The 72,089-nt window shown below is 29.8% G+C and overlaps 7 protein-coding genes and 1 long non-coding RNA gene across 8 annotated transcripts; 4 read left to right on the top strand and 4 right to left on the bottom strand.

Annotated features, from left to right (window-relative positions):
* The first annotated feature begins 7,310 nt into the window (after window positions 1-7,310).
* LOC141902098 (uncharacterized) lies at window positions 7,311-11,278 on the top strand. The gene is made up of 10 exons (XM_074789739.1): window positions 7,311-7,822; window positions 8,155-8,447; window positions 8,610-8,871; window positions 8,947-9,231; window positions 9,326-9,569; window positions 9,653-9,830; window positions 9,968-10,195; window positions 10,295-10,466; window positions 10,777-10,926; window positions 10,990-11,278. The coding sequence occupies exons 1-10, from the start codon at window positions 7,608-7,610 to the stop codon at window positions 11,276-11,278; spliced, it is 2,316 nt and encodes a 771-aa protein (XP_074645840.1). The 5' UTR covers window positions 7,311-7,607.
* A 48-nt stretch (window positions 11,279-11,326) lies between these two features.
* On the bottom strand, window positions 11,327-12,555 carry LOC141902555 (uncharacterized). Its single transcript, XM_074790337.1, has 2 exons — window positions 12,201-12,555; window positions 11,327-11,797 (listed from the first exon to the last, which is right to left on the bottom strand). Exons 1-2 carry the CDS (start codon window positions 12,476-12,478, stop codon window positions 11,374-11,376), a joined length of 702 nt encoding a protein of 233 aa, XP_074646438.1. The 5' UTR covers window positions 12,479-12,555; the 3' UTR covers window positions 11,327-11,373.
* A 471-nt stretch (window positions 12,556-13,026) lies between these two features.
* On the bottom strand, window positions 13,027-14,295 carry LOC141902099 (uncharacterized). Its single transcript, XM_074789740.1, has one exon. It carries the CDS (start codon window positions 14,293-14,295, stop codon window positions 13,027-13,029), a length of 1,269 nt encoding a protein of 422 aa, XP_074645841.1.
* Window positions 14,296-14,307: 12 nt separating this feature from the next.
* On the top strand, window positions 14,308-16,921 carry LOC141902100 (uncharacterized). Its single transcript, XM_074789741.1, has 6 exons — window positions 14,308-14,364; window positions 15,429-15,515; window positions 15,664-15,762; window positions 15,966-16,271; window positions 16,346-16,431; window positions 16,756-16,921. Exons 1-6 carry the CDS (start codon window positions 14,308-14,310, stop codon window positions 16,919-16,921), a joined length of 801 nt encoding a protein of 266 aa, XP_074645842.1.
* A 91-nt stretch (window positions 16,922-17,012) lies between these two features.
* Window positions 17,013-18,542, top strand: LOC141902583 (uncharacterized). Its single transcript, XR_012618902.1, has 4 exons — window positions 17,013-17,074; window positions 17,326-17,457; window positions 17,621-17,649; window positions 18,259-18,542. It is a non-coding gene; the product is annotated as an uncharacterized LOC141902583 (long non-coding RNA).
* Window positions 18,543-18,681: 139 nt separating this feature from the next.
* Window positions 18,682-20,070, top strand: LOC141902101 (G2/M phase-specific E3 ubiquitin-protein ligase-like). The gene is made up of 4 exons (XM_074789742.1): window positions 18,682-18,748; window positions 19,044-19,233; window positions 19,397-19,600; window positions 19,793-20,070. Exons 2-4 carry the CDS (start codon window positions 19,113-19,115, stop codon window positions 20,068-20,070), a joined length of 603 nt encoding a protein of 200 aa, XP_074645843.1. The 5' UTR covers window positions 18,682-18,748; window positions 19,044-19,112.
* An 18,994-nt stretch (window positions 20,071-39,064) lies between these two features.
* Window positions 39,065-41,244, bottom strand: LOC141902527 (uncharacterized). The gene is made up of 4 exons (XM_074790300.1): window positions 41,084-41,244; window positions 40,658-40,904; window positions 39,920-40,439; window positions 39,065-39,776 (listed from the first exon to the last, which is right to left on the bottom strand). The coding sequence occupies exons 1-4, from the start codon at window positions 41,166-41,168 to the stop codon at window positions 39,591-39,593; spliced, it is 1,038 nt and encodes a 345-aa protein (XP_074646401.1). The 5' UTR covers window positions 41,169-41,244; the 3' UTR covers window positions 39,065-39,590.
* Window positions 41,245-42,578: 1,334 nt separating this feature from the next.
* On the bottom strand, window positions 42,579-43,598 carry LOC141902102 (uncharacterized). Its single transcript, XM_074789743.1, has one exon. It carries the CDS (start codon window positions 43,596-43,598, stop codon window positions 42,579-42,581), a length of 1,020 nt encoding a protein of 339 aa, XP_074645844.1.
* Between the last annotated feature and the right edge of the window lie 28,491 nt (window positions 43,599-72,089).

The following is a 72,089-nucleotide window of genomic DNA, read 5'->3' on the forward strand; positions in this document are numbered from 1 at the left end:
AGATTAGTAATCTTTTCTACATTTAAAGTTTCTTTATCTATTGTTTTTTCATACTCAAATGTTGTTTCATTAGAAAATGCAATATTTTTGATATGTGTAATTACATCATTAATGTTAAATTTCATTTCTTTCTCACGTTTAAAATCAAATCCAAAACATATACTCGGTCCAACAGTTATATTCATTTATATAATGAAAAAATTACTCTTTACATCTTATAACTAATTCATAAATTACAGGAAAGTTATTCAAATCAATTAAATAACCATTATGATTTCTTATTTCTAATTTAAAATTATTGAAATGTGGAATACAAGGTTTAAAATCACATTCAGCTAATTTATAATTTATTTGCGTTCCAAATTCTTTAACATTCTTCAATGGTAAAATGTTTAGTAAACCAGAATTACAAATTGTATCTTTAGTTGCTTCAAAAGTTTTTGTTGGGTCAATTAAATTGCAATAAATATAAAAATGTGTAAAAGGTATTAAGTTTGATTTACCTTCTGCGTATGCTGTAACAATATCTGGGTTAATTCCTAACAGTTTACCTAAAGGTTTTCTCACTGTAAATTTAAATTGTCGTTATTAGCTAACCTAATCTTTATTTTATTAGAACTAGCACTTTTTAAAATTCTAATACTAAATCCGGAATCACTTCCTAATTTAGCTCGAGCTTTTCTATTAATTTCTTGTGCTAATGTATCTAAATTATATAATCCTGGTTTTAAATATATAAAAAACCATTTATTCCTTTTTTTGTAAAAGATTGGAAAAATTAAATGTTCTAGACTTTTATCCGATATATTGTAAAATGAGTTACATAAACTTATATTTACTAATTTCAAATCTACACAATTCTTAAATTCTCTATCTAATTGTATTAATAAATTATGAGATTTATAATTTGTAAGTCTTCTAGAATCAACAAATATTCTGTATTCTTTTAATTCTGCCATTATTTATAACATAAAAAAATTACACTCATCACCACAAGTAATTTTTTTCCCTAATAAATGGATGAGAAGATACCATGTGAAATTTGTGGTGAACTTCTAGGAAAAAGTAATATGGCTCGACATATGAAAAAACATGATGAAAATTATAAACCCCCTAAACTAAACTGCCCAAAATGTAATAAATCATTCTCAAGAAATTATGTTAAAAAACATTCAGAGAAGTGTAAAATTAATGGCGCAACGGCTAATGTTGATTGTAACGAAAGTAATAGTAATTCTGTTGAAGTTGAACCTGAAGTTATTTGGAAAAGACCTTTCTTATTCTATGATAAGGATAATATAAAAGATCATTTCTGTGAGCCTTGTCAAATGAAATATAACCCAGAAGATTGGGAGAATCATCAATTTCGTAAAGCACATATAGATAAAATTTCTAATAAATTTGAAACTGAATTCAATGAAAGAAAAAATAATTTATTAGAAAAAATAAAATATGAGAAAACGTTACCAGATAATAAAGAAACAGTTGAAAAGTTAGAAAAACAATATAATGAATTAACAAGAAAAACATATTATTGTAAATATTGTAAATTGATTATTACAACAAGTAATTCAAATCTACATAATAGAACAATAAAACATAAAGAAAACGTAAGAAAATACCAGGAGCTTAATGAAGATCTATTACCAATAAATTATAAACAAAAATGCCCACAATGTAATTACGCGACCTTAAGACAAGAAGGTACTGTGTTATTTTGTAATGAATGTGGATGGCAAAAGAATTTATGGAGTGAAGAAAAAACTAGAAATTTTCTCATAAATTAAATTATCTAGATGAAATTTTTAAAATATTTTCTATAGAAGATCATACACCAGAATATATGCAATGGCTTGAAAAAATGAAAATAATAGAAAATAAAAATGGTGAAATAACTAAAAAATATATTATGAAAACAATTATTCCGTCAACATTTAACACAAAACAAAAGAAAATGTATTTATATTTATTATTTAACGATTATTATGAAAAACCTAAATTAACAGAAGAAGATATGGAAAATATAAAAAAATATTCAAACAAATATTAATGTATCATTTGGAAAATAGAATAACAGATTCAATTAATTATGAATTCTTTTTAAATAAGATTGTAAATTATTTAAACATAGATATTATAATTCCATTTGATGAATTCACAAACAAAAAGAAACAAAGAGAGCGAGATGAAATGTGGAACAAGATAGAACTTTATTTAAATAAGAAAAATGAAATGGAAGAAGAAGCTAAACAAATTATACAAGAACAATTAAATGAAAATGAAGAAGCCAATAGTGATTTCGATTATGATGATATTGATTTTATGTTTTAATGTCCATAAGGTAATGTTTTTATACCATCATCTAAAATATGCCTTTTATCGTCAAATGGATTTAAACTAGTTTTTTCAACTTCATTAATGTACATCTCATGATCTTCTGATCTTAAACAATTCATTTTGTGTTTCATTACAATTGATTTATATAAACACTTTATATAATCTTGAAATTCTATATGTTTATCAACCACGTGTTTTGTTATTCCTTTTGACTTTTTAGCTTCATGATCTTTTGTTCTATAGCTATACATTTTACTTCTTATCCCAACAAATTCAATCATTTCATCACCCCCTAGTTCATCTTTAAATTTACCAGGAATCTTTTTATTATCATTGCTAAATAGTTCATGATCTTTGGGATAATTGCTAAAATCGAAATGATGTTTTAATGTTTTTAAGTCTTTTGTTATGTCATTTGTCTTGATTTTTAGTATGTAACTGTCAGTATTGACTGCTATTAATGGAAATCCATAGTTAAATGTACCATCTTCAGTTGATAAATCATAAACATAATCTGATGGGTTATATATTTCAAATAAATCCTTAACTTCTTCTGTTAACTCATTTTCTACATGGCTTAAATTAAAGCAATTTGGTTTAGATTTAATCAATCCAATATTCATATTAAAACCCAATGAATTGCATAATATATTCAATCCTGATATAGCAACTTTTCCTTTTTGAGCTAAAGATATCGTTTTGCGGTTTTTGAAACTTTTTGAACCATCTGCTGCGTAGAATCCAATGAAGAACCATTTTCTTAAATTATTTTTTTTGCATTTAATACATAATCTGGTACTATCTTTTCTTTTGTTGAAGTATTACTTTTCACTATTGCATGAATATAGAATTCATCATTATATTTTATAGCAAAATCTTTAGGATTATTTACAAGTATTCTATAAACTGCTGATGATTTCATATGATCCATGATTCTAAATGTTTTATGTGAATAAACTTCTTCACAGAATTTCTTAATTCTTTCTAATAATTTTAAGTCTTGATTGCATAAATACCAACAATATTTATTACCCCAAACATAATTATACACACCTGCTGAACCATCTCCCATGAAAAATCCTTTGATAAAATATTCTTTTTCTTCTAATGTTTCGGGTTCTATGTTATAAATATTATCAATTATTTCATCAAATGACATATGATTCATTCTTTGGAAAAATCTTTTATGTAACAATTCATCTCCAATTTTTATATCAGTTGGTTTTATTTCATCGCCATTTCGTTTAATAAAACTATGATCTTCTGTAACATCTACAAACCCTAATTTAGTTCTAACTCTATAGATTTTCTTATTTGTTTTATGCCTAATAATATTCTTTAATTTTTTCCATCCATTTCTTGTCCAAACATCCATTAATCCATTTATTTGTATTAATTCTTTTTCACCATATGAAATATAACATTCATTTTGTTTTGGAATTATTTCTGAAATTCTTCTTATCAATATTTTATCATTACATTTTAATAATATTGGGGTGTCAGCTGTTACAGAATCAAAATATAATATTTCAATATGCTTTTCTCCAAAAAGTGGTTGTAAAACATTATAATAAAAATCATACATTAATAATTTTGATACTTCTAAAACAGTTGAACCAATGAATATAGGATTATTAAATTTCATTGACGTTCTTTTTAATTTAACTGCTGTTAAATAATCTTCAAATCTTTTATTTCCTAAATGTCTAGGACTTGATTGTAAATGTCTTAATCTTTCAGAATTATTTACTAATTCAATATCATTTCTATTTCTAATATTTTCGCATGTTTTTCCATAAAAACTATTGTTCATTAATTTGAAGAAATCTTTTTCAAAATCTGTTTTTGATATGGTTCTCTGTTGAGTATTAAAATCTATATATTTTTCTAACCACTTCGATTGATTAAATTCAATATATCTATGTACTTTCTTTAATTTCATTCCTTGTTTTAGATAAAATTTTAACATTCTATAATGAACGATATAATTGTATTTATTATTTTGAGTAAGTATTAATTTTTCTGTAAAAAACATGATCTTTCGGTTTTATTTTCTTCTGGTATTCACTTAAATAACTATCATCTACAGTTAAATGTTCTGGGCAATAAGGTAAGTTTCTTGTTTTAAACTTTATATTTTCAGGATATTCTAAATCAACTACAAAGAAATAACCAATTGGTGCTTCATCTTTTAAACTCGCAATTGCGCTTTTTCATCATTTTCAACTTCTGTTAATATAAAATTTTTATATGGTTGAGGTTGCATCATTGCCCAACCATATAAATTATTGGCGTCAATATATAATAATTTATATTCATCATTTGCTTTAAAATACCTATCTCCCATTACACCACTAATTCCACCTCTAATTGATTTTTCAAATAATAAAACCATATCTGGTTCTTTTAATAAATCTAATTCTACATTTGTATATTTTAAACCACATTGCCAGGTTAAACCAGGACTAGAGTAGCAATAACAAGGATCAACATTAAAATGATTCAAATTAACTTCTCTAAATTTTCAACTAATCACCTAATCAACTAATTCACCATGATTTTTCATCTTAAAATGGTTCCAAATATTTAATGTTCTATTGAACACTTCGTCTTTCACATACTCCTCTTTTAATTGATCATAAAATTGATCTTTTAGTAATTCTGTTACATTAAAATCATTGTGTGTTTTATAAAATGAATAAGGAATTGCGCCTTTATATCTCAATAATTTAAAATCTTGGTCATTTGGATAATAATATCGAGTTATTATAAAATCATTATCAACTAAACTTTTTGATAAATTATCTAATGAACTTGCTAGAAATCTATAAGAATCTAAAAATCTAATGCAACCAAATTGAAATGAAATATAATTTTCAGATGTTTTAGCTAATAGTTTAAAATCATATTTTCTTACATTTACACCATTCATAGCATTATATTCTTCTATTTCTTGATTAATTGTGCCCAATTTCTTTGATAATTGTTTTATAAATAGATGGGTATCATAGCCTGATAAATTATGAAATAATATTGGTACGAAATTAACTTTCTTTGCTTGTAAATTGCAATCTTCATGAGCAGCTCCACGATATTTTGAATTTAAATGATCATGATCTCTTAACTTTTTTATCAAATGAATAAAAACGTTGAATAACAACAATGAGTTGCATAATTAAAATCAATTTCATCTTCTATTGTCATAACTATTCTTTTATTTTTGTTTAATAATTTTGCAAAATCACTTTCTAATTCAATCATTTTATCACAAAAATCATTAAATACATCTTCACCTCTAAGAGAAATATATTGACTTTCATATAATTTGGGATAATTTGATTTGACGTAAATTCCATAAGCAGCAGCTCTTTGATGAACTTTTTTAATTGTATTTATAATTGGTGGGTCTTGTATTGTGTCTTCATTAAATCCATTTCCTTTATCCATTGATTTTAATAATTGCTTTTTGTTATATATTTCTTTTCTATCTTGATCAGTTAATTCTTTATTCAACGATTCAAAATCCCCATAAATTACAAAGGGAACAATATTCTTAAATTTATGATTAGTAAATTTCAATTTATAATCTTTTTCTGTTGGCATTATTAATTTGCAAAAATCTTTATTATCACATAATTCTTTATGTTTTAATAATGTATTCTCTGTCATAAATTTAGATAAACATTTTCTACATAGATAAATCTTATGATGATGATCACTTTCTGTTCTAAAGAATAAATCAATTTGTTTTAACCACATATAATGTTCATTTTCATCTTTTTTGTAATATAACAAATCTATAGCATTTTCATCATCATAATATTCTGTTAAATATAAAGCTTCCAATGTATAATCTTTAATATTTTCACCTTTTGTCTTTGGTAATTGCATTAATTCAAATACATTTATTTTTAAATTATTAACTTTTTCTATTTTAGGAATCATTTTTATAGTTACTGGATATTGATCAATTTTATATAATGTTTCATATTTCCGGTAATTTGTTATTCTAAAACTATGCGTCATATCTTCTGTTGGGTGTAAACAACTAATAATTGACCATAGAAAACATTTATTATCTTCATTTTGAACATTTATTACTGCTTTTGTTGTAAATGGTAATTTAATATAAGATGATGCTTTAATATCCTTTTCTGTTGTAAAGTTTGAATCATTTTTAAACATTTTATTACTTTTTGATGTTTTATTCCTTTTTGTATTGTAAACATTTAAATCTAAATATATAATTTCATTCAATGTTAAGCCAGAACCCTCAAAATATCTTCAATATGACGTTTAAATTCATTAAATATTTTTTCTAAATTCTCTTTTATTTGCGTTTTTGAAATAATTTCTTCAGAGAGTGTTTGAATATTATAATCCATTTTTTCTTCTGACTTTATAAAACTTACTTTCCCAGAGATACTAATTTTTGGATATTCAACATCTGTTATCAAATGTAGTATTTTTTCTATTATTTCATTAAATTTACTATAATCTTCTATTGTTGTACCTTTAAAAAATCTAAATATAATAGCTGCAGGACCAATTTTACTATGTAATGTTTCTAAAATTTCAATTGTATCTTTTATTTCTAGTGAATCAATATAATTTCTAACATTTTCCATGTAAGGTTTATTTGAAATGGATTTAGTTTTTGAATTTGGTTTTTTTACTTTTTGAGGTTTATTGTTAAAATAATCTTTTCCTAAAACATTATTACTCAAATTTTGATGGTGTTTTGTGATTCGAGATGTCTATTATAATTCCTTTTTGTTATAAATTCATTACAAACTTCACATTTTATTTCATCCACATTCATATTTTCTAATCGTTCTTTTCTTTCATTGGAATTTTCTGAAGTTTCAAAATCTATAACATTTTTTATATGATTTGACGTTTTTTCATGTCGTGATTTTTGGGATTTATCGATGTATTTTTTACAATATTGGCAATAATATTGATTTTTATTAAAGGATTTGTGACACCTAAATTATTTCTGCGGTTTTAGTTAGTATGAATAAAATTATTACCGACAATATTTACGAAAATTAGAAGCAATGAACGTTTATATGGTTTTGAGAGCGATTTTGATGGAAAATCTCGCACAACAGTTGAAGCGCGCATCTTCGGGCATTTCCGTCAAACATCGGTGATGATGACGTATAACCGAGAAGACGAACGCGGAAGTGGCTCATTGTACAACGAAGGATTGACTAGCGCGGACGATATATTATTCGATTATTCTGTTTTTTCTAAGTTTTTCGATCATGCCTCGTCGTTGTGTTTACTACAATTGTAGTTCAAGTAATCGCTCTTTGTTCTGGTGGCCACGGGATACGGTTATTGCGCGTAAATGGACCGCATTTGTGAGCAGAAAGAGAGCACAATGGAAGCCCTCATCCACGAGTGTATTGTGTGGGAGGCACTTCACCAACGATTCATTTACGAACTATTCAATGTTTACTTCAGGATTCGCGACTAAGTAAGTCTTTTAACATTCAATATTTAAAATAAAAGCAGTATTGCTATCTCATTCTTTTCATCAGGTCAGGTTAAAAAGTGTTTCAGTACACGGAAACTGGGTCAGGTCCTTTCTTTGTTCATTGCTTCGTTTAGACATGTTTTCTGACTAACTGGTCTAGTAACTGCCTTCCCGACTCATTAATTGATGTATCATGGCTGGTTTTACAAGCTGCTCATATTGATTGCCTGAGGACTAAATGGACCTCCTGACTCGATGTTAGGTCTACACTTAAAACCTTGAAGCCTAATCTAGTATGCAAGTATAACTATCATATTTTGAATTCCATTTAGATTACATTTGAAGCCAGATGCCATCCCTACCATTCACATAAATGACGACGATGATAACAGTCAATCAGATACCACTAAAAGACCAACGTACGCAAAACGAAAAAGAAAAGAGTTGGTGGAAACTTTAGTAGCTGATACAGTATCTAACGAAGAGTTACAGCCTTCTACATCAACCGCTGAAACGTCATACAGTCCGACAGCTGATACATCAACCAGTCCAACATCATCACCAGATAGGCCTCCCAAGTTTGTCGAAAAATCGTCACAGAAAGATATTGAAGCAGAAACCAAAGGTAAATTTCACTATATCATAAAAAATTCATGCTACAATAATTTTCTGGCATTCCATTTATATTTTCAACCTGATTTTTAGAAATTATGTTGTGAAAAAGTCTGTAGGTTATCTGAGAATAATTGGCGTATTGTTAATCGATGTTTTATTTGTGTCATTAAAGGTAATCAAACGCTTGCATGGAGACCGAAATGTAATCGACGACACTATCCGAGTCAGGGTAAATTAACAAGGAAGAAAACAACTGGCACACAAATGACCCCTAAAAAGTTTAAGCCTTCGTATGATAGCACCGATACCGACGTATCCAGCGATGACGAATACTTCGACGATGATCCCGATTATGATCCAGGTGAAGATCCTAATGGATCATCTTCAACTGAATTTGACGATGAATGTAGCTCTTCAGTATTCGATGAAATGAGGTAGGATTTTAATTTTCCTACAGTGTTTTTTTACAACACTTATATCATAACTATGATAAGTATAATTTTTTTCAGGGATGAAGCAGAAGTGCCATTACAAAAGAGGTCAAAATTCATTGTTGACCAATCTGCATTGCTGGAACTGTTTGTGTTATGCGTTTTGTGTCGTGGGAAAAACACTGTCCTTCGCAGAGTAATTTCTACCCAGCTCACCGTGAAGACGAAGTGTCAGCAGTGTCACCATGAAACCAAATGGCAAAGTGAACCATGTGTAAAGCGTATCCCAATAACCGGTCTGTTATTAAGTTCACTGATAGTGCTGACTGGAAATCTCACCTCAAAAGTTATACGACTGCTCAGGTAAGAAAAAGAAAATCAAGCATTCAGTAAAAGGTTTACATTTTGATCGCTTTATAATATGGATAATTATCATTATTGGATTATCTGCTTATAGGTTGGCAGGTATCCAGTGCATGAGTACAAGAACTGCGTTTCGGCACCAAGCACAGTTTGTACATAAGGCAGTGTACTCTGTTTGGAAATCAAGTCGTCAGTCTTTACTCGACAGCCTCAAAGGATCAGCACTTCTCATTGGGGGGGATGCTAGGTGTGACAGCCCAGGACACTCTGCAAAATATTTTACATATTCGATAATGGACCTGAAAAGTAATAAGATAATTTCATCAGAACTGATACAGGTGTGGTATATCATTTGAAATTTTAGTCCTTTATAATAATATTAGTTCTTACTTATAAGAATATAATCTTATTATTCATTTAGTCAAATGAGGTAACGTCATCAAACGCTATGGAAATAGAAGGTCTGAAACGTGCTGCAGAACGATTGAAGACATACGAAATCACAGCTTTCATTAGCGATATGCACCCTTCAGTGCATAAGTGGGCTCGAGACACCTGGAAAGTATCTCATTACTTTGATACCTGGCATTGTGTGAAGGGTAAGTCAATTATCAAATCAGAATCCTGTTATAACATCCCGCTCTACTTTGAATCAATATCAATTTCACTTGGTGTTAACTCATTCTGGTATGAGAGCAACAGACATTTATTTTCTGTGTAATATTATGTTTTGCAGCAGTGATTAAGAAACTCGAGAAACTCAGTAAAAAGAAAGGTCTCGAAGATATCCAAGCTTGGATACAAAGTATCCGAGTTCACCTGTATTGGTGCGCTATGTCGTCGAAACCTGGGGACCATGAGGATATAAAACGAAAGTGGGAAACCTGTTTGGAACATATTTCAAACAATCATGAAAACTGTATGCATGGAGATTATGAAAAGAAAAGAAAATGGATATTACCAGGTATCTATGATAACCAAAAGTCTTCATAAGCTATTGACTTGATACATGGGTGATTAGTTGCATTTTACATGTACATATTATATTTCGTCATTTTTCTAGATACATATGCCGCAAGTGAGCTCGAGAAAGTAATGAAAAACACCAGAACAGTGAATCAAATCGGAAATATGTCATCGTATGGTCAGACGAGCTCTGTAGAAGCATTTCATAGTGTGTTAAACCACTTTGCACCTAAGATGATTCACTTTTCATATATTGGAATGCTTAGCAGGTTAGTAAAAAGTAGCTGTGAATAGCTTCAACTTGTTAAAACACTCAACATTCGTCTAATAAATTAGTGTCTTTACAAATTGGATCTGTGATATTTCTTTAATTTCCATAAACCTAAAGTGCGTGGGACATGAACCTGAGACTTATAAATCCTTCGTGGCTTTGTTTTGGTTCCAACTCGCTAGTGTTGCCATCTTTTGGTTTTTATTTTAACTTACTACATCTGTATGATTTCAAACCAGGCGATATGGACTAATAAAATATTCAGATAATATTGTCACATAAAATATGAAAAATTATTTCATTTTTAGGATGTGCACAGCAATCTTGCATTACAACGAAAATAGCGGCAGACTTCAAGCTAAAACTAAAGATGGGAATGAGCGTTTCACTGTATTTTATCCAAAACACAAAGATGGTCACACGCTTCGTAGAATATTGACCAAAGCAACATACGTTAGGTCACAATTGGATGCATATTAGAACCCTTTGATCATCGATAGTTTATAAACATATCATTGAAGCCTGTCTATAATTGAAAGCGGATCCTCATTTGCTTCATCAAATATCTTTTTAGGTTATGTCGATGAATGCGTTGTTGCAGCAATAAAGATTGCAAACAAGGAAGTCGAAGTGAGTGATTACTGTACTCCTCCACCTCATTTGAGTTCTCAAAAAGTGAAAGTAACCAAGGAAGAAGCCATAAACCAGCATTTGTCTCGCTTCAAGAAAGTTACAGAAATCGTGCAATCGAAGCCTCAATCCTCAGGACCAACACAGCAACAGAAGAGAAAAAGATCAAATAAACTGTAATCAAGATAACGATTAATGAAAAACTAATTCCTGAAATAATTTGTCCGTTTTATTTAATAAAGATACTTATATTATTATCTACACACATAATTCACTTAGTCGTCCAGTTTTGGCAGCCTGAATCCTTTATAAATGGCGAATTCTTCATCACCGTCTTTCGGAAAGTGTGCCCGGATGCACGAAACAACACAAGATGGCAAAATAACCCTTATCTTAGGTCCACAGAATCCCCAGCACCAACGAACAAACTGGCGATACGCAATATGTCTGTATTTATCATTGGTCTGGCCTTCAAATGCTCTTCTGCCGTATTGCTGGTTTCTATAACCACTCCAGGCTGTTTGAAGAACCCAGACATGTAGGCACACCCCCTTAAATCCATCGGTGTCAGTGATGCAGTTGTATTCCCTGGAATCGTATCCTTCGAGTTCTCGAATTTTCCCGGCAACAACATCTATCTCACTGCAACACACACATTCCGGTTCTGTTGTTAGAATTTGACAATGGGTGCATGTACACCTGTGAAAATAAATTAAAACATTCCATCAAGACATGAAAGGTGGATCTAATTATTTCTCGTCTGGGTCTAACTGCAGTTTGGGTCACCTTTCCACTGTGTGACGCTAGTTGTTAACGTAAGGTTAGGTACATAACCATTAGGGACACCTAAACTGCAGTCACTCCCTGGTCTGGAATGAGATATCGGGTAGGCTTTCTAGCAGTCTCTGATTGCCGTTTTAGATGGCTTAGTTAGTTTATACTGAATTCCTTAGATACCGGCTGTACAAAAAAAAAACTACAAAAGACTATAGAAAGCCTTCTGTTTTACTATTGGTTGACGGATGAATTTAATAACCGAATCCACCATTATCCTTAGATTGTGTCGCCCCATACTTTGTTAACAACAATAGAAATCCCTTACCATTCATTGAACCGATGAACATCTAATCTAGAGATTCTATCCGGTCTATTGTCCGGTCTAGCGCCGTCTTCGTCATCGTCTGATGCATCAGGCTCGTACAAATACGGCGGCTCTGCAGCATTAAAAACGTCCATATCGGGCCCCATTTCGCCCACCTCAATTTCAGATGATAGTGCACTTTCATCTGAGAATTCTCTTTCGCTTATATTTTCGCTCACTTCGCTAGATGAGGATGAATTGTCGGAGGAATAATCACTGCATTCTCTATTGTCGGCCATTTTGTTTCTGTTTGTTGTTCTCGGTTATACGTCATTCGATGACGTCATTGCCAACGCACGTGGCAATGTAGTCAAATGTAAACAAATCATCGGAATTTCTATTAAAAGTCGTATTTAGACCAGTTAGCTAAACCGTAGAAATGTTTTATTGATATCAGTCCAATCTACGATGATTCATCTACCAAATTAATCATTAAGAATGCAAAACCTGACTTATGTGTCACAAATCCTTTAACATTATTGTTTTCTGGCTGGTGTTCATTCTCCCCCATTTATTAGGAAAAAAAATTACTTGTGGTGATGAGTGGTGTCTCGACCGCACGACCTCTGGTATGAAAGCCCACTTTTCCAATTACTGTAGTATTAGACCAGAGAGACGACCAGAGAACAAGAACTCAGCACGACGAACAGTGTAGTCTTACAAAAATGCCTCCTGATTTATTCATACACAGATATTTATATGCAGCAAATATGACGGTCACAGACCGTGAATAACAAATAGTATTGAATTCGGAAATATACAGTTTACAGTTTACTGGACAGTTCAGTCACATTCGAAACAACAACAGAGTTGACAGAGTTGAGTCACTCCATAGGACCGAGTCCCGACATTCTCCCGGCGCGAAGTTTCTGCAAGGCTGCAACGGCAGCAGCACGTTTCGGGCGGATGATCCTTTTTTTTTACTCGCTTTTTCGGGTTGTGGCTCCTGTTTCGCGAATTCTTGATGATTTATTTCGAGCGGGTACAACTTATTAATGGGTCTACTCGTTCGACCCTTAGCGGTTCGCACGACCGCCGATCGCACACAGTTATCATTTCCACGATTCAACTTTTCGATGATACCCAAACGCCATGTAAGACGAGGGTTATCCGCGTGGATTTGAACGATATCACCTATTTTCACTATTTCCTGATTATTTCCGGACTGATTATGTCGCTCCCTGAGTGCGGTGAGGTACTCGTTTTTCCATCTACCCCAGAAATGCTGCACGAGTACGGCGCGATGTTCTTGCCGACGATTCAACTCGCTATGACCATAATCTGGATCAGCCAACGTATCAGCATCAGTAATAGGTTGCGGAAGAGCCGATATTCTGCGCCCATAGATTAAGTGAGAAGGAGTTAGTGGTTCTAGTTCTAAAACACGGCTATCAACATATGTTAAAGGTCTATCATTAATTATACATTCACATTCAATAACAACAGTATTCAATTCATCGTAGTTAAGTTTTGCACGACCGAGGACTCTTTTCAGACAGCTTTTTACCATCCCAACTAACCTCTCCCAAAGTCCTCTGAACCACGGAGCTCTTTTTGGAATGAAACGCCATTCGACCCCATTCTGGGCCATGAATTGAAAGATTTTCAGTGATTTGAATAAATTCGAGAGTTCCTCGAATGCGCATGTAACAGTTGAAGCATTATCAGAATACACAATACGTGGAAACGATCGACGAGCACAAAACCTACGAAATGCTAAAAGAAAGGCATCACAGGTAAGGTCAGTTACAAGTTCTAAATGTAACGCTCTAGTAATAGCGCATGTTATAAGACAAATATAAACCTTTGCATCAGATGATTCGGTTCTTACGATTAAAGCGCCTGTATAATCAATACCAACTACTGAAAAGGGTGGCGCTTCTTGAACTCGTACGGCGGGTAATGGAGCCGGATCGGGAAGCACGAATGGTTTACCAGTGCCAGCCTTAATACAAGGCACACACTTGTGTATCAAAGAGGTAATACGACGACGAATTTGTGGTACCCAATATTTCTGTCTAACAAACGCTATTGTTGCATTAACACCTTCATGCATTACCTTAATACAATGGACGTAACGAAGATACAAAAACGTGAATCGATGGGTTCTCGGCAACAGGATCGGGTACTTCGTTTTCACTGGAAGCCTAGCGTTCTGTATTCTCCCCCCGCAACGAAGGACGCCATCAGACAAAACAAGTTTCAACTGTCTTACCAAAACTTGTCGTGGCTTCGAATTGGAACGTAAGGAATGAATAATATCACCAAATCCTTCACTCTATGGAACGCGATTCATGCAATAAACATGACCATTGTTACGACGTAGGATAATTGCTGCGCCGTAGTATATTTGCGTCGGTGTATATTTTCTCCGACGTAGGATAATTGCTGCACCGTAGTATATTTGCGACGTGTCTACTTTTCATCGCATCTATTTCGCTGCGACGTGGGTAGTTTGTAACGACGTAGCTTATTTACGTGAAGGTTCCATAGTTCACCGTATGGTGGCGCCACGGTATTATATACTCAATAAAGTTAGAATTTAATTGAATCATATCGCTCTTTTCGACGCAACATAGTACGCCACAATCCGAAACTTTCGCGCTTTCCTTCGAATCTAATCTAATCTAATCACGCCGGTATACAAATCATGGATGCAATTCTTTCCGAGTTGAAACTTGATGAAGTAATAGAAACATTCCGGAGGGAAAATGTAAGGATAACTATTCAATATAAGGACAATAAGCCCATCCATCCAGATATATACATAGGCCTACCACTTACCACCAGTGTCGAGTGCCGCCGCCGGCGGACGATACGTTGATGGATCTGGATGGATGGATCGTCGATATGGAGAAGATCCAGACCATATCGTCGCCCGGCACGTGCACCCACTCCCGGACGATCGTCTCCTGTTGATGGAAATGAATTGTGATATGTTAAGATCATTTTATTATTATAATGACTAATGACAGGCTAGGCAGCTTTACAAGCCTGAAGTAATGTCTTGTGACGTGTAATAAGGATGTAAACTAAGTGCTCTTCTGGCTCTGGTATTTCTCAATAACCGGTAACAACATTTTTCCAGGCGCAGAGTCTAGGCCTACTCTCTCGAAGCGGTAACATAATTGGGCTCACAGCACAAGCGAGATAATGTGTTTTGCAGAATATTTTCATTATCTTATTCAGGTAACTCCAGCAGCTGTCGTAGCAATGCTCGACACTGACCTCACCTCCATGGGAGTAACAAGAATGGGCGATCGAGCACTCCTGAAAGTGAAATGTCGGCACTTTATATCATCAACTAGTGTTAATCGTCCAAGTGAGTAAATGGGAATTTACAATCATAAGTTGTAATAACGAGTACCAGTACTAAACCTATGCTTTAAATTTTTAGCTGTACCTATTCCGTCCTATGACATAGGCAAGGAGAGGAAAACTTTATTTACATCAAAAAAAGGATCCGAAAAACAAGTCGGCTATGATGAAATTAACTTTCTTTTGTCTAGGCAATCCTGACTGTGTAAGTTATAGATTTTCATTCATATACCAGCAGTTCAGACATTGAAAAGTTAATAGGCCTATTGTAAAGCTGTTTTGATTAAAAAATACCAAAGTAACTGTACATTGTATAACTCAAGTTAATAACTTACTTTTGCAGAAGTTATCTTCGAATTATCACTAATACGATCTGTTTCAATAATGGTTTTATTTCATTGCTTCCAGATGGTTATTCCGCATGACAGGGAAAGTAGAATTAGCCTGATACAGTCAGGATTGGGCGAGAAAACATTGGAAATAGAAAAAGATTCAACATTCATAGAACTTCGAGGTAAATTGTTCGAAGTGTTTCCACAGTTGTCCACCGGTGGTGGTTTCGAGTTTCTTGCTGCCAGGGCAAATAAAATGTTGGAGCTGCTTGACATTGAAAGCAGCTCCATCACACCGTATGCCTTGAAGAGCCTTGTGGCTCGAGGAAAAATCTATATTCGCCCCATACAAAGAGAGATATTGTCGCAAACTACTCCAAAGGTGAGTCAATGAACTATTTTCTGCTGTTCTTATAAATGATCTTAAGTATGAATAAAATTTGTTTCTGGTTGTAGGCGGAATCAGTGAAAGAAAAGTGCTTGAAATGCGATCAGGAATTTCCACTATCTTTGTTGAGGGAACACACTGAAAGCTGTGACGGGTATATATTTTTTCTTATTACAACGAACTTCACAGGACCAGAAAATCAGAACCCAGTTCCACAGTTGTGAGTTAAGATTTGACTCTGAGTTAAAACATTGAAAATGAACTAATTTTAACTCAGAGTTAACTCTAACTCACTACTGTGGAACCGGGTCCTGTTGGTTAAAACCAGTATAAAATTAATTTGTCTTACTTGGGTCGCAATTCTATATACATGTATGTTATCCGTATCTGATGAATTGATTTATTGTTTGTTATGATGAGGATTCCACTCTACAGATGAAAGGAATTAAATTTTTAAATATTATTCTTAAATCGCTAGTTTGATCGATGATCTACCGAAGATTTCAAATGCTGCTGCTGCTGCTGCTGCTGTTGCTGCTGTTAAGAGGAGCATTTCGTCTGTATGTATAGCTTGTAATATACATGTACATTGTAACAAGATGTTTCAGATTGCAGGCAATAACAGTTTATTATGTTTGTTGTAACTGCTGAATTAAAAAGTACACTCACTAAATATTTTATCAGTGATAAGTTTTCTATAATGGACCTAAGGATTATTATTATTATGGATTACAGACAAATGATGCAGAAAGAAATCCTAAACAAGTTCGGCCTAATTCAGCCTACAATTTCCACAGGTACGTTTCTTCAGCAGCTATATTCCACATTCGCTGTATATGGTGATGTTGATGTATGTTTTACAATTCATCATCAGGTGTCAATACTACCTACCATACATGTAAATGTAAGATATTCAATGCATTATTAGTTTCATAAAAAGCCGAGATGATTGTCTTAAATGGCTTGCTTCTTCCCAGCATCCTGGACACACCCTCTGATTCTTGTACTAAATTAGCTTATATAAAATGCATAATTGGTTTTATTTTAGGCACCAGGAGTTTATTGATCTTACTACCGATTTAGATATGATGTTTCCAGATGATGACAGTGATGCAGATTTGAATCAGGCAATTGCTAACAGCTTAGCCGAGGTGGTGGAACCACAATTGAAAGAGGAACGGTAAGCCACGGTCGTAAACTTTTCACTGTCAACGTGAATTGTATTAAACTCAGGAAATTGAAAAACTATATTTTCTTGCATTAACATTCATAGACAATTTCCTATCAGCTTTTCACGATGCCACATTCACACTTGTCATGGATAATCCAAATTTATTTTACAGTTACGGCATCATTATCTAAAAGAACAAAGGTAGTAGCATGGATATATTTTTGTTACCCAGTCTATATTCAGGTCTCTGCTTTTTATATGTCTATGTGTACTTTCTTAGGCTATCGGTGTGTAGATTTATTATATATGGTACATGTACATGCTTTCCTTCTCAATGGGGAACCCACAACACCAGCTATCTATGGAACGCGATTCACCCACCAGATGGCGACAGGTCTTCCGTTCTCAAAATCAGTTCATTGAATTTCATTGAACTGAATTTTTAGACTCGGGAATCCATATACTATGCAAATATGCAATAAATTCATTCTTTTACTTAGGTATCGGAAAGATAAGAGAAAAATTCATTCAGATTTAATTAATCGAAATGTGGAAAAAATTGAACGCGGACGACCAACTATCTACCAGCGAACCTGGCGGATCCTCGCCTGCCATGAGTGGAATCCTCGATTGCCGCAGTAGCGGTGTGTGGGTGCCCCATACACTCTAACCCTAACCAAAAAAAGTATTTGTTAACATTCACAAAAGCGACTGTAACCAAGTTTAAATCACATCATTATGTTGCACTTCATTAAGGTCTTTTCAATTTATTTCAAAGGTTAAATATAGAATGAAATATTTTCACTTTAGGGATGGCCGTTCTCTTGAGGTTATCGTAAAAGACCACGCTGCCAAGGTAGTTGAACAAGATTCCGAAGAGACATTGAGTTTCACGTGTAGAAGAAAGTTTATCTTTAAAGATGCCGTTGCTAAGCTGAAGAGGACGAATTCTTCAAAACTAACCAAGCCTGTTCAAGTGACCTTCTTGGGAGAGGCTGGAATTGACAATGGTGGTCCTCGAAGGGAATTCCTGGAATTAGTCATTTCAGAGGCTGCTAGATCTCCGCTTCTTGTTGGGCCAGAAAATTCGAGATCACTGAGTCATGACTTGGTAGCTCTGGATAACAGATCTTTTTTTCATTTTGGCCAGTTAATAGCTTTGAACCTTATTCATGGCGGGGCTGGGGCCCGCTTTTTTAATTCATTAATTGCCAAAATTATCCTGTCCGAGAAGTATGATGCCAAAACAATCGTTGTCGAAGAAGTGCCTGATGTCGATTTACGCAAAAAACTACAACAGGTGTAGTATTCATTGATTTTTTTAGCCCATTTGTACTGAAGTCCTAGTGGGCTGTTGCATTCACTTTTTAGCCCACTTGGGCTATTGCTAATTCCTCGACCTGTAGCTTCCTAATGAGTTTCAAGCTCATTGATTTGTATATGTTTACCATGATGTTGAATATTGAATTGTCAAATTGTCAAGCATTTCACAAAGTAGGCATGGTTTCCCTGGACTCTCAGTTCAAGAGTTTGTATTCGGGTTCATTATAAGACAGTACTAATACACTTTTGATTGTTTCAACTTTCTTTTGCAGCTAAATGAGATTTGTGACGAAGCTGAATTGGTGAAATTTGTAGATGAAAATCTAGAATGTCGCTTTGAAATGGGCTTTACAAAACCCTCTATTTTCATAAAATTGTCCGACAAACAAAAGATAGTAGAGTATCTGGCCTTGAACTCCCTGGTTCACCGTTCAAAATCAGAGCTAAACCAACTTCTAGAAGGTTAGTATTTTACAGTTTAGCAGTAGAATTTGCGAATGCAGCTATATTACATTTCGGTCTCAGCTTGGGTTTAAGGTTGTTTTCTGTTCACGCAGAGAGCTCGGTACGATTCTGTTCATTAGGGCTACAATGTTTGAATTCTTGTACATCTTATGTTATGCAGGCATGTCGACTCTCGGAGTTCTGGATCTCATCCGCAAATTCCCCTCATCATTCGAAAAGGTCTTTAGTGGGGCTCCAAGTCCAATGTCCGTAGACTACATGACACAGTTATTTCATGTTGATTACTCCCCTCCTGGATCAAATAAGAGGGTAGAAGAAGAACAAATTATCATGAATTGGACGTTCTTACTCGAAGAATCATTTGGTAGGTTTAAGCACCTCCTGGTGTTATCATTTATACATCTACAGTCAAAATCCATTTTAAGGCTGCTATTCTTTTTAATTTCACTTTTATTTTTCACAGAACAAACTTATGTAACAAAATTATTATTTCTCTGCATTCTGAACTTGATAATTGAAACAAACAATGAGTTATTTTCATTAAATTCTGTTACAGAAGGCAATATCAAGGAAAAAACAGATGTTGGCGAGATGACCCTGTCCTTGGAGGATATTCACATGTTTGTCACAGGATCTTCTCAGAAACCAATAATAGGTTTCCACCACAAGCCTAGGATCGAGTTCAATCATAGTGGTGATGGATACTTAGTACATGCCAATACTTGTGCCTTGGTAATAAGACTTCCAGTGAATAAAAAGATGCTTGAGGTTAAAAGTTTTGTCAAGGAGATGACATTTTGTATATACAATTCCCCGGGATTTGGATGTATATAAAATGATTTTATACATGCATTCATTTTAAATGGATATTCGAAGTAAATCAACATGAAATCCTCATGACACACATCCCATTTGTTTGTATGTTTTATTTACTATGTATTAAGTCGGATAATAGTCCTAGAATCTTTACCCTTTAAAGCTCAAAGCACCCTTTTTGTCAATAGCTAGTATGACGGTGGTCGGGAATTGGGCCTGATCCCTCACGAATATAAATTCCGTCCCCGCCCAGCATACTGGTTGTTGACTCTTAAAAGTGCCCCCTCTTGGAATTTATCAGTAATAGGGATAATAGGCTTTCAAGCCAAAGGTCGAACGGTCGAGCTTGTAAAAAATGAAAAAACATAAAAATAATTACAATTTCTACTTGAATTACTCGCGAAACTCATAAAAATGAAAAATAAATTCTCACACGCTCGAATTTATTTTTCATTTTATGAGTTTCACTCCTAATTCAAGTAGAAATTGTAATTATTTTTATGTTTTTTCATTTTTACTCACCCGCCCGTTCAACCTTTAGCTTGAAAGCCTATTATCCCTATTACTCTTAAAATATTCACATAAATGAATAACATTTAAATCATTGAACTTCTAAAATCAATTTTAATAAAAAATATAGTATTAAAATGGAAGCAAATAAATACTACTGCCCAACATGTAATATCGATATAGATAAATCCCAAAAAGCAAGACACAATAAAACTAGAACACATTTGTTTTTAGTCCAGTTGGTTAAAGCAAAGACATTTATCGAATTATGGAACTCAACACATAGTGAAAAATACGTTGAATCGTTATAAACGCCTGATAATACTCAGCTATATAGTTGGTTGTATTAACTCTAGTAAACATATGTTACCAGCTTATATTTCAATTGTAAAGAGTTAATTAATTTCATTGATCTAAATGTCTTTATTATTGATTTTTTTTTCAACTATATTTACAAGTCTCAACGCGTTGTGTATACGGCGAACGTTAGCGAATCACAAATCTCATAATTTACAAGTCTCAACGCGCTTTTTAGATGTTTCTGGACAACTAAGCTCTAACCAATCAAAAGTCTCTTAATTCGCAAGTCTCAACACACTTGTTCTAGATGTTTCTGGATATAGAATAGTATAAATAGGCGCGCACATCCGACGCTTAACAGAGCTATAGAATAAATCTATAAATTCACAGCTGTTACAGCTGTTACTCGCTGAGATATTATGAATCATTATTACAAACATGCAGAGAATATTCTAGAAAGGCGCGCCGGAACTAGATGACGTGGCATAATCAACGACGTGTTCATTCTAGAAATCACCCCGGAAATGGACATACGCTGTAATATTGTGCTCAGGATATTCTATCTTTCGAAACGAAATTAGGAGTTTATAGTATACAATTATAAATCTAAATGTAAGTACTGTTTGTTGTAGTTATTAAGGCTATTAAATACGAAACCTTTAGATATATTTAAGTGTATTTAGTATATATTTTAGATGGTTAGAGTTACCGCTAATATCTTTTAGATTAATGAAACGTCATACACATCAAGAAGCGATAAAGAAACTCAAGATACTCTTTCTGACTGAGGAATCAACAGCAATGGATATCGAACCAATAGAATCACCAAAAGATCGAAGAAGAAATATAATAATTTCAAAAACATTAAGACTCCAATGATTAAGTTTAACATTTGTTGATGTAGTTAAATATTTACCAGCAATTGAAAAAATGTTTGTAATTATAAATTGTATTTATAGAAATCAAATGATGTATTAGAAGAAATGACTGAACAACTTGTATAATGTATTGTGTAAATCTGATTTGTGAATTTTTATGTTCAGTCGTTTCTATTATGATTAACGCATGCGCATTAAGCAAAACCGGCCATAAATAGCCGCATGTGACACATGTAACGCATGTGACGAGGGACATGAATGCGTTTGAATTTTCTATGTTCAGTTGTTTCTATTTTACAGAATGAATATATAATTATGATTAACGCATACGCATTAAGCAAAACCGGCCATAAATGGCCGCATGTGACACATGTAACGCATGTGTTGTTTCTATTTTACAGAATTTATAGAATGAATTTATAATTATGATTAACGCATGCGCATTAAGCAAAACCGGCCACAAATGGCCGGCCGCTTGTATTATTTAGATATCAAGGAATCGAAACGACTTATCAAAAGCAACGAGGAATGAAAAAGGATGACGTTGGTCGAAGAAATGGAAGAGGATTATAAATTAACCAATTTAGTAAAAAAATACGTATAATAAATGGAACCAGAACAACCACAAATTATCAATATTACAAATAACACTGGCGTTATAAACATATATTACAAGAAGTGTTCTAAATGTGAATTAGATAAATCATTAACAGAATTTAGTAAGCGTAAGACTAGCAAAGATGGTTTTCAATATTACTGTAAAACTTGCATTAAACTATATACCAAACAATATCGAGAAGATAATATAGAACATTATAAATATTATATGACAAAATATATGAGAGAAAGATATCAAACAGATCTTAATTTTAGATTGAAACAATGCTTAAGGTCTAGATTAACACAATTATTCAACAAAGAAACACATTCAGAAACACTATCTGATCTATTGGGTTGTTCAGATGAATTTCTCAAATCATGGATTATATTTCAATTCGATGATAAAATGAATATAGATAATTATGGGGATCATTACCATATTGATCACGTGTTACCAATATCTAAATTTAACATGAATGATGAATACAATAAAAAACTTATTTGGGGTTGGAAAAATTTAAGACCTTTAGAAAAGAAAGAAAATCAAATCAAATCTAATAAACTAGATTTACAGTTATATTTAGAACAGTTAACAAAAGCAAAGAAATTTATTGATCAATGGAATAATAATCCAAATAATGAACAATACGTTGAGTCTTTAATGAGTGGTTAAAGAATAATAGATTTTAAATAAAATATAATAAAAATTACATACCTTCAACTATCTATTATTTCTATTTTAATTTTTAATATTTTCTTTTCAAAAAAGAATACTTTATATAACAAATAAAAAATACTAAAAAAACAATAACTAATACTAGAATTCTTTAGCTTTAACTATCTAGTATCATTTGAAGAATACTTATAATACTATTCTTATTAAATTTCTCTAATATAAATGTCTAAGAAATCGAATAAGAATAATATTAAAGTTGAAAAAACTTTGGAAGATTTAGGTCTAACAGATGATAATGATAATGTGGCAACTAAATGTGATAATAAAATTGATAGTAATATTGATTATGAATACTATTTATATTGTAAGTATCATCTAGAACTATTGATTGCGAGTGGAAAAACTAAAGAGTTTATTGGTAAAACAATAACTTTTCAAGAATTAGATAATATGAATAAAGAAAAAGTAATAAAATATTTTAAGATTTATGAAGAAGCTCGATTAGCTAGAATAAATGATTCTATTTCAGATGGTATTGTCAAATGTTATTCTAAGTTATGTAACCAGTTAATACCAATTGATGATGAAAATAAATTATATAGTGATTTGAAAAATGACTACTTAGTTATGACTGAATTACAAAAATGGGTCAGTTATGCTTCATTCCAATTAGGATCGGTTATGACATTAATTTCTACTGGTGTCATAACATTTTCGAACATCAAACCTATGGAATATAAATCAGGTAAGAACGAAACAGATGTACTACAACCAAACAGTGAAACAGAAAATGAATCAGAACAAAAATTAACTAAAATAAATGAGTGATGGAGTTAAGAAAAAGGCTAGATCAGAGAAACAAATTAAATGGGCAAGAGAATTAGGTAAAAGATCTTCAGAATTAAAAAAAGCTAAGAAAAAGAAATTAACTGATATAAATGAATCACAGAAATTATCTGATGGTGCCGTACAGCACCCACACGGTGGTATTGATTCAAATAATAATCCATCTAATTCTTCTAATGCTGGAAGTAATTATAAATTATATATTACAATTGGATTAGTAACAGTTATTATATTATCCGGTGTAATATATAAATCAAAATTCAAATCTGATGATAAATATGATTCCAATGATGATAAACCTATTATACCAGAAAATAAGTCAAATCATAAATCAAATGAAAATAAATCTAAAATATTATTAATGGATTAAAATAAGATGAAAAAAGAACAATATTTAAGAGATTTATATTATAACCCAGAAAGTGAAGTTTCATATTCAAATGTTTCGGAATTATGGGATAAAATTAAATCTGATAAAGAAAAAATAAAATATAGTGAATTAAAATCATGGTTACAAAATCAACCCACATATCAAATTCATAAAAAGATGGATAAAAAATATTTAACAAGAAAAGTAATGGTTTCATATATCGACCAACAATGGCAAGCTGATTTAATTGATATGAAAAACTGAGAAGAATATAACAAAGGATATTTTTGGATACTAAATGTTATAGATATATTCAGTAGATACGCATGGAGTATCCCGATTAAAAATAAAACTGGTATAGAAGTTACAAATTCTTTCAAATTAATATTTAAAGAAGCTATTCCAGATAAGATACAATTTGATGAAGGTAAAGAATTTTATAACAAACATTTTAAAAAACTATTAACTGATAACGATGTAGAATATTTTTCAACACATTCAGATAAAAAAGCATCTGTTATAGAAAGATTTAATAAAACATTGAAAACTAGAATGTGGAAATATTTCACCGCTAATGAAACATATAAATATATCGATGTGTTAGATGATTTAGTTAAAGGTTATAATAATTCTAAACATAGTTCGATAAATATGAAACCTATACAAGCTAGAAAAGAAGAAAATTCAGAAATAGTTTGGAATAATTTATATGGAGCATTTGTTACACATGATTTTGGAGAACCTAAATTTAAAATAGGACAACATGTTAGAATTTCTAAATATCGAAAAACATTTTATAAAGGTTATACCCCTAATTTTACTGAAGAAATATTTAAAATTAAAAAGATAATATTAACTAAACCATTTGTTTATAAATTGTTTGATTTAAAAGATGAAGAAATATTAGGTTATTTTTATGAACAAGAATTATCATTAGTACCAAATCCAGATGAAATAGAATACAAAATAGAAAAAGTATTGAAAACAAAAACTCTTAAAGGAAAAAAGTATTCTTTGGTGAAATATAAAGGATATGATGATAAATTTAATGAATGGATTTTATCTAGTAAAATTAAAAGAATAAATGAATAAAGATTTGTTTATATTTGAACCACATAATATGTTAGTTACTGGAGTTACAAATTGTGGTAAAACACACTTCATATTATATTTATTAGAAACTATTTATAAAAATCATTTTGATAATATAATATTATTCTGCCCAACTTATGAAATGAATGAAACGTATAATAGAGATATAGTTTTTAAAGATAAAAAGTTTATTATATTAAATTCTAAAACAGTGAAAGATAATTTAGATAATTGTATAAAAATTGCATTAGATATTTATAAAGGATCTAATACATTATTTATTATCGATGATTGCGCAAATTTACATGATTCTAAAATTAGAGAAAGTGAGTTATGTTATTTAGCTTTCTCTGGTAGACATTTTGGGATAACAACATGGGTTTTAAATCAAAAATATAATTCAATTGTTAAAGACTTTAGAGAGAATATAAGATTTCTAGTTTTATTCTACAACAAAGATAGAAAATCTATGCAACAATCATTGGAAGAAAATCAAATTATACCTACTGAATTACATGATGAATATATGAATAAATTAAAGAATAATAAAGGTTCAAAATTATTACTGAGATTACAATTTCCATATGAATATAAATTTATAAAATAAAATCCTAATTTGGAATATTATAGAAACTAATTTATATATCTATGTACTAGACGTACGAGTAAGAAAGTAAGATTCTTACCTTTTTACTTTCTTGGCAAGAATCTTAGATTCTTACGTACGTCTAGTCCATAAAAATATGAATTATTAAATGAAATATATAATAATGAATAAATCATATATTAAAACTATGTTTATAATTTATATTTATAATTTATGTTTATAATTCATATTTATAATTTATATTTATAATTTATGTTTATAATTTATGTTTATAATCTATGTTTATAATTTATATTTCTTGGCAAGGATTCTTGGATTCTTACTTTCTTACTCGTACGTCTAGTGCATAGATATATAAATAGTTTTATAGATATATAAATAGTTTTATAATAATTATTCTAATTTTGTTTCTAATACATTTATAAAATCATCTTCGTTTATATCAAATTCTCCATAAGTCTTTGGTATATTTATTGAGTTTAGTCGATCCATCATTAATCTATAATCAGTAGGCATATTAATTTTTTCTTTTATTTTTTCAAAGTTTTCATCAAAATCATAATAATAAAAATCAATATCATATCCAAAATTAATTATCAAATAAGTTGAATCTTTTCTTCTCACATATAATAATTTATACATTTGTTCAAGATTATCGTTTGCATAATCTAAAAATTTATGTAATAACAAATTATAGAATATATCATATTGGTTAATATTATAATCAAAATATTTTATATATTCTAAAGGGTTATTTAACAATGGTAACATACCCACTTTTTTATAAACATTAATTAGATGTAATTTTGATTTATAATGAGTAATTTTATCAACAGGTTCAATTTCTTTATTACAATAATCACATATTAATTCTTTTTCATTTTCTATGTGCCACTTAGATTTTTTATGTTTAGAAAAATTACTTTTAGAAATATCTAAATTACAAATGTTACAATGTTTTTTAGAATCATCAATTATTTCATTATCTGTTATATCATTATCATTAGTTTCAATTGGGTTAACATTATTTATTACATTATCTGTTATATTATCTATGGTATCATCAGTTTCAATTAGGTTAACATTATCTTTTATATTACTAACTGATATATTATTATCATTATTATTCTTTTCTTTTTCTATATGTTTCTTTGATTTCTTATGTGATGCCCAATTTTTATATGATATATATTTCTTACATACATCACAATATTTTTCATTTATCTTTTTGGTTTTGATATCAGGTTCAATCTTATCATAATTCGATGTAGAAGGTATAACATTATCTTCTATTTTAGATTCAATATTATCTTCTATTTTATATTCAATATCATTCTTATCTTCTATTTTAGGTTCAATATTATCTTCTATTTTATATTCAATATTCTTATCTATTTTACTTATTCTATATTTGAATTGATTAAAGTAATCTCCAAAATACCTACTGTATTCATCATAAGGTAATATATAATATATATCTGATATCATTTCACTTGGAGATTGTATTTCATATATTCCACCTTCCATTTATTATATATATTTTTATTAAAGTTAAAATTTTAATACATATCACTATCTAATTGTGAATTTACAATATTTAATTGCGCGTCAGATATAATATAAATGTGCATTTTGAAATTTTTGATTCCCTTTTTCTTTGTCATGAATAATTGTATTACATCTTTAGTGTTCTGTAGTTTTTTTCCAGAACCATGTAATGAATTATCTTCAGTTGTTCTAAAATCTAACCATAATGCATATTTATTACCGGTATAATAATCAATTTGATTAATGTTACAATTTTCAAATGATTTTACTTTTTCATTCATAAAATGTTTTTTAATTTCTACCCATTGATCAATCATTCTCATTCCTTGACAAAATATTTTATTCGCTATTCCTTCGATAGTTATTTCTACTTTTGCTATTTCAGGATTATAATAATTGTCAACATTTATTGCACCATTAGTATACGTTCCAATGGTAAAAAATATTAATATACCTTTAATAGATCTTCTAGGAAAGTTAATATTCTCATTAATTATTTCATCATTTGCATTAATAGTTACAGTTTTAAATTTATCAATATAATCATATAATAATGAAAATCCTTGATTGTATTGGGTTTGAATTATACTTGAAATATTTTCATCAGTTACTGTATCATATTCTAAACATATATTCGATAATTTATAACTCATATCTTTATTAACGCTAGATAATACAATTTCATTTACAGGAGCAAATGTTATCTCAAATATAACGTCTTCTTGAATTGCGCATTTATATAAAGGTGCATTATTATTTATCAATTCAAAGTCTAATGGAATTTTATATTTGCTTCCATATATACTTTTTATCAATTTATCTACATCATTAGTTAATATTGCGCTATTAGCTTCTGATCTTAATTTATTTTGGTTTTCTGATTGAATTCCTTGAAATATCATATTATTTCTATTTTCTTTAGTTAACCATAAATCTTTATAATGTGAAAATAAATTATAATCATCTAATGAGAAAACTGTTTCTGGACCAATCTTTATTGTTAACTTTTTAATCAAATATCTTCCAACATTATCAACAACATAATTATTATTATTACCGATTACTTTTATATAAGCTGATAAATAAATACTGTTTGGAACATAAAAAGTATTTTGTGTTAATCGAGGGATTCTAACGTATAAAGTTTCATCGGGATTAATATTTGAAGGGTTATGAGTAATTATATGATGTGATCTTTCTGCTTTAATAGCATTAGATATTCTATGATTCTTCGAAGGACTTATATAACTCCCACTCATTTATTTAACAAAAAAATTAATTATTTATTTTTTGATATCATGGTTCACTTGATATTTTTTGATATCATATTTACTAAACCAAAAATAATAGCACTTACAACTGTAATTAAAAATAAAATAATATGTTCAGCAGCAAAGTTAATAATGTTTCCTGCAGATTTCAATATAAAACCAACAATTGAAGCAATAACTCCTGGCAATGCTGCAGCAGATTTTTTAGATAGTTCCCATAAATATTTTGCTAATTTCTTTAAACCATCTTTAACTTTATCTTGTATAGAATTATTACCTGGAGGTTTATCTGGTTTATTGGGGGTGGGAGTAGGAGTAGATTTTAAAGCATTTGATATTGCTAAACCAATTGTTGTAAATAACATAGTTACAGCTGTTAGAATTGAAAGAATTGTTATACCTTCTAATTTAAATAATAATCTTATTCTATCTTTCAATGATATTTCAGAATCTGGTTTAATCAACAAATCTTTAAAAATAACTTTTAATTTTTTAATATGATTAAGATCATATGATTTTAATAATATATCTCTTTCTTCTTTTTGTAATTTTATGTTATATTCTAAATCATCTATTTCTTTTACTAAAGCTAACTTTCTGCTTTCAAAATCAGCTTCATAAACTACTTGATGATCTCTATTTAATTCTAATTGTTTTAATTCTTCATCTACATTAACTAATTCTTTTTCTAATATGGTTATTTTAGAAAATCTCATCTTAATATTAGCAATTTCATCAGCTGATACTTGTATACCTTTAATTTCTCTACGTATTTGTTTAGGAAATGCTTCTAATTCTTCATCAGTTAAATTAAGAAATCCTTTTTCTAGTAAATATTGCAGTCGATTTATTCCAGTTTCAGAACCAGATGTATCTGATATACTATTCATCAGTTCTTCTGAATCTCTTAATCTATCAATTTGTTTTTCTAATTGTAATTTACTTGAATAATTATCAATTTGTTGAGTGTCTCTTCTCGATGTTTCGGGTGTTGAAGATCTCAATCTATCTAATCGATTTCTATTCTCTTCCATTTCTGGATTAAAATCAGTAGGATTTGGATTTGGATTTTTAAATGGTGAATATTTGTTTATATCAATATTCGGAATTGGTTCTTCTTCATTTACTCTATCGAGTGCATTCCATATAATTCTGAGAAATTCTGTGCCACCTTTTGAACGTTCAATTGTAGATGTTGCTCGCATTTCAGGTTCATAAATATTTTCTTGACCCATTTTAGATAATTGAATTGTTACAATATTCCTATTTAAATCAAGATTATAATACCATGCATCATTTTTAAATTCTAAATTATTTGTGAAATATGGGTCATCTTTAAAAATTTGATCTACAACACCTTCTGTATCAATTTCATGTATTACAACTGTTGGTAATAATTCGTTAACAATTGTATCTGTTACTCTAGATTTCATTTTAAATAATTCCAAACGTTCATCAGGATATTTTTCTTGTTGTTTTTCTAATACATTCATTAATTCTTTTCTTTCTGTTCTAGTTGTAATACTATCACTTTTAGGAGCTTCTAAATATTTATTTAATTTTTCACGTACTTCGGCATTAATTCCATCATCATCATAATCATCATCTTCACCTAAATTAGTATTATATTCTGGCTCATTACCGTCATTAAAACTTGTTTCACTAAAATCGGGTTGTTGTTCATCACTTATACCAGGTTCATCTAAAGGATCCAATGGAATATCTTCTCCACCTTCTACATCCATTTACATAATAAAAAAATTAAAATTTAAAATATAATATTCCTCCGATTACAATTCCTATACAAGTTATAGCTAATTTAGTATTTTCATGGGATTTATTATCATCATTTAATTTAATTATATCATGTTGAATTTTATCAGTTTTTATATTTTCTGATGTATTGTAATCTTTTATTTTGGAATCATTATTTAATTTGATATTTTTAGTTTTAGTTTCTGTTGATTGAATGTGTTTTTTATTTTTTCACCTTCCATTAATTTTGGAGCAGTAATAATCTTTTTATTTATATCATTCAATCCAAATGAATTATTTATTGTTGCAGTTTTAATTAGATTATTATAACCAATTATATTTCCCATCTTTAATACTAAATCATTAGAAATAATTAATAGATTAGGGCCTATACAATAATTAAGTCTTACATGAGATTTATCTAAATAATTTTGATATCTTATAATGTTTTCTGGAATCGATCTATTTTTATCATTATGTATGGAATCTTCAAATAAAACTTTAAATTGTTTTTGTGTATCGAATGATGTATTCAAATTTCCAATTATCGGTGATCTTGTTTCAACTTGTGATCCTAGAATACAAATCAAATAAGTTCTAATAGATTGATTTATTCTTTCTATACCTGATTTAGTAAAACCTTCACTATTCTCTAAAATAAAATAAACCCAACCATTATTGTTTTCTTGTTTTAAATTATCATAAAATTTTGGTAATTTATTGAAATTTAATGTTTCTAAATCTTTTGTTTCTATTTTACCATAACCTAATTTATTATTATAGATATTATAAAAACTATTAGATGGTATGGGAAGTGCACAATATTCTGCAATCTTTCTAGGGCATGGAAGTGATCTTATTGTTCCAATTTTTGTTCTAAAATCAGAATTATTTATATCTATATTAAATTCATTACAAATCTTATAAAACTTTGATAAATTAATATTATTATCTAATTCTTTGAAATACCTAGATCCTGGTAAAGCGCACTCTAATTCATTTAATATTATTCTTATTTGAAAGTATGTATGAAATCTAAATAAACTTTGAATTAATTTATATTTAGAATTATTCAAATGATCATTCCAACTAATTCCACATCCTGTTGTTGCACAATAAACAGCAAAATTTAATTGATTCTGCCAATACTTCATATTAGATTTTAATAACCATTGTTTTTCATCTTTCAATTTTTTAAAATTAATTAAATATACATGAAATATATTTTCCATCTTTGCATTAAAATTATTAGTTTCAGTAACATAAATTTCTAAATTAGTTAATGAATCTAAAACTTCATTTCTATATGTAATATCTTTATTAAAATCTATTGCTGGAATATTATATTTAATTGATTTATTATATTGGAAAGCTTTTGGAAAACTATCTACCATTTATATAATTAAAAAAATTAATAATTTATTAATTCTTTTAATAATTTATCTTGTTCTTCAACTGTTATATGACCATTTAAACTTATTATATAATCTAGTGTGTTCTTTAATTTATTAATTTCTTTTATATTAGATTTTATTTTTTCTTTATTACTTTTTATATTTAATTTTGAACTTAAGTTTGAACCAGTTAAAACACTTGAACTTAATCCTAATACACCAATTGATATAGCTAAAGGTGTTAATGGGCTGAATATTGCTAGAAATGTTATTACAGAACTAATTGTAACCGAACCACTAATAATAAGATAATATATAATTTTGCTTTTTAAATATTTTTTCTTTTTTATCTTTAAGTCACTTTCAAATTCTAATATTTGTTTTTCTAAATATATTTTTAATTTAGTTTTATTTATATCATGAGGAATAATATCAATACTATCAACTTTATCTTCCATTTATTTAGCAAAAAAAATTACTAATTAGTAAACTTATAAGCAACAAATATAACAATAACTGTTCCACCTAAAATCCAAATTATTTCATATTTCTGTTGTTCTTTACTTGGGGTATAATAATCTGATAATTTAGGTTTGTATAGATGTAATTTTTCTTTATTTGTTACTGCGTTATATAAACTCATTGCATCATCAACTGATTGAAAATCTCTATGTGAAATCTTCTGATCATATAATTCTTTATTGATGTAATCCATATAGTTTTGTCTCTTTTCTCTATATTCTTCTGCAGCTTTATTGTATTTCTCTAACGCTAAGTTATGTCTTCTTTGTTCTCCTAATGAACTATTTTTATCAATATGTTTAAATAAATAACCACCACCAGTAAATGCTAAAGCGTTAACAATTGCCGATCCTATAATAGTTATAATTGCAGAAGCCATTTATTTAGCAAAAAAATTATGCATTTATATGGGAGGAATATATTTTTGTTTTTCTAAATAATCAATAGTTAAATTAGATAAAGTAACTGCTAATGTTAATTTTAAAATATCATTTATATCAAATCTATCAACATTAACACTTCCCATTTTAAATACTTTTTTTAATACCATTGAATAACCAACAGTTCCAACTGATAGTAATGCGCCATTATATAATCCAGTTATTATCCACTTATTATCACTCATTTATTTATCAAAAAAATTACTATCATCAAAATATTTAGTTAACTTATTTATGATTAATTCAACATTTATTTCATTACTAGTTTTATGATTATCATATATTTTGGATAATATGTTTTTGATATCATCAATAATTCCATCTTCATTTAATTCATAAAATCTTAAAGACTCGGTAATCTTTTCTACATTAAAAGTTTCTTTATCAATTGTTGTTTCATACTCAAATGTTGTTTCATTAGAAAATGCAATATTTTTGATATGTGTAATTACATCATTAATGTTAAATTTCATTTCTTTCTCACGTTTAAAATCAAACCCAAAACATATACTCGGTCCAACAGTTATATTCATTTATATAGGTGAAAAATTACTCTTTACATCTTATAACTAATTCATAAATTACAGGGAAATTATTCAAATCAATTAAGTATCCATTATGATTTCTTATTTCTAATTTAAAATTATTAAATTGAGGAATACAAGGTTTAAAATCACATTCAGCTAAATTATAATTTATTTGCGTTCCAAATTGTTTAACATTCTTCAATGGTAAAATGTTTAATATACTAGAATTACAAGTTATATCTTTAGTTGCTTCGAATGTTTTTGTAGGATCGATTAAATTGCAATAAATATAAAAATGTGTAAAAGTCATTAAATTTGTATAAGTTTCGATACTTGAATAATCTCTATCCGGGAGAATTCCAAACAGTTTAGCTAAAGGTTTTCTTACTAGAAATCTATGTTGTTCATTAGTTAACTTTATTCTTATTTTATTCGAACTATCATTTTTGATAAATTTAATTTCAAATCTAGCAGCTGCACCCATTTTTAAACGAGCTCTTCTATTAATTTCTTGCGCTAATGTTTCTAAATTATATAATCCTGGTTTTAGATAAAGATGAAACCATTTATTCAAATTTCTAACATGAATTTTAAAAGCTAAATGATCAAGACTTTTATTTGATATATTATGAAAAGAATTACATAAACTTATATTTACTAATTTTAAATCTACACAATTCTTGAATTCTCTATCTAATTGTACTAGTAAATTATGAGATTTATAATTTGTAAGTTTTCTAGAATCAACAAATATTCTGTATTCTTTTAATTCCACCATTTATTTTACATATTTTCATTCAAAATCAATATCGTGGTGCCCTTTTTCATTCTTACCTTTGTATACGAAATAGAAATCTCCAGAACATAATTCTTCTAGATCTTCACTTGATAATCTATGAAATCTATCTGGTAAATAAGTTCTGAATTTATATTTATTTCCTTTTAATCCTTCATATTCTAAATGAATTACTAATTTATCTCCATATTTATTAGTAATTGTTTCAATGTTAGTAATTAAATATTTCTTGTGAATTGTTAACTCAGTTAGTTTTTTAAATTTATAATCTACAGATTTGACGCTTGAAGTATCTTTAATTCTATCTAAGAATTCACTGTGTACTTGTTTACTCTCCATTTATTATACAAATTTTTATTGAAATTGATTAACACGCTAGAATCCTTTTCATAATCTCATTTTCTTTTGTTTCTTCTCTTTTGAATTTTATATATTCATCTAAATTGCAACCATAGGCGACTGTGTGGATTCCATCATCTAAAATATATCTTTTATCATCAAATGGATTCAAACTTATCTTCTCTATCTCTTCAATATACATTTCATGATCTTCAGATCTTAAACATTTCATCTTATGTTTTCTAACTTCTTCATTAAATATACAATTGATGTAATCTTTAAAATGAATATTCTTTTCAACAACGCTTTTGGTAATTCCTTTTAACTTTTTAGCTTCATGAGTTTTGGTTTTATATGAATACATTTTAGATCTAATACCAATGAACTCTATCATTTCTTCACCACCTAATTCATCCTTAAACTTCCCAGGAACTTTTTTATTATCATTGGTAAACAATTCATGATTTTTTGGATAGTTACTGAAATCAAAATGGTGTTTTAATGTTTTTAAATCATCAGTTATGTTATCAGTTTTTATCTTTAATATGTAAGAATCTGTATCAAAGTATAGTATTTCTATGTGTTTTTCTCCAAAATGGGGTTGTAATATGTTATAGTAAAATTTATACATTAATAACTTTGATAATTCTAAAACAGTCGAACCATTAAATATAGGTTTATTGAATTTAATAGACGTTCTCCTCATTTTAACTGCAGCTAAATTTTCATCAAATATTCTGTTACCTATAAACTTAGGATATGATTGTAAATGCCTTATCCTTTTACCATTACTAACTAACTCAATATCATTTCTATTTCTAATATTTTCACAAGTTTTTCCATAGAATGCATTATTCATTAACTTAAAAATCTTTTTCAAAATCGGTTTTAGATTTAGTTCTCTGTGTAGTATTAAAATCTATATATTTTTCTAACCATTTAGATTGACTGAATGAAATATATCTATGTACTTTTTTTAATATCATTCCTTGTCTCAAATAAAACTTTAACATTCTATAATGTACTACATAATTATATTTATCTTCTTGAGTTACCATTAACTTTTCAGTATGAATATGATTATCGGGTTTAATTCTTTTTTGATAATTTGATAATTTTTCATGTTTAACAGTTTTATGTTCGGGACAATATGCTAGATTTCTAGATTTGAATTTAATATTTTCAGGGTATTCTAAATCTACAACGAAGAAGTAACCAATATCTGAATCATCTGCAATATCTAGGATTCTTTTCTTCCAATCAAATTTATCAATTTGTAAAACTTCAGTTATTTCAAACATCCCATAAGGTTGTGGTTCCATCATTGCCCAACCATAAAGATTATTTGCATCTATGTATAATAATTTATATCCAGGATTATCATTTACATTGAAATATCTATCACCCAATACACCTGAAACACCTCCTCTTATAGATTTTTCAAATAATAGTAATTGATCTATATCTGTTAACAAATCCATTTTTATATCTGTACATTTTAAACCACAATCCCATGTTAATCCTGGGCTAGAATAACAATGACATGGATCAATATTAAAATATTTTAGGTTTACATCTCTAAACCTTTCGAATATATCGGTTAATAATAATACATCTGATTTTAAATATAAATCTACTAATTGTCCATGATTTTTAATTTCGAAATGATTCCAAATATTCAATGTTCTATTATAGACTTCATCTTTAACATATTCATTTTTTAATTCATCATAGAATTGTTCTTTCAATAATTCAGTTATTTTAAAATCATTATGATTTTTATAGAAAGAATATGGAATTGCTCCTTTATATCTCATTAATTTAAAATCATCATTATTTGGATAGTGTTGCTTTAATATTTTTAATTCATCATCAACTAATGATTTTGATAAGTTATCTAATGAACTATTTAAAAATCTATATGAATCTATAAATCTTAGACAACCAAATTGGAATGATATATAATTCTCAGATGTTTTAGCTAACATTCTAAATTTATAAGTTGGTATTTTATCTTTTGATCTATTTGAATTTAATATTTCTATTTCATTATTGATTTCTTCTATTTTATAACATAGCTGTTTGATAAATAAATGTGCATCATATCCTGATAGATTATGAAATATAACTGGTACAAAATTAATTTTCTTAGCTTGTAAGTTACAATTCTCATGTGCAGCGCCTCTAAACTTTCCATTCAAATGATCATGGTCTCTTACTTTTTTATCTTTATAATTAAATATCTTTTCACAATAATAACATTTATCAGCAAACTCAAATTCTTCTTTATCTTCTTCTGTCATTATAATTTCTTTATTTTCATTTAACTTTTCATTAAATTTTATTTCATATTCAATTAATAAGTCACAAAAATGATTGATAACATTTTCATTTCTGTAATTATAATATTCACTTTCAATTAGTTCTGGATAATTAGATTTAATATATAACCCGAAAGCAGCAGCTGATTGATGAATCTTTTTAATTGTATTTGTTTTTGGTGGTTCTTCTGAATAATCATTTTCATTAGAATTTAATTTCTTTCTTTTATAATATATATCTTTTCTATCTTTATCTGTTAATTCTTTATTTAATGATTCAAAATCTCCATATATTACAAATGGTACTTTATTTTTGTAATCATATTTTTTGAATTCTAATATTTTATCTTTTTCATTTGGTAAAACTAATTTACAATAATCATGATTATCACATAGTTGTTTATGATTTAATAATGTACTTTCATTACTAAATTTATGTAAACATTTTCTACATAGATATATTTTATTATGGTGATCACTTTCTGTTCTAAAAAATAAATCTATTTGTTTAATCCACATATAATGATTCTCATAATATAGTATATCTATAACATCATTTGAATCATAATCTTTTGATAGGTATAAAGGTTCTAATGTATAATGTTTAATATTATTTCCTTTTGTATTTGGTAATTTGATTAAATCAAATACATTTATCTTTATATTATTATCTCTTTCTATTTTTGGAATATTTTTAATTCTAACAGGATACTTATCTATCTTATAATTATTTTCAAATTGTTTATAATGAGTTAATCTAAAACTATGTTGTTTATAATCTTCAACTGGGTGTAAACAACTTATTATAGCCCATAGAAAACATTTTTTATCAAAATTTTGTATATTTATTACTGCTTTTGTTGTAAATGGTAATTTAATATAACTTGTTCCATTTATACTATCATCTTTATAATATGATAAATTATTTTCATCAATTGGTTTTGATTTAGTTAACTTATTATATTTTGTGTTATAAACATGTAAAGTTATAAATATTATCTCATCAAATATTAAACCAGATCCTTCAAAATATTTCTCTTCTATTTTAGTTTTTATTTCATTATAACATTTATTTAATTTATCATCTATATGTTGTTTAGATATAATATGTTGTGAATGAGAATTTATATTATATATTGGTTTATCTTCAGATTTTATAAACTTTACTTTAACTGATATACTAATTTTAGGATATTCAACATCTGTAATTATTTTTATTATTTCTTTCATATTTTCTAAATGTTTTTTATTTTCTTCTAATGTTTTTCCTTTATGAAATTTAAACTCGATAGCTGCTGGACCAATATCACTTTTAAATGCTTCGGCTATTTCTATATCTTTTTTATTATCTAATGAATTAATATAATTTCTTACATCTTCCATGTATGGTCTTTTATTGTTTAATTTATTTTTTATTCTTTTAATTGTCTTCTGTTTCTTATCGTTATCATTATCAAAATAATCTTCACCTAAAATATCATTATTCTTATTTCTAATATGACTTATAGATTTTAAATGTTCTTTATAATATCTTTTATCACTGAATGATTGATTACATGTATCACATTTATATGTTTCTTTTTCATTCTTTAATTCTTCTAATTTAGTTTCTAATATATCATCTTTATATTCTAGTTTCAATTTATTCTCTAAATATGTTCTAGTTTTATTGTGTCTTGCTTTTTGGGATTTATCTATATCGATATTACATGTTGGGCAGTAGTATTTATTTGCTTCCATTTTAATACTATATTTTTTATTAAAATTGATTTTAGAAGTTCAATGATTTAAATGTTATTCATTTATGTGAATATTTTAAGAGTAATAGGGATAATAGGCTTTCAAGCTAAAGGTTGTACGGGCGGGTGAGTAAAAATGAAAAAACATAAAAATAATTACAATTTCTACTTGAATTAGGAGTGAAACTCATAAAATGAAAAATAAATTCGAGCGTGTGAGAATTTATTTTTCATTTTTATGAGTTTCGCGAGTAATTCAAGTAGAAATTGTAATTATTTTTATGTTTTTTCATTTTTTTACAAGCTCGACCGTTCGACCTTTGGCTTGAAAGCCTATTATCCCTATTACTTTTATCAAAGGCAGGTGATGGGAAATGTGCCATCATACACTCACCTTTGATATATCCCTAGAGTGGGCCAGGCTTTAAAGGGTAACAGGTTCAATGGAAAACCGGTCATTGAATTTGTCAGTCAAGGTTTCAGTTCAATCATATTGATATCAAAAGGCTTGTTGTGGATTGACAATTAACATTCCAGTTTATGAACTTATGTTTTATTCATAAGACTACTTCGTTATTCATTTATTCAGTCCATTAAGTTTTTATATTTTTTGAACAAATAATACATAAAATTGGTGTTTCAGATAAACGATTCAGCTGGTTTCTATCTATATACAGTCAAGTCTACAGTCTACAGTCAACTCCTCTTAATCCGTAGAAGTGGGACCTGGCAAAATCATACGGATTAACTGAAAATACAGATTATTTGAAAATTCTCAGAATATTAATACCTGGCCTAGTATAGGCAGGAAATAGCCCTTAAGGGGTGTATTATTAATTTTTTCACTTGTAAATTGATTACTTCAGCATTAATACGGATTATTTCATACGGATTAACTGAATAATTTATTAAGGATTTGAACAAGAAAAAACGGGACTTTGAAATGACTACGGAATAATTAAAAATCCGGATTAATGGGATCCGGATTAAGAGGAGTTGACTGTATATTACAATAATAAATGCAGGAAAGCTTGTCGGATTTCAATATAAGCATTTTTTCCTAAGTCATGTTCTGTTTCCATTGAACTTCTTGACAACTCTTGGAACACTGGTAGATCTGCTTCATCTATGGGACATGGAGTTAAGGGCACCATAACTCTCTCGTGATCATCCAAGTTAGCTGCCATTAGTTCCTAAATGAAAGAGAATATAATTGGCACACATCATTTTGAGCTCAAAACTTGTATTACCAATTTATACAGAATATGATTATCAATAAATTAACTGAAAAATTATTCTACTGAAAAAGTTGTGCATGTGTTTTTTTTTCGCTTACCAAATGATCACCAACAGGAGGGCTGCCTTGGTTTTCACCTCTTAACCATAATTGAAGCGGTGACTGACCCACTGTTCTGACCTTATGACATATCCAGGCATCAATAAAGCGATTAATGCTGTTTTGTAGGCGGGGTAGAAAAACCATGTGCAAAACATACAGGTCAACGTCATTGTCTGCTATCAGTAAACATTCTTCTTCTAGTGAATGAAATAAATTATAGAAGGTAGATGTGCAGAGAGAATACACATCGCGCCAAAGTCTTTCTATCCGTTGATTGTGGACACTGCGGCCAGTAATAAAATGCCCAGGGCCTCTGTCAGGATGTGCAATTATGTAATCAGCAATTAAGACATTTTCTCCACCGTGGTCTGATCTAACTTTCTGGGGTAGCCCATATCTTTCGACTGCATTTTTGAAACTCCTAAAAACTGTATCTGCTCTATTGTTGTTGCTACATCTCATAAAGACAGGAATCCGAGAAAATCCATCAATTCCCCCATGAATTACTATACGCCATCTGAAAATTCAATAAATGTTATCTTTCAATGATATTGTTCATACAATGTATTACTAATATCCATGTAACAATAATGCTTTCTTAATTGTTGTTTGAAATACACATGAACTTCTCGTCAAAGGCTAAATATCGTGAAATCATTTTGGATAGAATACTTCATTTTGATATTTTTCAAATACATCGAGGAAATATTAAGTGTAAGTGACAAAAATCTATACCTAATCAACTTATGATTGCCATCTACATGCCATATAAAATTTGGCCCTGGAACCCAATATTCTCTTCTCTTCAGTGTTTTCCGTTTCCTCTCATCGATTCCATCTGGGTCGACCCGTCTTAACGACTCCCTTATCCGGTCACGCTGAACTCTAAGGCCTAAACTTTGTATGTGGCCAGCATGTAGCTTTTCTCCCCAATTAGGATGAATGGCTACAGCATCTGCCACGATGTCATCAAGAATATCATCTGCAAATAGAAAAATTATGCTTTATTTGCTAGTAAGAAATACAGTAGACTCCGCCTAAACCAGTACAGTTGGGACTTTAATTTTTTCCACCGAATTAGGCGTTTACCGGTTTAAAGAAATGCGAAAACCAATGTAGCTGTATTCAGATATCATAGGTGATTTACAAGACCTTACCCACCTGATAATTTATCTGACATATTAGAGACGCGAAGTCCAAATTCCATAACACGTTGAGCAATAGTTCTTTCACAAACATTGAACATAATGCCAATCTCTTTATAAGTGAATGTATGTAGAATAAGATATTCAAGACTTTGATATGGTATCTCTCTTTTAGGTCTTCCACGAACCATTGCTGAAATTTAATTATCTAGCATCAGATTAATAGGAAGAGAAGACATACGAGTATGACTAAAGGGAGCATCTCAAAATTTCGATAGTTACTTCAATTAGAATAACTGTCTAATTCTTTCTAACCCCCCACCCCACCCTTTCAAAGTTGGAACTATTGATTTTCTAATGAGAAACCACAGACAAAGATAAGACATTCTCACGAGTGTATTTCGCAATTATCACAACTTTTAATTGAAAAATAAAATAGCAAAATTACAAGTGAAAAACCTATTAAAGCCTAATAGACTTTTATAAACAAAATAAAATACATCTAAAATATCAACAGCATCTAAACGAGAGACGGTTCAATTCAATGTTATCTTTATTGCACCACAATAAATCGATAGTTCGGCAGTGGTGATGAATCCGCGGGAGGCCTTTACCCCCCCCCCCCATCCCCTTCCGCGAGTTATTCTAATTGAAGTAACTATCAACATTTTGAGATGCTCCCTAACTGAATCTTTCGATTAGATGGTGTAGATTAAGTTCTGAGAGTACGACATTCATTGTATTGGAATTTGCGCGGAATTTACCATTTGAGCTCAGACCACTATTCCAAAATCTTCTATATCCTATGGTAAAAACAAGAAATTCAAACGTTTAGTTCACATATAAGCGCGTAAATTCAGGGGAAATCCTGCGTATGCCTCATAGGCCAGCATCTTAGCTACGCATTGAAGTGGTTTTCGCCCCATGTACCCAACCTAACTTTTGAAATAATCAAACTTTTAGAAAGGAGGGGTATCCCAGTACAGGTATGCCAGTACATCTGGACCGAATATAGAAGGGAATGCCCCACCGGGTTTGGTACCCTTACTCCAAGCAAAAAAAGTCCAGGGAATCCCTTATTTCATCATCAATCTGTCTCTCAGGACCAATGGATTTCATACATATAACCGAAATTCGTTACCTATCCCATTTGCAGAATTATGGCAACATTTATGGAGGACCTCTTTTTCATTTTAGGTACCTAATTGTGGTCTGATGCCATTTGCTCAACAAGCAATGGGGAATGGACCATGGGGAATCCCTGAGTGTTGCGTCGAAAAGAGCGATATGATTCAATTAAATTCTAACTTTATTGAATATATAATACCGTGGCGCCACCATACGGTGAACTATGGAACCTTCACGTAAATAAGCTACGTCGTTACAAACTACCCACGTCGCAGCGAAATAGATGCGATGAAAAGTAGACACGTCGCAAATATACTACGGTGCAGCAATTATCCTACGTCGGAGAAAATATACACCGACGCAAATATACTACGGCGCAGCAATTATCCTACGCCGTAACAATGGTCATGTTTATTGCATGAATCGCGTTCCATATCACTCTGAATACCGAACACCCATTGATTCTCCGCGAATTCGCGTTCTTCTACAGTGATTGGATCTGAAAGAGGGACAAAACTTTTACGCAGTAACATATTTACAAATCTGTATACACGAAACGTCACTCTCAACAGGTCATTCAACGAATTAAAGCTATCAATATCCATAGCCTTATGTATACCGTAACAAGTATTCGATCCAACTGACGTAGCTGTAACAGTAACGAAAGAATTATTTGCGCAATGAACAGTATCGAAATGAAAATTTGGTAGCCGAGACTCTGATAGCCATGTCGGCCCTTTCCACCATAATTCACACGAAGTAAGAGTATCCGCAAAAACCCCACGTGAAAGAAGATCTGCAGGATTACTTTCACTGTTACAGTAATGCCAGTATGACATGCATTTAGAGGTCAACCTTCGGATTTCTAAAATCCGATTCTTAACAAACGTACTCAATTGTCTATCGGAATTAATCCAGGACAGAACAATTTGGCTATCAGACCAAATATGTGTATCAATATGTAGTCGAGAATCCATCGATTCTTTAATGTAAGTAGCCAAACGTGATGCGAGCAAGGCAGCCATGAGTTCCATTTCTGGAATTGTTCTCACTTTGATAGGAGATACCCTATTCTTAGAAATGACAAATGATGTCTTGCCCTCAACCTTGAGATACCCAACGGCCCCATAGGCTGACTTGCTTGCATCACCGAAAACATGAAGTTCACACTTCTTACCGATGATCCCGAAATCAAAATATGCTCTGGGCAAAAAACAACTAGTACTAATAGATAAATCACGTGAAATAACTGCCCATTGATCACGAAGCTCCAAAGATAAAGGTTCATCCCAGTCAAGACCGGATTTCCACAAATTCTGAGTAAGTTTCTTTGCTAAAATAGTGACTGGAGTAATTAATCCTAGTGGTCCGTAAACCCTGGCCGTTTCACTCGGTGTTGTCATATCGCGGAAAGACGGAATCGCGGAATTTTCCAAAAACGCGGAATTTCTTCATTTTTACTATAAATAGTAAACGGGGTTTTCCCACGGGGATACCCACTGTCGGACAGGGCACCGGACCCAGGTTTTCAACATCGGGAATTAGTATTTGATAATTTATTATATCGCCAGTCAACAACTTTACGATACTGTTCCAAATAATGGAGAACCTAGGCAATACGTGCTTTGCGAATTCAGAGATACAGAGTATCGCTGCATTAACTGAAGGAATACAAATCGATGGTACGTAAACGTAGGATTTGTGATGACATCATGGGTCATTCTCCAGGACTCATTTCCGAGTTAAGATTTGACTCTGGTCTCTGGATTTAAAACATTGGAAATGAATTGATTCTAAGTAACTGAGAGTTAACTCACAACTGTGGAACTGGATCGATGTCAGACGAAAATAAATTGACATTATGTATATTTCATTCTGGCTTAGGATTGTTCATGCGTGTTGTGTGTCTACATTGTTGTTATAAGCGAATGTGGTTTATCTTTTAGAATTAAATGATATGAAAGATTATAAAATGGTTTCCTTTTTTTAATGTTTAGTTTGTGACTGCTATAACATATATGTCCCTATGCTAATTATTTGGATCAAAAGAATCTTATTGGTACCGGTACTGGACGGCCGTAAAATTATAATAATTTCAAAGGAATTTGAACCGGTACTTGTTTGGTCGTAGGATTTCATGTTTGCAACCATCTACAACTACGGTCCTACACCGCGAGTAGTTAGGGTATGTCACTATGGTACCGCAGTGGAGTGAGGAGGGAGGAGTGAGGAGGGAGGAGGGATGACGTCATACCGGAAGTGACGTCATCCAAGATGGCGGCCGGAAGTGACGTCATCCAAGATGGCGGCCGGAAGTGACGTCATCCAAGATGGCGGCCGGAAATGGCGGTTAATATTCAAATTTCAAATTTTTGGCGGGAAAATTCAAATAGTCACGATCACCGTATTACGTAGATATCCGAAAATACGATGAGCTTTTCGACGTAAATCCGACTAGATGCGGCGTAAAACTAACATTGGAACAATGGAAAAAAATTGAAAGACATTAATTTTACAGAAGATATATCCGAACTGGCTAATATGAGACCGTGCTGGTACGATTCGAGTCACTCGAATCAGGAATACAGATGCTCGTACTGCGCAAAAGACACAAGCGGGGTTAGAAAGCACCTGAATACGGTATAATGATAACCCAAGTATAATTAAAGTAATTTAAAACCGCTCTGACCAAAAGAGGATTAACTAAAGTAGTGAGTTTCTATATTTTACGAATTTTTATACGTAGCGACTCATTCGTCATCTACCGGATTGTATAAATAAAAGCCATAACCCGTGTATATGTATAATATTTTTGGAAAAAAAAAATTTATGTTTTTTAGATGAACGAGTAAATAATAAACTTGCAATGTATATAATATTTCATATCTGTCTCATTTTATTCGGATTTACTCTATAATAATCAAGCATTTTGTCGTTGGCCAGACCCCTTGATACAATATATCATCTATGAACGTAATCAAGTAATTGAGAAACAAATACCATTGACCCATGGTTAGCATCTACCATCTAAAATATCTGGTCAGTACCCTCGATGATATGTGACGGAATATGCAGGATGAAAATTACGCAATTAAGTAATTGAGAAACAAAAACCATTGACCCGTTGTTAGCATCTGCCGAATAAGTTATTTAGATCAGAGACACAACCGCGATTGGGGAAATTAAGTATGAGCAAACCAACTATAGTATACCCATTCCGGGTTTGTTGGTTGTTTGTTGATTGACTGACGCGATTAAGCTGTTTGGAAAACCTAGACTAGTAACAGATGGTTTTCTACGGCGAGTTTATAGAAATATAATTTAGAAAACGACAAAATTCATATACATAATAGTTTATTATAGAAGCTTAAAATATTTCACGATAAATTTTTCTTTTACAAAATAATCATTATCATTAGTTTTATTTGACAATAGTTTCGTAATATCGCGTACATCGTTACCGTGACATAGGTGCAATAGTACAAATATTGCGTAATAACAGAAATACATCGGATAATACGTTTTGATACATCTTATTATTATATTTCCAATCTATGCAATTTTCATCCAAGTATTTTTCTAACATTTATCACAAGTTCCGGGTTGTTGCCCGAACGAATCAAAAATAACCGATTCCGTATCCGGTAAACTTTTATTCATTTATCAAAAGTTTTAATAATTCAATTTCGTGGTCGATTCCTTGGCGGGTTTTGAATTCTTAACGTCGTGTCAAAATGAGGTCCGCAAATTATTTGAGTAATTGAGTCTATTGGGTCATGGTGGAGATGGGAAATTATCGAAGGCTGGGATTCCGACATTCCATGTCAAAATGAGTTCCCGGAACTCACTGTTGCTGGGTTTTTGGAAACGCTCGCCATCGAGGATGGGAATTTGATTATACTGGTGTCCGTTTTGTGCAAATCAATGACATAATAACCCAACATCGCCTATTCTAAGCCGGCTTGAAAATGAGGTTAAGTGGTTCCCGTGGCTTCAATTCAAAGAAAACAGGTTTTCATCTACTTCAAAATTAAGCCGAAAACAGGGAAATTAACTGTATTTTCCTTATTTGTCGCATACACCCTTGAATGCGTAAGCGCCATCTAGGATTCAATCATACCAATAAATAAATTTGGATTTAAAACCGCCAATAAATTGATTTGGATTTGTTGTCAATAATTTGATTTGGATTTAACGGAAAAATTTTGAATTTTCCCGCCAAAAATTTGAAATTTGAATATTAACCGCCACTTCCGGCCGCCATCTTGGATGACGTCACTTCCGGCCGCCATCTTGGATGACGTCACTTCCGGTATGACGTCATCCCTCCTCCCTCCTCACTCTTCCCTCCTCACTCCACTGCGGTACCATAGTGACATACCCTAACTACTACCGCGAACGTGCTCAATATTTATCTGATAATATTCGCTTCTGAAGTTCTCAAAAAGTCGATGAACTTCGATAACCGAAGTTTGCCTAGTAGAAATAGACATTAGGTGCCTGGTCTCTTTCACCCCATTTGATTCTGACTTCTTCTACAGGTGGCAGCCAGTCAACGGTATCGTAATATAACATTTCCATATAAAATTGCCTGCAAATAATGGGATTCGAACCTAACTCGTTGCATCGATCGGTCCGGTGCGCTGTCCGACAGTGGGTATCCCCGTGGGAAAACTCGTTTACTATTTAAAGTAAAAATGAAGAAATTCCGCGTTTTTGGAAAATTCCGCGATTCCGTCTTTCCGCGATATGACAACACCGCGTTTCACTGACAATCTCTCTCTTCGTAATCAATGGCGTATCGGTAACATCGTGTTTTACCAGCCGTAACGTGTCACCAGAAGTATCCCAGTAGATACCTAAAGTCTTCACAGACTGTTTGCCACTCAATACATCATCTTTTAATGCTCTTTGCTTTAAATCTTCGGAATTGGACAGCCACTCACGCAGGTTAAACCCTGCTTCATTGAGTAATGCTCTAGAAGTCTCATAGTATTCAATCAACTCAGTATCAGTATCTCTACCTGATAAAACATTATCTACATATAAGCTCTCACGTAAATCTCTAGAAATATTACAATCATTTAAACCTAGATGATGTTTAAGTGTTGCATTCAGAATAAAAGGAGAACTTTTGGCTCCAAACAGAACTACGCGAAAACGATAAACAACAAACTCACTCTCGGCATCATGTGGATTAGATAGCCACATAAATCTAACATAATCACGATCGTCTTCATGTAGCAGAATATGCAAAAATGCTTTCTCTATATCAGAGCAAAATCCGTATCGAAATAATCGAAATCTCAAGATAATAGAACAAAGATCGTTTATGAAATTAGGACCCTTGAAAAGACAATCATTAAGACTAGGTTCTCCAGGCCCTTTACTACAACTACAATCATAGACTACCCTCACGGGGGTTGTCATAGAATCTTTTACGATTGGATGGTGTGGTATATAATGACCAATACTGGGCGAAACGAATTCTTTGTCAACTAATTCTATAAAACCACGTTTGAGCTGGTCCTGAATAACGGCATCGTAAGTTTGAAGCAAATCAGAATCTAACCTACGGATCATTGATCGTGTCCTTGCATAACTAATGTCGTAATTAGATGGAAGCTCGGGGTGTACAGGTTTCCACGGTAAACGTGCTATATAGCGGCCATCGATAAATGTACATGTAATAGAATTCTGACAGTACGATTGAAAAATTAGATCGGACTCGGTTTCCGAAATACCTAACGTCTCAAGCTTCCAATAAGTATCTAACTCAATTTCTTCTTCTTTATGAGAAGTCACAATGCTCATGATCACAGCTTGGTTTACAGATTCAGACTTACTTACTGGACCCGAAATTACATATCCTAGTTTCGATCTTACTGCCGTTGGACCATCTCCTCTTCGAATTTCATCTTCAAAAAAAGACCAACATAAATCTGCACCTATAAGTAGTGTTACATCAAATAAATCATAATGAGAAATATTGTTAGCTAACTTAAGCCCTTTCAAATACGGATATCTAGACACCGAGTACTGCACACGATTGGCTAGCGGTGTTGCTATTGTAGGACAAACTAAAGTACTTATCTGAATGCGTTTTTTATCCAAAGTTACAACGTCAAATTCCACCACACCCATTTTCCTAGTAATGGATTTATCTCCTCCAAATCTATTTACACTAATAAACTCTGACCTTACCGGATGCAAACCTAATTTATCAACAAGTGCTCGCGAAACAAATGATCGTGTCGCCCCCTCATCGAAGAGTATCAGTGCTTCACCAATAAATTCATTTGTAGGGGAAGCAACGGTAGCAACTGCAGTCTTTAAAAGAACTGCACAATCTGCTGATGTAAAATACTGTTTCACTTCTGTGCTTAATTCAGATGCGAAATTACATTGTGAAATATCAGTAATTAGGAAATGGCGTTTTCATACCAGAGTACGAGAGTACGAGACACCACTCATCACCACAAGTAATTTGTTTTCCTTATAAATGGGAGATAGAAAAGCATTCTTAGCAACAATAAATAACAGAATAAAACCAGCAAAAAACAATTTGAAATAAAAAAGTTAGTTGATGTTACAAAAGAAATTGAACATAAAATATTGAAATTAGAAAAGATAAAAACTAAATATGGAGAGAAAGTATCAGCTAATTTAAGCTACTGTAATGTTAGTACATCGCGAGAATTTAAAGTATTTTTACCTGATAAATGGGTTTCATTGAGTACAGAGGAATTAAAAGATTTAAAAGGATTTAAAATAATCTATCATGGAAAAAATGAAGATGGCCATCATGATTTAGAAATTGTTGATTAAATTTAAAAAAATAAATTAATAAAAATAATGAATATTAAGAATCCGAAACAACTTATCTGGACAAATTAATTGCTCCGCATAGATCGTGCCATAAACAGCACCCACACAGTGATAGACAAAAGTAGTGAGATATTCAATTAATATTCAATTAATTAAAAAAAATATTTTTTTTGCTTTTTTTCTAAAATATTAATCCATTTTTTTTATTATAAATTTTGGAATTTCAGAAGTATTTTCATTTTTGATAGCATTTGTTTCAGAATTATTAATATCATGAATTTTATTTGATTTCTTATACCAATTACACCCAATCGAAATGAATACAATTACAAATCCAACTGTAAAATATAGACATTTATCAAATATTCTATCATTAGAAGGAGTAGAAATAACAATATTTTCACTATTTTTATTAACATTTTTATTACTTATTTTTTCTTTTACAGCTTTTTTATATTCTTGTGATTTAATTCCTAATTGCCGAGACCATTCAATTTGTTTCTGTGATCTCGGTTTTTTCTTCACTTCTTCCACCTCGCTCATTTATTATAGAAATATTTTTACTTTCAATATTTGAAAATGTTATAACCCCAGTTGATAATAATGTCATTAATCCACCTAATTGAAATGATAAATATCCAATCCATTTATTTAATTCAGTCGTAACTAAATAATCATTTTTTAAATCAGCATATAATCTATTTTCATCTTCAATTGGTAGTATAAAATTACATAATTTACTATAACCTTTTACTACATTTTCTGATATCGCGTCATTAATTCTAGCTGTTCTCGCGGATTCATAAATCTTAAATAATCTAATAATTTCATCTGATTTCATTGTATCTAATTCATTATAAGTTAAATTTTTACCGATAAAATTTTTACATTTTCCAGATGCTATTAATATTTCTAATTGATGTTTACAATAAAGATAATATTCATAATTATTATTTGTTGTAACATTATTTAAAGCACCATCATCTGGAGTTAATTTTGTTTCTGTTATTCCTAAATCATCTAAAGTTTTTTCAATTGGAACATCACCATTTTTAGATTTTATTTTCTTTTCACCTACCATTTATATAACAAAAAAATTAGTTGTGATGTTGCAACTAGAATTCAACTAGAATGTAACTAGAATTCAACTAGATTAACAAGCTAGTTGAAATATTGTTGTTTTTGTTTATTTCTTGTTAAATCTAGTTGATTTTTGTTCCACTTACTAACAACTAGAATTCAATTAGAATGTAACTAGAATTAAACTAGATTAACAAGCTAGTTAAAATATTGTTAAATCTAGTTGATTTTTGTTACAACTACCAATAACTAGAATTCAACTAGAATGTAACTAGAATTCAACTAGATTAACAAGCTAGTTGAATTTAAATAAATTCATATTTAAATGGGTGTTGTAATCTAAATAGTAATTTTGATCTTTTAATATTTTTCAACTTATCCATATATTCATTATGTAAATCATGTGGAATAATATCATTTTCCTCAAGTGCATTTTTCATCGATTTTATATCTTTATTGTAGAATAAAACTAGAAATCTAATGTTTTCTCTAAAGTCTTAAACAATTGAGTTATATTTTTGATTTAAAACCCAAGTTGTTATCCCAAAATGTCTGCCAGAAAAAGCTAAATAGCATAACTCACTCTCTCTAACTTTTGAATCATGTAGATTAGCACAATTATCTATAATGAATAATGTATTTGATCCTTTATAAATATCAATTGCTATTTTAATACAATTATCTAAATTTTCTTTTACTGTTTTAGGATCTAATATAATAAATTTATTATTTCTAGTAATATTTCTATCATAAGTTTGATTAAATTCATATGTTGGACAAAATAATACTATATTATCAAAATAGTTTTTATAAACAGTTTCTAATAAATTTAATATAAAATAAGTTTTTCCACAATTTGTTACATCAGAAATTAACATATTATGAGGCTCAAATATAAATAATTCCTTATTCATTTATATATTTTTAATTTTACTTGATAATATCCATTCATTGAATTTATCTGGCCATCCAACCCATTTTACTAAAGAATATTTTTTTCTTTTAATAGTTTTTGTTTTTAATACTTTTTCAATTTTATATTCTTCTTCTAGATTTTCAGTAGTTAAACTCAATTCCTCTTCGTAAAAGTAGCCATCAACTTCTTCACTATCTAAATCTTCTAATTTATAGACATATGGTTTTGTTGTTATAACCTTTTTTATTTTATATATTTCTCTAGTAAAATTTCGATCGTATCCTTTGTCAAATATCTTTTTATACTTAGAAATTCTAACATTTTGACCAACTTTAAATTTAGGTTCACCAAAATCATCTACAAGAAATGCTCCATATAAATTATTCCAAACAATTTCAGCATTTTCAGGTTTTCTAGCATCAATAGGTTTCATTCCAATAGAAGAATGATAAGAATTATTATATCCTTCTATCAATTTTGGTAAAACATCAATCCATTTAAAAGTATTATTTGCTGTAAAATATTTCCACATTCTTGTTCTTAATGTTCTATTAAATCGTTCAACAACTGCTGCTTTTCTATCCGATTTTGTTGAAAAATATTTAATATTATGATTATCTAAGAGTTCATGAACAAGTGAATTATCAAACTCTTTTCCATCATCAAATTGTATTTTTTCTGGTTTTAGTTTATCATCCGAAAGAATTTTTTTTTTTAAACATTTGATGTTTGTACAGCATCTTTTCTATAAAGTGGGAAGCTCCATACATAACGACTAAAAATATCAATTATATTCAATAACCACCAATAATCATTATTATCTTTCTTAACATTTTTCATATCAATTAAATCTCCTTGCCACTGTTGATCTACATAACTTACCATAGTTTTACGAGTTTTATATTTTCTAACAATTTTTTTATGTGTTGTGTATGTTGGTTGTTCTAACATAAATTCATTTATATCTTTATATTTAACTAAATTTTGTGGGATTATCTTATCTAATTTATCTTGTTTTACTTGACGCCATATATTTTTAGTAGAAGAATAAGCAACCGAACTCTCAGGGTTGTAATATAAATTTCGTAAATATTGTTCTTTAGTATTAGGAGTTTTTTTACCACCGATTTATATATCTTTAATTTTAACTTTATATTTCTAATATTGAATACTATCTAATTGTGAATTTACAATATTTAATTGCGCGTCAGATATAATATAAATGTGCATTTTAAAATTTAAGCTTCCTTTTTTTCTTTTTCATAAATAATTGTATTCCATCTTTAGTGTTCTGTAGTTTTTTCTCAGAACCATGAAATGAATTATCCTCTGTTGTTCTAAAATCTAACCATAATGCGTATTTATTGCCGGTATAATAATCAAATTGATTAATATTACAATTTTCAAATGATTTTACTTTTTCATTCATAAAATGTTTTCTAATTTCTGGCCATTGATCTATCATTCTCATTCCTTGACAAAATATTTGATTTGCTATTCCTTCGATAGTTATTTCTACTTTTGTTATTTCAGGATTATAATAATTATCAACCTTTATTGCGCCATTAGAATATGTTGCAATGGTAAAAAATATTAATATACCATTAAAAGATCTTCTTGGGAAGTTAATATTCTCATTAATTATTTCATCATTTGCATTAATAGTTACAGTTTTAAATTTATCAATATAATCATATAATAATGAAAATCCTTGATTGCATTGAGTTTGAATTGTGCTAGCAATATTTTCATTAGTTACTGTGTCATATTCTAAACATATATTTGATAATTTATAACCCATATCTTTAACAACGCTAGATGATACAATTTCATTTACAGGAGCAAATGTTATCTCAAATATAATATCTTCTTGAATTGCGTATTTATATAAAGGCGCATTATTATTTATCAATTCAAAGTCTAATGGAATTTTATATTTGCTTCCATAAATCTTTTTAATCAAATTATCTGCGGCACGAGATACTATTGCGTCATTAGCTCCTGATCTTAATTTATTATGGTTTTCCGATTGAATATCCTGAAATATCATATTATTTCTATTTTCTTTAGTTAACCATAAATCTTTATAATGCATAAATAAATTATAATCATCTAATGAGAAAACTGTTTCTGGACCAATCTTTATTGTTAACTTTTTAATCAAATACCTTCCAACATTATCAACAACATAATTGTTATCATGGCCAGTTACTTTTATATCAGCTGACAAATAAATACTATTTGGAACATAAAAAGTATTTTGTGTTAATCGAGGAATTCTAACATATAAAGTTTCATCGGGATTAATATTTGAAGGATTATGAGTAATTATATGATGTGATCTTTCTGCTTTAATAGCATTAGATATTCTAGAAATCTTAGAAGGACTTATATAACTCCCACTCATTTATTTAACAAAAAAAGTTAATTATTTATTTTTAATCATATTCACTAACCCAAAAATAATAGCACTTACAACTGTAATTAAAAATAAAATAATATGTTCAGCAGCAAAGTTAAGAATATTCCCAGCAGATTTCAATATAAAACCAACAATTGATGCAATAATTCCTGGTAACGCTGCAGCAGATTTTTTAGATAGTTCCCATAAATATTTTGCTAATTTCTTTAAACCATGTTTAACTTTATCTTGTATAGAATTATTATCATTCGGGTGTTTATCCGGTTTATTGGGAGTAGGAGTAGATTTCAAAGCATTTGATATTGCTAAACCAATTGTTGTAAATAACATAGTTACAGCTGTTAGAATTGAAAGAATTGTTATTCCTTCTAATTTAAATAATAACTTTATTCTATCTTTCAATGATATTTCAGAATTTGGTTTTATCAATAAATCTTTGAAAATAACTTTTAATCTATTAATATTATAATCATATGATTTTAATAATAATTTAATTTCTTCTTTTTGTAATTCTATGTTATATCCTAAATAATCTTTTTCTTTTTCTAAACGTAATTCTTTTTGCCTATATTCTTTACTATTTATTTCATCAATTACTTGATGATCTAAATCAGACTTTAATTGTTCTATTTCTTTATTTTTATCAGTTAATTCTTTTTCTAAAGTTCTAATTTTAAAATCTCTTATACTTTTATCATGCGCAATTTTATCAGATGCAAGTCTTATACTTTTAATTTCTCTAATTGCTTCAACAGAAAATATATTATTTAAATCTTCTAATTGTTGATCTGTTGCATCAATTAATCCATTCGGTAAAAGTTTTTCAATTGGAACTTTATTTGATTTAAGTTTACTAGTTTTGGAAGTTATATTCTGTTCAGAAGTAGTTTCTGTTTCTGATTTCTTTTTGATTATTTCAAATAATTCATTAATTCTTTGTTTAAATACGTCTATATCATTATTAGTTAATTCTTGTTTTATAACATCAGTTATTACATTACTATTACTAATTCTTTTAATTCTATCTGGATCTAATTTTCTCAAAGTTAATTTTGTTATTATTTTTTTTAATAAGTGATATCAATATAATAATCATCTTTCAAACGATAATAACATTTACCATTATCTAAAAATTTTAATCGATCTGCTAAAAGTCCAACGTCTTCATCATTTATGTTAAGTTTAGATTTTTCAATTAAATCTTCTAATTTAGTTATTTTGTTTAAATTATCTAAATTTTCTCTTTCTAAACCTGGGTCTAAATTTTCAGGATTTATTCTCGATCTCTTTCTTCTATCAAATTCATCTGTTGATAGGCCTTTAGAACCACTATCTGCTAAATTAGAATTATATGCTGATTCATCATCATTATCAATATTAGTTTCTGCATCATTATAATCATCATCAATATATCCTTCATTATTATTTCCCATGCCGTCCATTTCATAATCTTCTCCACCTTCTACATCCATTTATATAATAGAAAAATTAAAATTTAAAATATAATATTCCTCCTATAACAATTCCTATACAAGTTAAAGCTAATTTAGTATTTTCATGGGATTTATTATCATCATTTAGTTTAATTATATCATGTTGAATATTATCAGTTTTAATATTTTCTGTAGTATTGTAATCTTTTATTTTAGAATCATTATTTAATTTAATATTCTTAGTTTTAGTTTCTGTTGATTGAATGTGTTTTTAATTTTTTTCACCTTCCATTAATTTTGGAGCAGTAATAATCTTTTTATTTATATCATTCAATCCAAATGAATTATTTATTGTTGCAGTTTTAATTAGATTATTATAACCAATTATGTTTCCCATCTTTAATACTAAATCATTAGAAATAATTAATAGATTAGGTCCTATACAATAATTTAATCTAATATGTGATTTATCTAAATAATTTTGATATCTTACAATGTTTTCTGGAATCGATCTATTTTTATCATTATGAATAGAATCTTCAAATAATACTTTGAATTGTTTCTGTGTATCAAATGATGTATTTAAATTTCCAATTATTGGGGATCTTGTTTCAACTTGCGAACCTAAAATACATATCAAATAAGTTCTAATAGATTGATTTATTCTTTGTATAACTGATTTTGTAAAACCTTCATTATTTTCTAAAATGAAATAAACCCAACCATTATTGTTTTCTTGTTTTGAATTATCATAACATTTCGGTAATTTATTGAAATTTAATGTTTCTAAATCCTTAGTTTCTATTTTACCATAACCTAATTTATTACTATAGATATTATAAAAACTATTAGATGGAATGGGAAGTGCACAATATTCTGCAATCTTTTTAGGGCAAGGAAGTGATCTTATTGTTCCAATTTTTGTTCTAAAATCAGAATTATTTATATCTATATTAAATTCATTACAAATTTTATAAAACTTTGATAAATTGATATTATTATCTAATTCTTTAAAATACCTAGATCCTGGTAAAGCGCACTCTAATTCATTTAATATTATTCTGATTTGAAAGTATGCATGAAATCTAAATAAACTTTGAATCAATTTATATTTAGAATTATTCAAATGATCATTCCAACTAATTCCCCAACCTGTTGTTGCACAATAAACAGCAAAATTTAATTGGTTCTGCCAATACTTCATATTAGATTTTAATAACCATTGTTTTTCATCTTTCAATTTTTTAAAATTGATTAAATATACATGAAATATATTTTCCATCTTTGCATTAAAATTATTAGTTTCAGTAACATAAATTTCTAAATTAGTTAATGAATCTAAAACTTCATTTCTATATGTAATATCTTTATTAAAATCTATTGCTGGAATATTATATTTAATTGATTTATTATATTGGAAAGCTTTTGGAAAACCATCTACCATTTATTTTATTAATTCTTTTAATAATTTATCTTGTTCTTCAACTGTTATATGACCATTTAAACTTATTATATAATCTAGTGTATTCTTCAATTTATTAATTTCTTTTATATTAGTTTTAATTTTTTCTTTATTACTTTTTATATTTAATTTTGAACTTATACCAGTTATAACACTTGAACTTAATCCTAATACACCAATTGAAATAGCTAAAGGTGTTAATGGACTGAATATTGCTAGAAATGTTATTACAGAACTAATTGTAACCGAACCACTTATAATCAAATAATATATAATTTTACTTTTTTAATATTTTTTCTTTTTTATCTTTAGGTCACTTTCAAATTCTAATATTTGTTTTTCTAAATATATTTTTAATTTAAGTTTATTTATATCATGAGGAATAATATCAATACTATCAACTTTATCTTCCATTCATTTAGAAAAAAAATTACTAATTAGTAAATTTATATGCTACAAATATAACAATAACAGTTCCACCTAAAATCCATATTATTTCATATTTCTTCTGTTCATTACTTGGGGTATAATAATCTGATAATTTAGGTTTGTATAGATGTAATTTTTCTTTATTTGTTACTGCGTTATGTAAACTCATTGCATCATCAACTGATTGAAAATCTCTATGTGAAATCTTCTGATCATATAATTCCTTGTTAATATAATCCATATAGTTTTGCCTCTTTTCTCTATATTCTTCTGCTGCTTTATTATATTTTTCTAATGCTAAGTTATGTCTTCTTTGTTCTCCTAATGAACTATTTTTATCAATATGCTTAAATAAATAACCGCCACCAGTAAATGCTAAAGCGTTAACAATTGCTGATCCTATAATAGTTATAATTGCAGAAGCCATTTATTTAGTAAAATAATTACGCATTTATATGGGAGGAATATATTTTTGTTTTTCTAAATAATCAATAGTTAAATTAGATAAAGTAACTGCTAATGTTAATTTTAAAATATCATTTATATCAAATCTATCAACATTAACACTTCCCATTTTGAATACCTTTTTTAATACCATTGAATAATCAACAGTTCCAACTGATAGTAATGCTCCATTATATAATCCAGTTATTATCCACTTATTATCACTCATTTATTTATCAAAAAAATTACTATCATCAAAATATTTAGTTATCTTAGTGATGATTAATTCAACATTTATTTCATTGCTACTTTTATGATTATCATATATTTTGGTTAATATGTTTTTAATATCATCAATAATTCCATCTTCATTTAATTCATAATATTCTAAAGGTGATTTAATTAAATCAATTACTTTTTCTATATTATAATTTTCTTTATTAATCATTGATGCATTGTTAAATGATTTACTTTTTATATCAGTAATTACATCATTTAGTTTAATTCTCATTTCTTTACCATGTTTAAAATCAAAACCAAAACATATACTCGGGCCAACAGTTATATTCATTTATATAGTGAAAAAATTACTCTCTACACCTTATAACTAATTCATAAATTACAGGGAAATTATTTAAATCAATTAAGTATCCATTATGATTTCTAATTTCTAATCTAAAATTATTAAAACGAGGAATGCATGGTTTGAAATCACATTCTGTTAAATTATAATTTATTTGCGTTCCAAATTCTTTAACATTCTTCAATGGTAAAATGTTTAGTAAACCAGAATTACAAGTTATATCTTTAGTTGCTTCGAATGTTTTTGTAGGATCGATTAAATTGCAATAAATATAAAAATGTGAGTAAGGTATTAAGTTTGGTGTAACAGCATCAATATTTGTAAAAGATTTATCTGGAGGAATTCCTAACAGTTTAGCTATAGGTTTTTTTTAACCATAAATGCATGTTTTTCACTATTAGACAACCTTATCTTTATTTTGTCAGTACTCTCACTTTTTAAAAATCTAATATTAAACCCGGAATTATTACCTGACTTGTGCCAGGCTTTTCTATTAATTTCTTGTGCCAATGTATCTAAATTATATAACCCCGGTTTTAAATATATATAAGCCCATTCATTTTTATTTTTATTAAAAATTAAAAAAGCTCTATGTTCAATAGTTTTATCCGATATATTATAAAAAGAATTACATAAACTTATATTTACTAATTTTAAATCAACACAATTCTTAAATTCTCTATCTAATTGTACTAGTAAATTATGTGATTTATAATTTGTAAGTTTTCTAGAATCAACAATTATTCTGTATTCTTTTAATTCTACCATCATTTATAACATAAAAAAATTACCGCTCATCACTAAAAATTAATTTTAATAAATTTTTTCCTAAATAAATGGATGAGAAGATAGAATGCGAAATTTGTGGTGAACTTCTAAAAAAGTAATATGGCTCGACATATGAAAAAACATGAAGAAAATTATAAACCCCCCAAACTAAACTGCCCAAAATGTAATAAATTATTCTCAAGAAATTATGTTAAAAAATATTCGGAGAAGTGTAAAATTAATGGCGCAACGGTTAATGTTGATAGTAACGAAAGTAATAGTAATTCTGTTGAAGTTGAACCTGAAATTATTTGGAAAAGACCTTTCTTATTCTATGATAAGGATAATATAAAAGATCATTTCTGTGAGCCTTGTCGAATAAAATATAGCCCTAAAAATTTAGAAGATTGGGAGAATCATCAATTTCGTAAAGTACATATAGATAAAATTTCTAATAAATTTGAAAGTGAATTCAATGAAAGAAAAAATAATTTATTAGAAAAAATAAAATATGAGAAAACGTTACCAGATAATAAAGAAACAGTTGAAAAGTTAGAAAAACAATGTAATGAATTAACAAGAAAAACATATTATTGTAAATATTGTAAATTGATTATTACAACAAGTAATTCAAATCTACATAATAGAACAAAAAAACATAAAGAAAACGTAAGAAAATACCAAGAGCTTAATGAAGATCTATTACCAATATATTATAAACGAAAATGTCCACAATGTAATTACGCGACCTTAAGACAAGAAGGTACTGTGTTATTTTGTGTTGATTGTGGATGGCAAAAGAATTTATGGGGTGAAGAAAAAACTAGAAATTTTCTCATAGAACCAAAATTAAATTATCTAGATGAAATTTTTAAAATATTTTCTATAGAAGATCATACACCAGAATATATGCAATGGCTTGAAAAAATGAAAATAATAGAAAATAAAAATGGTGAAATAACTAAAAAAGATATTATAAAAACAATTATTCCGTCAACATTTGATACAAAACAAAAGAAAATGTATTTATATTTATTATTCAACGATTATTATGAAAAACCTAAATTAACAGAAAAAGATATGGAAAATAAAAAAAAAATATTTAAACAAATATTAATGTGTTATTTGGAAAATAGAATAACAGATTCAATAAATTATGAATTCTTTTTAAATAAGATTGTAAATTATTTAAACATCGATATTATAATTCCATTTGACGAATTAACGAACAAAAACAAACAAAGAGAGCGAGATGAAATGCGGAACAAGATAGAACTTTATTTAAATGAGAAAAATGAAATGGAAGAAGAAGCTAAACAAATTATACAAGAACAATTAAATGAAAATGAAGAAGCCAATAGTGATTTCGAGTATGATGATATTGATTTTATGTTTTAATGGCCATAAGGTAATGTATTTATACCATCATCTGAAATATGTCTTTTATCATCAAATGGATTTAAACTAGTTTTTTCAACTTCATTAATGTACATCTCGTGATCTTCTGATCTTAAACAATTCATTTTATGTTTCATTACAATTGAGTTATATAAACACATTATATAATCTTGAAATTCTATATGTTTATCAGCCACATATTTTGTTATTCCTTTTAACTTTTTAGCTTCATGATCTTTTGTCCTATATCTATACATTTTACTTCTTATCCCAACAAATTCAATCATTTCATCACCCCCTAATTCATCTTTAAACTTACCAGGAATCTGTTTATTATCATTGCTAAATAGTTCATGATCTTTGGGATAATTGCTAAAATCAAAATGATGTTTTAATCTTTTTAAGTCTTTTGTTATGTCATTTGTCTTGATTTTTAGTATGTACGCATCGGTATTTTTTTGGATTAATGGGAACCCAGAATTGAATGTTCCATCATCTGTTGATGAATCATAAACATAGTCAGTTGGGTTATATATTTCAAATAAATCTTTAACTTCTTCAGTTAAATCTTTTTCTACATGCCTTAAATTAAAACAATTTGGTTTAGATTTAATTAATTCTATATTCATATTAAATCCTAATGAACTGCATAATATATTCAATCCTGATATAGCAACTTTTCCTTTTTGAGCAAAGGGTATTGTTTTGCGGTTTTGGAAACTTTTTGAACCATCTGCAGCATAGAATCCAATGAAGAACCATTTTCTTAAATTATTTTTTGCATTTAATATATAATCTGGCACTATCTTTTCTTTTGTTGAAGTATTACTTTTAACTATTGCATGAATATAGAATTCATCATTATATTTTATAGCAAAATCTTTAGGATTATTTACAAGTATTCTATAAACTGCTGTTGATTTCATAACATCCATGACTTTAAATGTTTTATTTGGATAAACTTCTTCACAGAATTTCTTAATTCTTTCTAATAATTTTAAGTCTTGATTGCATAAATACCAACAATATTTATTACCCCAAACATAATTATACACACCTGCTGAACCATCACCCATGAAAAATCCTTTGATAAAATATTCTTTTTCTTCTAATGTTTCGGGTTCTATATTATAAATATTATCAATAATTTCGTCGAATGGCATATGATTCATTCTTTGGAAAAATCTTTTATGTAATAATTCATCTCCAATTTTTATATCAGTTCAGTTATTTCATCGCCATTTCGTTCAATTAAACTATGATCTTCTGTAACATCTACAAATCCTAATTTAGTTCTAACTCTATAGATTTTCTTATTTGTTTCATGTCTAATAATATTCTTTAATTTTTTCCATCCATTTCTTGTCCAAACATCCATTAATCCATTTATTTGTATTAATTCTTTTTCACCATACGAAATATAACATTCATTTTGTTTTGGAATTATTTCTGAAATTCTTCTTATCAATATTTTATCATTACATTTTAATAATATTGGGGTGTCAGCTGTTACAGAATCAAAATATAATATTTCAATATGCTTTTCCCCAAAAAGTGGTTGTAAAACATTATAATAAAAATCATACATTAATAATTTTGATACTTCTAAAACAGTTGAACCAATGAATATAGGTTTATTAAATTTCATTGACGTTCTTTTTAATTTAACTGCTGTTAAATAATCTTCAAATCTTTATTTCCTAAATGTCTAGGACTTGATTGTAAATGTCTTAATCTTTCAGAATTATTTACTAATTCAATATCATTTCTATTTCTAATATTTTCACATGTTTTACCATAAAAACTATTGTTCATTAATTTAAAAAAATCTTTTTCAAAATCTGTTTTTGATATGGTCCTCTGTTGAGTATTAAAATCTATATATTTTTCTAACCACTTCGATTGATTAAATTCAATATATCTATGTACTTTCTTTAATTTCATTCCTTGTTTTAGATAAAATTTTAACATTCTATAATGAACGATATAATTGTATTTATTATTTTGAGTAAGTATTAATTTTTCTGTAAAAACATGATCTTTCGGTTTTATTTTCTTCTGGTATTCACTTAAATAACTATCATCTACAGTTAAATGTTCTGGGCAATAAGGTAAGTTTCTTGTTTTAAACTTTATATTTTCAGGATATTCTAAATCAACTACAAAGAAATAACCAATTGGTGCTTCATCTTTTAAACTCGCAATTGCGCTTTTTCATCATTTTCAACTTCTGTTAATATAAAATTTTTATGTGGTTGAGGTTGCATCATTGCCCAACCATATAAATTATTGGCGTCAATATATAATAATTTATATTCATCATTTGCTTTAAAATACCTATCTCCCATAACACCACTAATTCCACCTCTAATTGATTTTTCAAATAATAAAACCATATCTGGTTCTTTTAATAAATCTAATTCTACATTTGTATATTTTAAACCACATTGCCAGGTTAAACCAGGACTAGAGTAGCAATAACAAGGATCAACATTAAAATGATTCAAATTAACTTCTCTAAATTTTTCAAATATGTCAGCCAATATCATAACATCTGATTTTAAATATAAATCAACTAATTCACCATGATTTTTCATCTTAAAATGGTTCCAAATATTTAATGTTCTATTAAACACTTCGTCTTTCACATACTCCTCTTTTAATTGATCATAAAATTGATCTTTTAGTAATTCTGTTACATTAAAATCATTGTGTGTTTTATAAAATGAATAAGGAATTGCGCCTTTATATCTCAATAATTTAAAATCTTGGTCATTTGGATAATAATATCGAGTTATTATAAAATCATTATCAACTAAACTGTTTGATAAATTATCTAATGAACTTGCTAGAAATCTATAAGAATCTAAAAATCTAATGCAACCAAATTGAAATGAAATATAATTTTCAGATGTTTTAGCTAATAGTTTAAAATCATATTTTCTTACATTTACACCATTCATAGCATTATATTCTTCTATTTCTTGATTAATTGTGCCCAATTTCCCTGATAATTGTTTTATAAATAGATGGGTATCATAGCCTGATAGATTATGAAATAATATTGGTACGAAATTAACTTTCTTAGCTTGTAAATTGCAATCTTCATGAGCAGCTCCACGATATTTTGAATTTAAATGATCATGATCTCTAACTTTTTTATCAAATGAATAAAAACGTTTTTCACAATAACAACAATGAGTTGCATAATTAAAATCAATTTCATCTTCTTTTGTCATAACTATTCTTTTATTTTTGTTTAATAATTTTACAAAATCACTTTCTAATTCAATCATTTTATCACAAAAAAATCATTAACTACATTTTCACCTCTAAAAGAAATATATTGATTTCATATAATTCAGGATAATTTGATTTTATATAAATTCCATAAGCAGCAGCTCTTTGATGAACTTTTTTAATTGTATTTATAATTGGCGGGTCTTGTATTGTGTCTTCATTTAATTCATTTCCTTTATCCATTGATTTTAATAATTGCTTTTTGTTATATATTTCTTTTCTATCTTGATCAGTTAATTCTTTATTCAACGATTCAAAATCCCCATAAATTACAAATGGAACAATATTCTTAAATTTATGATTTGTAAATTTCAATTTATTATCTTTTTCTGTTGGCATTATTAATTTACAAAAATCTTTGTTATCACATAATTCTTTATGCTTTAGTAACGCATTCGCAGTTCTAAATTTAGATAAACATTTTCTACATAGATAAATTTTATGACTGTTAAAATAACTTTCTGTTCTAAAGAATAAATCAATTTGTTTTAACCACATTTAATGTTCATTTTCATCTTTTTTTGTAATATAACAAATCTATAGCATTTTCATCATCATAATATTCTGTTAAATATAGAGCTTCCAATGTATAATCTTTAATATTTTCACCTTTTGTCTTTGGTAATTGCATTAATTCGAATATATTTATTTTTAAATTATTAATTTTTTCTATGTTGGGTATCATTTTTATAGTTACTGGATATTGATCAATTTTATATAATGTTTCATATTTCCGGTAATTTGTTATTCTAAAACTATGTGTAATATCTTCTGTTGGGTGTAAGCAACTAATAATTGACCATAGAAAACATTTATTATCTTCATTTTGAACATTTATTACTGCTTTTGTTGTAAATGGTAATTTAATATAACTTGATGCTTTAATATCCTTTTCTGTTGTAAAGTTTGAGTCATTTTCAAACATTGTTTTACTTTTTGATGTTTTATTCTTTTTTGTATTATAAACATTTAAATCTAAAAATATAATTCCATTCAATGTTAAACCAGAACCCTCAAAATATCTCTCTTCAATATGACGTTTAAATTCATTAAATATTTTTTCTAACTTCTCTTTTATTTGCGTTTTTGAAATTATTTCTTCAGAGAGTGTTTGAATATTATAATCCATTTTATCTTCTGACTTTATAAAACTTACTTTCCCAGAGATACTAATTTTTGGATATTCAACATCTGTTATCAAATGTAGTATTTTTTCTATTATTTCATTAAATTTACTATAATCTTCTATTGTTGTTCCTTTAAAGAATCTAAATATAATAGCCGCAGGACTAATTTTACTATGTAATGTTTCTAAAATTTCAATTGTATCTTTTATTTCTAGTGAATCAATATAATTTCTAACATTTTCCATGTAAGGTAAATGGATTTAATTTTTGAAGTTGGTTTTTTTTACTTCTTGAGGTTTATCATCAAAATAATCTTTTCCTAAAACATTATTACTCAAATTTTGATGGTGTTTTTGTGATTCGAGATGTCTATTATAATTCCTTTTTACTAAAAATTCATTACAAACTTCACGTTTTATTTCATCCACATTCATATTTTCTAATCGTTCTTTTCTTTCATTGGAATTTTCTGGAGTTTCAAAATCTATTACATTTTTTATATGATTTGCAGATTTTTCATGTTTAGATTTATTAGATTTATCAATGTATTTTTTACAATATGGACAATGATATTGATTTTCATTAACATCAATTTGTTCTGTCTTATTCTCTCCCATTTATAAGGAAAACAAATTACTTGTGGTGATGAGTGGGGATTACTTCCCCCTGTATATAACAAACACGCTATTAACCGTTCTCACCCAAGCCTCACAGCATCTATTTATCCGGGTACAGTTGACACGCAATCACTGTACTACTACAGTAATAGCACACGCGTTAATAACCGTTCTCAGTAGATACTCACTGTATCGATCTATCCACGCGCAGATGTTGTTACGCGCACTCACTGTATATATGTATCACAGAGCAATCGTCCGTTCTCACTAGAGCCTAGCTGTGATGAGTGGTGTCTCGTACTCTCGTACTCTGGTATGAAAACGCCATTTCCTAATTACTAATATCTGAATGTTTGGAATTTGTGGCATTTGAACTAGACCCAATTTCACAAGCCTCAGATCTTAGAGTGCTGGTGCTACCGTCTTTATTTCCCGCAGTGAATTTACTTCGATCAAATTGAACACGCTGGTTGGACTTGCCAGGACAAATACTTGTATGATGCTTTTTATCGCATAATTTACATCTGAAACGAGAACGACACTGACTCACTATATGATAACCAAAGCAATTGAAACAACGGCCAGATTGTTTTAACAAAATTCTACGTTTTTCAACGTCAGAAACCACTTTACAATCAGTTGGGTGTGTAAATTCTTACAATAAACACATGGACGACTTTTTATATTCGAATGTAGCGCTGATGCTGATCCGTACTCGTATGTTTGCGTATGATCATCTGGTCTACTACAAGAATCCATAACGTTTAATTCAGTTGTAAGAAAAGAAAGCAAACATGTAAGGGTCATCTCTACCGTTCCTCCATTTAATCGCGCAATATTTCTTACTGTCGGAGCAGGTAACTTACTTATAATAACGGGCGTGAGTAAATCACCATACGAGTCAGAGCTTTTACCCAACGTTTCAAGTCCTCTAACCGCAGATTCTATAGAATCCGAAAATTCACGTAATTCTCGGAGATTTTCCTTGGGGGCTTTCAAATCTAACATCAATTGCATGTAAGCAATCACAACTCTTGAATCCTGAGCAAAACGCTTATTTAGTATTTCTACGGCAGCTATATAATTATCAGCCGTCAACGAGAGTCCAGCAATAGCCCGCGCAGCCTCACCCTCGAGTTGCGCTCTCAAATAAGTAAACTTCTGAACATCACTTAAATGTATATCATCGTGTATTGCCGCTTTAAAACTATCCCAAAAGGGCCGGAAGTCTAGTTAATAGTTTACCGGAAAATTTAGGCAAGTCAAGTTTCGGCAAACGACTACTATGTTGCATTTTTGTTTTCGATTTTCCATTTTCGTGAAATTGTGTAGCATACTTTTGAATGGACTTACCAATCAAAAATCTCTTCTTCTCAAGCTCTTCCAGATATGAGTCGAACTCAATCTTCATCATCAGCTCTAATATTTCTAGATCCAAATGTCGAATAACAGCAATCTTCCGACTCAACGATTCCATCGCGGATTCCAATTCCAGCACGTTAGCTTCGCTACTTGTGCTGAGATCCAAACCTTCTAATTGTTTCGTTACTACACCCTTATTTGCAGACCGTCTGGCTCTCAGACGTCTCTCAGTTTCGTCTCCTACCTTCGGCGGCATTTTCTCGAATTTCGCTGGTCACGGCACCAAAATGTAGTATTAGACGAGAGAGACGACCAGAGAACAAGAACTCAGCACGACGAACAGTGTGATCTTACAAAAATGCCTCCTGATTTATTCATACACAGATATTTATATGCAGCAAATATGACGGTCACAGACCGTGAATAACAAAAAGTATTGAATTCGGAAATATACAGTTTACAGTTTACTAGACAGTTCAGTCACATTCGAAACAACAACAGAGTTGACAGAGTTGAGTCACTCCATAGGACCGAGTCCCGACACGAGTACCGTACTCGGTGAATCGCTCAAGGGGGAAGTGGTACCGTAACAAAATGAAATTAATTGAATTAGGGCTAGAGTTTAGGAATTCAACCTCTCGAGGGTCCAGAGGGTTAGATGGTCTAGGGGTTGGGGTTATAATAGGGTAGGTAGGGCTAGGCTATATCTAGTAAACATTGACCCATATGGTTTTAGTGGTTAGCTGGTTGCTGGTTGAATTCCATTGTATGCATCTAGAGCTATAAATGGTTTTTAATCAAATCAATACGTTTTTCTATCATTAACTGGTTTGCATCATTAACTGATAATCAATTGAAGAATTTCGTACCTGCATTCGGTGATAGGATCAGCATATTTAATTACTGCAAAAGACATGATACTCGTGGACCTCAATTGAAAAGTAAAAGTAAAGCGGGAATTTTTGACATTCTGAGACGAAGAATGAATTTGTCAAAAGATAGCGATGACACCGAGGAAACCAGTGATATCCAATTAAAACCAGCTAAGCGAGGCAGACCTAAATCATCAATAAGAAAAGTCGAGATTGGTTGGATAAATAAGTCCGTTCTTGTGCGCCGTAAGTTAGGGGAGGTACCAGGAGAATCGACGTAGCTGCATCTGATAAACCAGAAGACATCATAACCAAAGCAAAATCTCTTTTTCCCATCCGGGGTTTCTCCAGTCGGAAAGCTTGACGATTTTATTTGCAGTTTGGTTGATTATAAGTCCAACAAAATTGATTGCTCTCTTTCCGTCGCTGAAATGTATGAGGTTACTGGATTTCCGATGCTAAGGCTATATTTGGCTACTACGCCAGTTGATGATACGTGTACTGAAAATGAGTGCACTTCTACCGAAGGCTGTACTGAGCAATCTCCAGAAGACAGCGTGGATAGCGGAGTCATAAGTTTCAAAACTGAAGTCGATCAAGTTTTTGATCTAGATTTTGACATGATGTACGCGAGTGATATCATCGGCCAATTTTCTTCCCATCGACGAATTACCGGACATTCGGCCTACTACAACTGCAACTGAACCTGTCGATATCACAACAAATGTATTCCCATCCACTAGCACCTCTGCAAACACTTCACTCCATAATGAAATAGATATGAAAGAAGTTCTTGTCATTCACAATGTGAATATTGTGAAAGAAATGTTAGACATATTTAGCAACTCAGATATTCTTCACCGCTCTTTTGAAATAAAACGGATTTTAGATAACGGAAAGGAAGAGGTTGGCACAGGAACGGGAGTAATCCGCGACACGTTAAGCGCGTTTTGGGAAAGGTTTTATATGCAGAACACTGTCGGTGACGAAGTTCGAGTGCCTTTTATACGCCACGATTTTGACGAGAAAAAATGGATGGCTCTTGCACGAATAATAATAAAGGGCTATGAAGAAAGTGGATATTGGCCGGTAAAATTGGCTCTGCCATTTCGTGAAAGTTTCATGTATGGCTGCTCTATGTCTAACTTCGAGGACTCGTTCTTTGGTTATGTAAACGTATCTGAGAGGGAAACTCAGAAGTTTGGAAATAATGCAATGTTATGGTTGTAAAAGGCTTCCCACACCAGAAAATATCAAACGGATTGTTTCTGAATTAGCTCATCAAGAATAATTCAGTGACCGGCATTTATTGCCGAATGTATGAAAGGTGTCTTCTGCAATAGACAGATCATCGACCCTGACGTACTTAAAAGCCTATATACCTCATTAACCCCTACGAATAAAGCCGTAGTAAAGAAATTAAAGTTCCCAAAAACCATGAGCATAAAGGAGAGGGAAGTAGAACAACATGTCAAAAGATATGTGAAAGGACTCAACAAGAAACACCTTGCCTATTTCCTACGGTTTTGCACTGGAAGTGATATTCTAAGCGAGGGAAGCATTTCAGTCACTTTTAGTCACATGGTCGAGTTTGCAAAACGACCAATCGGCCATACATGCGGTAAAACTCTGGAACTTCCAGACGAATTTTGAACACTTCGCTGAATTGAATGAAATGTTTAACGAACTTTTTTCTGGTGGATTCAAAGCCCAGTTATGGGATATGGACATGGTGTAGATATGGACATGGTGTATACGTATGATATATAGCAATAAAACGAAAGCGACATTTAAGAACTAGACTTAGAAAATTTGAATAATTCAATTTCAACTTCTCCGTATCTCATCATTATCTTTTAAAGTTTATGTCGAAAAGTTTTTTATGCTTTATGTTTTTGGTAAAGATACTCGCCAAAAACGGAAACGCTTTATTTTCAAAAGGCCTGCCTCTACGTTTTCTATGCTTGGCGGTCATAGAATATCTTGTTATATGCATGTAATATGTTTTTGATTCGTTATTTTTAGATTTTCTATTTAGATTCTAGTTCAGCAAGAATCCATTTAATTTTCCGATAATGAAACGCATTCAACGTTAAGAATTAGACTTCGAGAAAAATCTGAATATTTCAATTTCAAATTTCTCCGAAATTGTATCATTATGCATTTTAAGAGTTCGAAAAGTTCGAAAAGTTATTTCTGGTTCATTTTTTTGTAAAGATACTCGCCATATAGGCCTTCTTGGTATCTCATACAGAAACGCTCTATTCTCGCACGTTTTATTTGATTGGCGGTCATGAAATAAAAATGTCTTTTCATGGTACTTAAAAGAAAATTATTATTTCTGAAATTAAACAATTAAAAATCGAATTTCAAGTGAAATCTTTAGTTGGTTTGGTTTTTGGGAGGACGTCACTTGCAACACGGAAAGTTTATCTTTGGTTGAGTGAAATAGCTTTTCTCGACTCAGTGCCAAGGCATATGCTTGGATTGCAAATTCATCTAAATTCAATTCAGTATAAACCTCCAATCAGCCAAAAACCTTTGAATCCAATTCAATCCAATTATATTCAGCAAAAGTCTCCAAATCCAATGCACTTGAATTTTATTCACCACCAAATGTACAATTCAATTCTAATTCGGCTGGATGATAATTTCGAAAATTTGCACTCCTTGCAATGAATTAAAACCTGCCAACTGCATCACATAAGCACTAGAGGAGGTACTCTCCCTCCCCGCCCCTACTTGGAGTGTTCTAGTCAACCAAAGATAAAATTGAGTCTATACGGGGCTGAAGTGACCTATGCTCACGCTGATCATTAACCCAAAGCTATCTTTTAGACAACTAACATAGTGGGTCCAACACTTTTCTCCAAATCCAAGATAAATTTGGATAACCAAGGTTGCCCCCCCCTCACTTAAGGTCTAGCTCCCCCATTAAGATGTCCTCCATCCGCCCTTGTTTGATCCAAGAGTTCTCGTTGTAATACGTTATATGAGTTACGTTTTTGTGCATAATGACAACAAATACTTTGTTACTTTGTTTATCAGCCACCGGAAGTCCCAAGGGATTCTTGTTGGACAACTTAGTATGGGACGTAATGATTTATTCCTATTTCATCCCGTTAGATAATTAACCTCGCCTAAGTCGTCAGCATTATGGTTTCCTCCACTGGATCAATTATGGTCATCACCCAGTTTGAGAGTCAGGAAAAAATTACTGAACTCTATTACTGGAACAATTTTATTGTTAAATCCTATGGATTTGAATCATAACATACATTCCTTTTTGGTATCTACAGAGACGTATGAATAATATGTCGCAATCGGAAGTACAATTGAACTGCATCGAGTGGGTCATTTGTAACACTTAAGTCATACTCGTCGATCAGCAAACAACACAGATCATAAATGTCACTTTGACACGGCTGTTCCTTGAAGAGGCAAAGATTTTCGACACGCATCAAATCATTAATTTCAAAAGGTTGCAAATAGTCATTGGCACCATATAAATTAGGTAAAATATATATAATTTTTTGTCGACCGATGGCTAGATGAGTGGCCGATCTGCTTTTTCTAATTCTATGGAAATTCCAGTGTTGAATTATATCATCTAATTCCTCCTGTAAAAAATAAATAAAAGAGGTTAGTAATTGGCATTAAAAGGAATAAATCATAGAATAAAGTACTTAAAGGTTTATTTCTGTTTGCAGTAACGATTGGTCCGCCGTCCAAGGCACTTTTCATATCTAAAGTGAACTCGTTTACTTCAAACATGACCGAAAAAGCATCAATGAAACTTGCTACAGGTTCGATCGGGTGTGAAGGCACTAACAACACGTACCTGTATTATATGTTAAAAACAGAACTGCAAAAGAGACTTATCAAGGGCATCTCCAATGAAAAAGCCATCACTTTGAATCTTTTGAATATGTCAATCCATTGGTGTATGCCTTGTTGCTTAAGCTGTCCCCAGAATGCTTCAATGCGTTAATTGACGGTGCTCCTTCCATATATAAAGCATTGGTCTGCATTAACGTCGGCATGAGCTTGACGCAAAAATATTTGCATATCCCTGACGTTGCAATTCTCTGTACCATGGTCTGCCCTCACCTTCTCTGGACATCCATTAAGACGTGCTATAGCATTGAAATAATACCTTGCTATTATCCGAGGATCGTTATTGGTATGGTACGCTTCTAACCATATAAGCTTAAGACTGTACCCGTCTATACATCCGTGGATGCATATGCCATATGGCTTGAGTTTATCGTATCCATCGTTATGCCACGACATATTTGGGCCTTTGTTGATATACATTCGCCTCTGCAGTTTGCCTTTAGATCGAACAAGGACACCTTCAGGATCAAGAATAGTCAAAAGCTGACGAACAGTTTCATGACTTACGACGTACCCTGCCTGAATTGCCTTGAGATAGTGCCATCTATAGCCATTAAGGTTTCCATAGTTGGATATCTGATCGAACAAAAAGTCGACAATATCTAATACGTCAGAAAAGTAAATTTTTCTGTATAAACCTCCGGAACGGAGTATTCGTTGTAATGTTCTATAACTGAAAACGATACGATACCGGTGAGCCAGAACATGTAATATCTCCTTATAATTCAATCCCAACTTGAATAGTCCTGTAACAATATCTCGAGTTCGTTGATTTCCATTCATATTCGACGTGGAGTAGATAAGCGACGCGACACAGTTCTCGTAAGCTAGTGATGAATACTTTGGAAATGGCTGCCATCACAAAAAGTGACACTCATAAATATAAGTTATTTTTCTGTGTGATTTTTTCACACAGAAAAATGGCCGCCCTCGAGAAAAATGATAAATATAAATAT

This window comes from Tubulanus polymorphus, chromosome 3 (genome assembly GCF_964204645.1).
Source record: "Tubulanus polymorphus chromosome 3, tnTubPoly1.2, whole genome shotgun sequence".
NCBI classification, from domain to species: domain Eukaryota; kingdom Metazoa; phylum Nemertea; class Palaeonemertea; order Tubulaniformes; family Tubulanidae; genus Tubulanus; species Tubulanus polymorphus.

Excerpts from the sequence above, each read along its gene's own strand:
- LOC141902555 (XM_074790337.1), bottom strand. The coding sequence starts at position 12,478 with ATGGCCGACAATAGAGAATGCAGTGATTATTCCTCCGACAATTCATCC. Across the intron at positions 11,798-12,200 it reads GTTCATCGGTTCAATGAATG|GTGTACATGCACCCATTGTC; the intron begins GTAAGGGATTTC and ends TTATTTTCACAG.
- LOC141902527 (XM_074790300.1), bottom strand. The coding sequence starts at position 41,168 with ATGTTCAATGTTTGTGAAAGAACTATTGCTCAACGTGTTATGGAATTT. Across the intron at positions 40,905-41,083 it reads TATGTCAGATAAATTATCAG|ATGATATTCTTGATGACATC; the intron begins GTGGGTAAGGTC and ends TTCTATTTGCAG. Across the intron at positions 40,440-40,657 it reads GGCAATCATAAGTTGATTAG|ATGGCGTATAGTAATTCATG; the intron begins GTATAGATTTTT and ends TTGAATTTTCAG.
- LOC141902098 (XM_074789739.1), top strand. The coding sequence starts at position 7,608 with ATGCCTCGTCGTTGTGTTTACTACAATTGTAGTTCAAGTAATCGCTCT. Across the intron at positions 8,448-8,609 it reads TATTGAAGCAGAAACCAAAG|GTAATCAAACGCTTGCATGG; the intron begins GTAAATTTCACT and ends GTGTCATTAAAG. Across the intron at positions 8,872-8,946 it reads TCAGTATTCGATGAAATGAG|GGATGAAGCAGAAGTGCCAT; the intron begins GTAGGATTTTAA and ends AATTTTTTTCAG.
- LOC141902099 (XM_074789740.1), bottom strand. The coding sequence starts at position 14,295 with ATGCATGAAGGTGTTAATGCAACAATAGCGTTTGTTAGACAGAAATAT.
- LOC141902101 (XM_074789742.1), top strand. The coding sequence starts at position 19,113 with ATGGGCTTTACAAAACCCTCTATTTTCATAAAATTGTCCGACAAACAA. Across the intron at positions 19,234-19,396 it reads GCTAAACCAACTTCTAGAAG|GCATGTCGACTCTCGGAGTT; the intron begins GTTAGTATTTTA and ends TATGTTATGCAG. Across the intron at positions 19,601-19,792 it reads CTTACTCGAAGAATCATTTG|AAGGCAATATCAAGGAAAAA; the intron begins GTAGGTTTAAGC and ends ATTCTGTTACAG.
- LOC141902100 (XM_074789741.1), top strand. The coding sequence starts at position 14,308 with ATGGACGTAACGAAGATACAAAAACGTGAATCGATGGGTTCTCGGCAA. Across the intron at positions 14,365-15,428 it reads GTTCTCGGCAACAGGATCGG|GTAACTCCAGCAGCTGTCGT; the intron begins GTACTTCGTTTT and ends TATCTTATTCAG. Across the intron at positions 16,272-16,345 it reads TGTCGCAAACTACTCCAAAG|GCGGAATCAGTGAAAGAAAA; the intron begins GTGAGTCAATGA and ends TTCTGGTTGTAG.
- LOC141902102 (XM_074789743.1), bottom strand. The coding sequence starts at position 43,598 with ATGACAACACCGAGTGAAACGGCCAGGGTTTACGGACCACTAGGATTA.